General features: G+C 41.9%; 2 protein-coding genes across 2 annotated transcripts; one reads left to right on the forward strand and one right to left on the reverse strand.

Annotated features, from left to right (window-relative positions):
* Positions 1-1,730: 1,730 nt before the first annotated feature.
* On the forward strand, positions 1,731-8,907 carry LOC125903302 (myelin and lymphocyte protein-like). Its single transcript, XM_049600135.1, has 4 exons — positions 1,731-1,929; positions 7,121-7,288; positions 7,392-7,514; positions 8,082-8,907. Exons 1-4 carry the CDS (start codon positions 1,837-1,839, stop codon positions 8,154-8,156), a joined length of 459 nt encoding a protein of 152 aa, XP_049456092.1. The 5' UTR covers positions 1,731-1,836; the 3' UTR covers positions 8,157-8,907.
* Positions 8,908-9,191: 284 nt separating this feature from the next.
* On the reverse strand, positions 9,192-47,066 carry mrps5 (mitochondrial ribosomal protein S5). Its single transcript, XM_049600130.1, has 12 exons — positions 46,980-47,066; positions 45,774-45,926; positions 41,223-41,348; positions 40,623-40,736; positions 39,010-39,129; positions 35,371-35,405; positions 18,228-18,318; positions 17,213-17,259; positions 16,840-16,897; positions 11,771-11,833; positions 10,727-10,863; positions 9,192-10,476 (listed from the first exon to the last, which is right to left on the reverse strand). The coding sequence occupies exons 1-12, from the start codon at positions 47,026-47,028 to the stop codon at positions 10,252-10,254; spliced, it is 1,218 nt and encodes a 405-aa protein (XP_049456087.1). The 5' UTR covers positions 47,029-47,066; the 3' UTR covers positions 9,192-10,251.
* Positions 47,067-72,089: the final 25,023 nt, after the last annotated feature.

A 72,089-nucleotide genomic window follows, 5' to 3' on the forward strand; every position in this document is an offset into this window, starting at 1 on the left:
TCTGTGTTTGAGATGGGAGTGGGCGGCGGGAGGTCCGAGGCTTCCAGCGAGGGGAGAAGGAGAAATATAACAAAATAAGATAAAATAGGAAAACTTGTCTCCCTCTTTTATTTTATTTTCACCGTTTAATCAAGGCGGAGGCAGGCGGCGGAAGGTCCGAGGGTTCTACGGCACTAGTTCCAGCGAGGGGAGAGGTAGAAACAAACAGCCAATGTGTGTGTGTTGTCTCAGAGCAATCGCCCCTGATCCCTAACCATGACCTCTTTGCTCTAATCCTAACCGCCTCCAACCTCAATTTGTCACTGAGACGAATACAAACTAATCACAGCACACAGTGGGATCCATGATAACTCGCTGTAGGGATGGGTGTAAATAGGAAAAAAGCTGTGGTGTGACTATTCTCCCCCAGGCAAACACTGACAGCAGAATTTTCAGGTTACTCGTCTTGAGTGCTGCAACTATCACATATCAGCTAAAAAGTTTTATAGCAGCTTCACAATTACAAAAAACTGTATCATGTTAATATTAAAAACCACCATTCCTCATGAAAATCATTTGTCGTTTCCACAAACCCAGTATTACCCAAATATTGGTATTGTATGTTTCTGCAAACCTTGAATACTTTACATTTAAACAATTTCATACGTATTATAGCAACATTTCTGAAGTGACGTAATATTTAAGATGGCTTTGTCATTGGGATGGATGGCGTGTGACCTAAGTGGCATCCTAAAAACTTTGCAAGACCAACAAACAACAAAAATGCTTATGATTTAGTCATTGCTGTGTTACCATCGGCTTTTCAGGCTCCAAACGTAGGTGTTTTGTAGTGATGTGTTGACACACAGCAACTTTTACTGAGACATTGCTGCTTTTCTATCTGGGATTGTGCCCCCAAAACCAGATACTTTAAGCCAAAACATAAACTTTTTTATAACCATAATGTGTGGAAATGTTAAGTTTCAATGTATCTTCTATAGTAATGTGCAAACGTAATGTATCCATGGTTTGCAAAAACATATAATGTCTCCTCTTTTTTTCTGGCGATTGGGCTGTCATGATGCACATTTGTCTGGAAATTAGCCTGATTTGTTACGTTATGTTTGGAAAAATCCGAAATCTTAAAATTTAAAGTAGCATGTATTGATTTTTTTGTCAATAAAGGGAGTGAACAAAAACAAAAACCAAAACAATGAGCTGAAAGATGCTAAAACGCAGGGTCAGACACCACCAGGGTCTGTGGGTTTGAGTGATTTAATTCACGTTATACATAATCATTAGATGCACTGCTAACATAAAAATATTGATTAGTGTCGCTTTGAAGTAAATGTGTGTGTCTGTGAGGTTGACATGGTTGAAATGAAACGTCTTCACCCATAAAACCATTCATGAGCATCTATATAATGAGAAGAAACTCCTGTGTTCAATACAAACAGAGGCTGCAGGCACTGAGCGAACACAGCGTAAGGGTCATAAAGTCAGACCTCAAAACTCACTGAGCTGTTTCTTCGCTCAGCAGCAACAATAAAGCTATTTCAGCTGCGTGGGTTTCACTGTGGCCCCGGGACACAAAATTCCTCCTCTGGTTGTTTCAAAATCCTTTCACAGGTCAGCAGCTCACATGAAGCAGCAGGCAGCCTATAGGTGCTGTCAGATGAAGGGTGTGTCTGGTTTGTGCCAGTGAGAGGAGCTGCTGTGGGACGGGAGCAGAACGGGTTTGTCTGCTACCTTAGCTTCCCTATAAGGGTCAGTCACACCTGCTGCTGCTCCGTTACTTCAGAGGAGAGGGCAGGACGCTCGCTGTTGACTCAGAACCGGGAGAAGCAACAGGCAGAGATGGCTGCAACTACTGCTCAGCCTATGGGGAGCCTGCCCAGCGGTCTGGGGATATGCACCACGGCCCCGGATATATTTTACCTGCCTGAACTGGTGAGTGCAGACAGAGGACGGAGTAGCTGACCTTGAAGGCAGCTATGAAAGGAGTCTTTTCACCAAGGATCAGTTTTTGTTTCCCTTTTTTTCTAGAATAAACTAATTTGACTTTAGAGTATTTTAAACACAACAAATATTAAAAGAAATTATCATGAATTTCATCGCTATAGATCTCAAAAGTTCTTACAAAATGATGCATATAATACATTAAATTAATACAAATTAAAATCAGGTTAAGTGACAAAAGGCACATGCATGCTGTTGTGGCCTCAGTTGTGCATTTTACAGTCATCACATAAATAAAATGTGTGATATTTTTAAAATGGGTGCACATTATAATATGAATTCCTCTGCTGCAGCTCATGCCTGTATGACGTGATAACTTCACAACCTAATTTAGATGCCAGCCTCCAAAAAAACACCAGAATTTGTTTTAATTTTCTGGTGGCAAATCTCAAAATAAATATAATAGTTGAAGATTGATTTTGAACTTTTTAAATAAAAGTGCAAAAATGTGCATTTTGGTGATACAGGAGATGAAATATCCTCCTCACACGGGAGGAGCACCTTCCTCCGTCTTCTCACATCTCACGTTTCGCTCATATTGTATTTGTGCTACTAATCTAAGGAAGAATGCGGTCAGCTCTTCTTCTCCCTGAATGATGACAAAAGATAGAAACTGCTCATGTGACAGATGGAAACATGACTGCACTGCAGCAGGTGTTAGTGTCACTGTCTGATGATTATACCCACATGTATTAGAGTGTTTATTTTAGCTTTTATTTATCAAGGGAAGGGTAGTACCATGATACTAATACCCGTCTTTATCGAGCCGTGCTTCCACTCAGAGCTGCAGGGAGACTCATCTGCACACTCAGTAATGTGCATCTGCATCTGTGAAGTGCATACAGAGTTGCTTAAGAGCAACTTGACAGTTTACCAATATTCTCCTTTGACAGTTTAAGTCCCTCAGTTGCCTAGAGGAAAGAAAAATTCAAAATAAGATCCATGCCCAGCTCATTTCTGCTAGACATAACTGAGCTCAATTTAATTGTCAGTATGAGATTTTGACAATTTTCCCCATACTTATTATATTCATCTCCCGAGAAATACCCTTCTTCCTGTCTCAGCTCGATCCTAATTCCTCACTGCACTTATCTTTGTCTGAAACAATCAGCCTTTGAGATAACAGCAAGACTTATAAATGAGCCTGCACAGTTTCAGAAATTTGTCTCAGGGCTAGTATTCAAGTCTTTGTATTTTATCTGTTCTCAGAGTTGAGAAACCTCTGAGAAGCCTGTGAGCACAGCAAAATAACTCCTGTTCATTTACTCTTTTGCTCCTTATTCCTCCTGATGTAGACAGATCAGAATTCATTGATCTACAAATAAGAAGATAATTTATTTCTGACCATTATGAGCAGCAAAATGTTCTTCTGTGTGATCTGCCTGTAAAACTCTAAATTGCAATACATAAAGAAAACTCTATCTGACACTACAATGAAGTTCACCTGTTTGTAATGCAGGTGATATTACATTAACTACATTAACTGTCATCAAATGTGATTTTTCCAGAAATAAATAGGGGAAAAAAATGAAATAATTTCACCCTAATGACAGAATTTTGTCTCGAGAAATCAAGACATGAGCACTAAATCATCAGATTAACTGTAGATTGCATTGATTTGATGCTAAATTCAGCAACTGTACAGTATTTTCCGCACTTTTGACGTTTATTTGTGACCACGACCACCAGTAGTTCTCTGATCCACAAAACTGGGCTCTAAACATTTAACCCTATCAGAGGTCTTATTGCTTTTTTCCTCTCTTTTATGTGCCTGAAGTCGTCGGCTAATCAAAGCTGATTCAGTGCACCTGTGTTGAGTGTTTGAGTTTCTAATCAGCATCGTTTTGGTGACTTGCAGGGCAAAACCCAGAGGAAAAGTTTTGCTGCTGACAGTCTTTTTATTGTCTCATCAGAAATAAATCAGCTTCTTATTTGGAGATCACTGAACTCTGATCTGTTCCTCCTGAACTCTACCTTCAGAGAAATAAGGAGGAAAAAGAATAAATCAGTAGAGGTTCTTTAGCTGTGCTCGTAGGCTTCTCAACTCTGAAAACTGATAAAATACACCAGTGGTTCCCAACTGGTGGGTCCTGGTCCAAAAGTGGGTGGTTGTGGGGCAATTCTGAATGGTCCACAAGTGACTCACACACAGTCAAGTGTGTAAAAAAACGCCCTTTATCTTTAATTACAGTGAATTTCTGGCACAGAGTTTTTATTTTGAAGTGCCGTTTCCTGCTGTAGAGAGACATAACAGAGACATATTTTAACCTGTGTGGACCTTGAATTAATGACTAAGGAGAAATCTGAGACTTGAATTTGATCACTGAGAGAAATTTCTGAAATTGTGCAGTCTCATTTGTCAATCAATCGGCCAGTCAAGCCTTCTTTTGGATCTTACTCTCATCTCGAGAGCTTATTATTTCAAACAAATAAGGAGCACTGTAGTGAGAGAGGAAAACGCGCATTTTAAGATCTTAAATTATCAGACTTATCAGAGGAAGGAGATTTCTCAGGAGCTGAAATTAGGAAGTATAAGAGAATGTTTAAAATCTCACATTGACGTTATACTGAGCTCAGTCACGTCTCGGAGAAATAGGCTCCACAAAGAAGAGAACTCATTTGAATTTTCCTTTCCTCTGGGAGCACAGCCCAGCCCGTCACAGCACATTGAAATAAAGTCACTGAAATGCAGTTATATCTAAAAGGCCAGATGTATTTTGTTTTACAAATCACTATTTGAATGCTCATTAGAACGCAAGTGTACCGTAAACATGTGATACATTTGGTGAGAGTGAAATGCCATGACCTTTTTATTTTGAATAAATATTTGTTTAGGCCTCAAGAGGGGTGCACACCTTTTATTTCATCATATCAACCTATAGATTAAACATTTCATGAAGTTCTGTCACAGCAAACAGAACCGCACGTAGCAAGAGGTCAGTGTCTTGACTTTGCTTTAATTCAAAACTGAGAATTAAAAAGAAAAGTTTTAAAGTAGCTTGGTTTATTATATTTATTATATTGTGGTTATTTTTTGGTGTGCGGCGGTGAAACGTGAAACTGTTCTGGCACCTTTAAAATGAGTCTGACAGAGGAGTGTTGACGAAATCCTGTCACCATGCAGCACAAGGCAACGATGACGTCATCTGGACATACTGTTATGTTTGCAGCAGTTGATTCTGTACCGAGGCTGGGTCAACAGTCATTAAATCAGGCATGACTTGTGGTTACATTGACACAAAGCCTTCTCAAAGATGAAGCTGCGTTCAGATTAAGATGTGCGTTCACTTTAAGACGCCCACAGCATCAGCCAGGTTGTGTGACACAATGCAACACTATGAATTCCAGAGAGTTTCGACTACACGGATGTGGTTAACGCGCTATCAAAAATAACCCGGCAAACTAAACACTGCCCATCCTGTATTCAGAGATATATAGAAAGTAAAGAGAAGTGTTTGTTCAGTCAACACTGAGACACATGTGGTTGTGATCCTGCTGATTTGTTATGTGCAGACTGTTTTTCATGCAAATTCTTGACCTTTCATTTATTTATGGGTTTGATCCACTTCAGATTTGAGCTTTTGTACACTTTCGCCTGTTGTTTGTCAGTTTAGTTTCCCAGCTCATACTGTAGCTCGAGCTCTTGCCTTTAATGGCACTACAATTTTGTTTTTTGACATTATTATTTGACCCATGTGTTGCTGTGTAAATCTCATAGCAGCCGTGTAATGTTTAATCAACAACACAGATGGCCTATCAAGCACTGTCCAGGCCAAAATAATGGCAGTGAAGGATGGCTTAACAGCAAGAGGAGCCAACACTCGGATCAGTTATCATGACAGAAAAACAGGTTTTTAACAGAATCTGATCCTCACTCAGGAACAGTCTCATGTCACACTTCATCGATTCACAACCTCACAGGCTTCCTTATGCTGTGTCGGTACCTAAAGCTACTTCTACATTGTTATTTCCAAGGGTGGTTTTAATAGAGAAACTAAAAGGGGTCATATCTTAGACTGAGAGCCAATTAAACTAAAAAAGAAGATACAGTATGAAAATATGCATGTAGGTCACAGGTCATTTTGGTTAAAAAAGCCCACTCAAGGAGCAGAAACTAAGAGTATCAAAACATATTGCTGCTGGTGGTAGGATTTCACATCTTCAGGGAATTACACCACTGCAAAAAGTCTGTGTTTGAAGGATATATCCAGGATGTCAAACTGACTCAGCAGCAACAACAGGTTAAAAAGACAAAGATAATTAGAAGCTAAAGCCGAACTATAGGCTACAGATCACAGTGTAAAAGTGAACCACCACATCACTGCTGATCGCCACACAAGACAATGAATATAAAGGGAAATTTTGCTGATACTAAACCAGCTGTGTGGCATCACAGTGTGTGCAGATGAACCGTGTTTCAGTAGCTAGCTAGCTAACCCTACACTTTTCAGGGTTTGATTTTGGTTTCAGAACAGGGAAGAAACGTATATCTTTTTCCAACCTCTCCAGGTAACGAGTATCATCAATACACGACATGCGGGACGTAGCGAAGGGTCAAGTGCTCACCTCGTGTAAAGCTGAATTTGTGGCGAAAACTCCACGGCAAATCTCTGACCTCGCTGAGTTGAGATGCCCTGGTGCGCTACTACTCATCAGTGCCTAAAACTCTTCATGCCGAAGTGATTAAATACTAAAGTTTTAGCAATTTGCATGTGTTTGGGAAGTGCTGAGCGTAGGACTGGAAAAATTAGACTTATTGCACCAGTTTTGAGAGTTTGTAAATGTTTTTTGTTGGGGCGGCAGTAGCCACAGTAGATTTACAACTTTGGTGGCACTCACTGCACACACATGTTCTTTTATCTTAACAGATAATCTGAAATAACGTATCTTAACTTCTAATCATACTAGCAGCATGACATTCATGGTGCCCAGAGGATAAATCCTTCTGATTGTTCATCTAGTGCCACCATACGGTTTGACTCGACCCATATTAGATGTACTGCCATGAAATTTGGTACAGACGCTCAAGTACAACCCAATAATCCTAGTTTAAGGTCACTATAGCACAAACATTACAAAAATCACAATACCATCTGTCCACCCATTCCCTCCATCTTTGCAGGTGTTTGGTGGTCTGGTGTGGATCCTGGTGGCGTCGACCCACGTGGACCCGCCGAACCCTCTGGGCTGGGTGATGTTTGTCTCTGTGTTCTGCTTCGTCTTGACTTTCCTCTGGATGATCATCTTCGCTGCTGGAGGTCATAAGAACAGTTCTGGCTGGGCCGCTGCTGTAAGACCTGAGAGAAAGAAAGAATGACACAGGGTTTAAAATAAAAAGAAAGAGTGACGAGCTATGGCCATGGTGTAATAATATTTAATCTGTCTGTGTCCAGGACTTTGCTTACCACGGCCTGGCAGCGTTCTTCTACCTCAGTGCCGGGGTGGATTTGGCTTTCATCACCATGACGAAGAAAGGAGGCATATTAAAAATCTACCAGATTGACATTGCTGCTGTGGTGAGAACTGATTTCATGACAGAGTATCAACAATTTGCACATTATTTACTGATAAACACCAGTATGTTTACATCACTGGAGCTAATTAACTGTTTGATTTATTCTTTCTTGATATGAAGCTGCAGCTAGCAGCCACTTAGCTTAGCTTAGCTTAGGGCAAAGACTGGAAACAGGGGAAACAGTCAGCCTCCCATCAGCATCTCTAAAGCCCACTAACACATTATATCTTACATGTTTAATCCCCAGAAAAAAACAAAGATCATGACTCTGAGCTTTGGAGATGTTGTGAAGCAGATTTTGTAACCGTGAACAGATCCAGGACAGCTGTTTCCCTATTTCCAGTGTTTGTGCTAAGCTAACTTCAACTTCTTTAAATTCATGGTAGAGTTACAGGAGTGGCATCAGTCTTCTCATTTAACTCCCAGGAACACAGCGACAAAGTGTATCTCTCCAAAAGTGTGCAAAGCAAAACAGCAAAATACAAAACCTCATCCTCCTCACATCACACAGTGATCCTAAAATAAAGTAGATTTAATTCTTTGTTCTGTGTTCACTTGTGTGTCTCAGGTGTTTGCCTTCGTGGCCACGCTCCTCTACTTCCTCCACGCCATCCTCTCCTCCATCCGATGGAAGAACTTCTGAAGAGCGATGCTGAATCGCAGACTCGTGTGTCCAAGAAGTCCTGTGCATCGTGTGTGTATGTGTGCGTGAAAGTGGTCGGATTCATAATGAAGGTTTTAGGCCCCATTTTGGGACATTAAATAATGTTTAGTGACGCACTATAAAACATTGAAACATGCAGAAAAAAGTGCATAATGAAGCAAATTGAGTTTTAAGTGAGGCAAAATTATAAAGTAGGTAAAACTACAGTTATTTTGTTTTGTTCAGTGTAAGAAATGTTTTTAACCACATATCAATTTGAGCCACTCATCATTTATCACCTAAGTCGTATTTATTAGACTTTTTATAAAACCATGGGATATGGTTGAATGTTATTACTGCAGGCTGAGTTTCCATAGAGGTACTGGTCTGTGGGCAGAACTGACTAGCTGTTTCTCCCATTTCCAATCTTACATAAATGAAGTTTAAAACCTTTTTGTTAGCTTTATTACACGGCATATTCTGACACAGTTGTCTCTTGCTGCAATCGGAGCCGACTCTCTTCCCTTTGTCATCTGTGATCAGACTGACAGACGTTTGTTTCAGTTACAGAACTAAAGAGTAACTTGAAAAATACGTCTTTGATTTTCAGATTTTCTTTTTTATCAACTGCCAATTATTTCTTTGTCATATAGATTTAATGCCAACCAATCGTCAGTACTTAAAGGATGGTGAAGTGTATTTTTTAGCTTGACGGCAGAAATTTGTATAGTTTGCCATTTTTGTATTCTTGAAATTAAAAAAATATATATAGCTAAAAACATGATTGTGTCCTTCTTTTATTTGCTGTTATTTGTATGAATTATTTTTATTTTTTAATAACCAGTGTGGAAGTCCAGTCACACATGTAAAAATCCGTACATCTTTGAGGCACCACTGTGAGGTTAAAGTTTTCATTCACCCAGTAAAATATCTCAACATTAACTGGATTAGCACACAATTTTGTCATTAGTGGAAAAACTATTCATATATAATAATAATAATAATAATAATAATAATACTAATAAAAGACTGATACATGGACGGCAAGTATCTACTTTTAATCATCATTCATTTTTGCAAATACACATTTTGATACAACTTTTGATACTAGAATACTAAAAATCAATTGCTTTCTCGGTCCACTAGATGGTGCTGATGTGTTTTTCCAGGTGAGGTCAGCGGAGGTCTCAGTCAGCGGCATTTGGCAGGAAGAGAAAGAGATTGGAAACGCATCGTCACAAGACATTTTTTAACACAGAAGGAAAGGAGGACTCGGATATGCGAAACAATTTGCAAGCAGTGTCATTTGAGAATAAAATACTCTGGAAATACTACGAACATGAGGGCTCACCTCACCCCACCGTCCAGAGATAGTGTTAGCCGCTGACGGCCAGGCTAACGTTTAACCCACTACGTCAAATAATCAACTAACACTGGACACATTTATCTCGACAAAACTCCCATAAAACTCTGAGATCTAACACAGTCCATCACCTACTTCATGTGCAAAGATCTGCGTCCATACAGCATTGTTGTTGCTGGTCAGAGAAAGGTCACATTTGCTAAATAAAGCTGCATTATTTTCATGATCTAATGTGTAGACCTCCTGTCAGACGTTATTACTTTATAGATACAACATGCTTCAGAGACACAGAGGTGAGTATTAGCCTACACATGTTTATGCAGATGCATATTTTATTGCATTAATACATAATATATTTTGCAACAATTCCAAGTGGATGATAGATTTTCTTTTACAGTTACAAAGGAAACATCGATATCGAAGACATTAACAGTTTAGTGACACTGCTGGCTGTAACTGGGTGTATCTGGAGTAATATGTTTTCAAATGGGATGTCTTCAGTTTGACAAACTGTAACTTCAGTCCTCTGTTGACAAAACGATCACACTCCACTATATTTAGATTTACTGACCAAAGCTGACACTCTGCTTGAGAACAAATGTTCCTATTCTTCACATATTTTCAGCTCTTCTTGGCAGAGCCAAAAATCAGACCCCCCATCTGACAATCGCGGCCTCCATCAGTCACATCATCTGTCTTGTGGTCAGACTGAATCATCGGCCCAGTCCCACACTACCAGATGGTGCGTTTGACATCCGCCCAGATCGAGCGTCTGGTTCCCTGTGCGGCCTGAACGTCGTCCCAGTGCAGACGGGTGTTGGGGATCTCATCTTCAGGCTCCGGGTCCGGTTGTGCCCCGTCTTTGGGACTCGCCACCACGATGGGCAGCGGGCCTTGCTGCGACTGAAACTCAACGACATGGAGCTTCTTCTTGTCGGCCAGCTTCTGGTGGACTTCCTGCAGAGTGGAAGAAGAAGTAGAAGATGTAAGTGACGAGACAAATGACACTTCTCTCAACTCAGACGGACAACTTCTGCAATGTTTGGGCCTGATGACGGAGAGCGGAACAGAGAGAAAGTAATAAACACATGTATAAATATTAGAGATGATGGCACCTTTCTGATTTCATTCTCTGCTTTCCCTTTAAGAGAGCTGTGTGTTCCCATTAGTAACTAAGAACCCTCCCAAACTGCCTACATGACTTCACCTGATTGGCTAATCCAGTGAAGAGGGCCCTGGTGATGTTGAGGAGATTGACAGATCCTTCTACTTTGCAGTACAAGTCCTGGATGCCGATCAGCTTGCACAGAGTGATGACCGCTCGGTGGCAGTGCAGACCATAACCTGCAGACACAGAGAGAGAGAGAGTCAACACAAACATGCACACGCTGATGTCACCATGATCTAGCTCAGCACACGTACAGTCTTCTATCATGGCAGATGTAATTTTACACTATTGATTTTATGTGATTATCTGGAAATGTTCCACATGCAGCAGGAGAGCAGTACCTTAATATGAACGGCATGGCAAAGTGACAGGCGACACATTTTGGTAATGCTGTTTCATAGCTGGTGCTAGAATGGATGGTTTGGGGCGAGGATGGATGCTCGGCTGTGATTTTTGCTGTAAACTCTTCATATGTTTTGTTTGTAAAAATCTGGGGTTTTAGCAGGGCGGGAGAAGCATCCATAGCGACTGGGAGGAGATCCAGGGCCTGCACAGCATGTTGAAAGCTCCACATTCAGGGGTACGTGGACACTGGAGAGCAGACGACAGTGGGCACTGAGCTGTGGGCTTGAAGCCCGCAGACCTTGCACCCTCCCTCTGGTTCTCCAACATGCTCTCCGGGCCCTGGCTCTCCTCTTTCCCACTATGACTACTTTTCCAGGCCTGCTAAAGCCTCCAGCATGTTCCACAGGCCCTGGCTTGACTCTCAGCTGCCTGGATTCATCGCACCGCCTGTTAGCAGCTTCCAGCGAGCCCCACTGACCCAGGCTGTGCTCTGCTTCTCTGCTGGAGAACCAGAGGGAGGGCAGGAGGTCGGCTTGGTTTGTGCCCATGGCCCAGGGCCCTATGTGGGCTTTCCTCCAGTTTCCACATACCCCTGGATGTAACGCATCCCTCCCTCATCCATTCTAGCATCAACCATTATCCAGAAAAAAGAGACAATGTTCGATGTCCATCAGGTTTATCAACATTAAGCTTAACCTCCATCCTACAAACTAAATGCTTAATGAAATGAATACATACCCTCATTTTGTTTCTTCATGCGGAGCGTCGTCCTCTTGAACTTGGAGTTGATGTCATGGTAAACTGATGGAGAGAAAAACAACTGAGTTACACTCTCTGGATGCAGACTATAAAAAGGGAGGAAACAATACAGCCACACATTAGTCCGCAGTTCTCATTATTTTCACGTGTTTTGTGCCATTTCCAAGTGAAGGCGCTTGTGTTTTTTTATGCATCTTTTCCCCTGTTCTCCCTCAGGTCTTGTGTTTCTCTACCTGCCCACCAGATGTCCTTCCACATGCCAGCATCTCCTGCTGACTGCAGCAGCTGTGGCTGATTAGTTATTCAGACACACAGTCCCTGAGCGGGGGCTCGGTGCTGCTGAACAAAGCCTTAGAAAACTGTACAGCTCTGTAGCTCGAGGTTAAAATCTTGTTCCTGTGTCACATCACTTCTGAAACACCACTCAGGCTGCTGTCCCTGCATCCTCTGCACATCCAGCTGGAATTTAACACACTTTATAAATTAGGTTTTGTACTTGGATGCTGCAACAACAGAATATGTGAGTTATGGGTGGAGGGACGAGAAGAAGAGAAGACGGATGAGATGCAGTAAAAGTAGAAAATTTGGTGCTCAGAGGACACGTCCTGCTGGGTGAAGAAATCTAAAATGCAGAAACTAAATGTCAAACACACACACACACACACACACACACACACACACACACACAGACACACACACACAGACAGACGCACCGCACAGGGAGCTGAACATTTGCTGAGGCTGCAGGAGGTCCAGGTTCATTTAGAACAGTGTGTGTGTCTTCTGTGTGATGTGTGACTCAAAGATCCAAACAGCGACAAAGTCAAAGCAGATAGAAAAAAAAAGGCGAAGTCCTCCATGAAAGACGCTCCTTTGTCTCCCAGTAATTGCAAGTTTTTCGAACTCAAACACTCAATTTAAAGTCTGCCCTGACTTAAAGCTGCAGTTGCTAACTTTTCTTAAAAATTACTTTTTGTTATAGTTGAAACTGTCCTGACATGACACAGATGATCTGTGAAAAACATCATGTTCATCTACCTCCTCGTAGTGCTTCTAATGGCGTTACCTTGTGAATAAAAGCAGAAGCAAACTTTCTCATTTTACAGCTAAACAGTACACTAAAACATGTTTCTGAAAACATATGAGGAGAGAAATCGGTAATACAGTACCTGAATCTTGATCATGTTTGATCAGCGCTGCCTAATTTGACAATCTGGCTGCAGTTCATGAGCAGTTACTAACATAATTGACAGCTGCATCAAAGACTGCTTGGCCCTGATTTGTTGTTTTTGGTGAGCTGTGCAGGATTCGAGCAAATGTCTTTCAGGCCCAGACACACAAAACCGACTTCAGAGAACTAGCAGCGACAAAAAACCCCTGCTACATTGCCTCATGCTGCCGTGTCTTGGCCAGAAAATTGCACATGAACACACTGGAAAGACTTCAACCACTGGCCAACCAGCATGTATGTTCTGCACCTGCGTGAGAGGAAATCACTCTCCACACCAGCAAACGGCGGCAGTCTGTAATCCTCACACAAAAATGGAAACTGGAGAACCATCTTGATGCTAGTTAGCCAGTTAGCACCTCAACAACACAATGCAATGTTAAAAGAACGGAGCATATTTACGGTGTGCCAGTGAACAATAACAAACCATCACAGATGTTTCTGCTACACAGCTCAATGACTAAAGAAAAATAATCTTACCTTGTGTAGCAAGTTTGTTTTGGTCTCACTCCCTTTCGACTTTAGCTCTTTGTTTACCTTCCTCACTTCCAATTCTCTTCTAGTGAGCTGAACTGCCAATCACAGTGATTCAACATGCCGCAGTGACAAGGGCCACAGACACTCACTGACAGCCCGACAATGAGCAACAGCCAACCATCGGTTCGGTGTGTCAAGCCCTTCAGAAGCACGAGTGGGAGCAAATGTGTAGGTTTTGCTGCAACAGGTTACAACAGGGGAGACACACATGAAACATGATGTTTGGGGGTGCTCTGCCAGAATATTTTGAGTGTGAAACACCTAATTTCTTGCATTCTTGTGAATTTTTATGCACCAATTTGCACATTTTCAGCATAATTCCATGGTGTAAATGTCCCCTGCATCTGCAATGAAAACTACTCCTATGAGTAGGAGGAGGTACCTTATCTTTTCCAACAGGTATCTATCTCGTGCGTCTATGTCAATGTAGTGTCAGCTTAAGCAAATATGACAAAAAGTTAATTTCATAAAAGTTACCAACTGCATTCTTAAAGCTGAACCCAAAGGACTGTAAGTTGTTTCTCTGATTGTTCCCCAGTCTTGATTTCTTCCAGCAAAAAATGGAAAATGTCCAAAACAGAAACAATTAAACACAGTGCCAAATTCAAATTTATTCAAATTCCCCTTCGGCGTTGTATTGTCCATCCATTTCATCTGAACACAAGTCACATGAATATTCACACAGCATCCCAGGGTCCTGGGAGGGCGGGAATACTGGTGCCAACAGCAACAACTGGAAGGTCAGTGGAGTGGTTTGTTTTTCCACCAAAACAAAACGTTAAGCGGCCAAGTTGGGGGGACATCCAGATGTTGGACTTCCCAATCAACACATTGACATGGCTTAACATTCAGGAAGAAAAACTGTTAATCACATGGTGGACCAAATCCAAAATCTGGACCACCAGCAAAACTTGGCCTGCAGGCAATCTGGCCACTGGGTATGTTTTTAGATATCTTACTAACTGTCAAACAGATGGGCTGAAAACTGCACAACTTCGCTGGTAAAGGTGACGATGACTTCAGAGAGTGAGCAACAAAGGTGATGAAAATGATCTAAAAGCTATCTGATGTACGTGTCACATTTAATTTGGTATCCATGGAAAGGTTGTCTTTCTTAAAAAAAAAGACGAAGAAGTAAACAACCGATCACATGACGGCTGGGTCAGGATGCAGATGGTGACACAGTGAGAGCTGGCATGTGGAAGGATCCGCATATCTTTTTCTATGAACCTGCAAAAATTAAATATATCACAGTTTGGAGCTCAAACTGGGTGGAAATGTCGCACCGCACACACAGACACACACACACACACACACCCTTCTTGTCTGGTCTTAGGCCAAAGCAGGAAACTAACTTTCTCCTCTGGTGGGCGCGGCGGAGGCTGATGACTCACGCACATTAATCTTTCTGGCTTTGCTCTCCAGCAGCAGCACAAGGAGCCAAATGGCATTTTACAATAAGAAAGTACAAGCGGTGCATTTTAACTCTCGTACCTTTATCACAAATGCATTTTTTACATTAAGTCTCCTGTATGAGTGCGAGCAGGGGAGAGTGCTGGACAAGAGGGGCGAAGGAAAGAGCAGGAGGAGTGGAAGAGATGAAGGAGAGGACAAGGATGTGGAGTGACAGGTGTGAAGTCGGGAAAGCTTCTGCAGTAAAGTCCCATTCATCTTCTCTCGTCGTCAGTGTTGTGTGACTCACAGTCGGAGCACTTCTACAGCTTGGATCAGCATGAAACTGAATCATCAGCACAAATGGCAATCAGCTGTGTAAGAAAACATCTGCTTCTTTGAGAAAAAGTCGAAGGTGAAAGACTGTGTGCATAAACATGACAGAGGAGGAGGAAACTATGACTCCCAGGGCGCATTTCATTAATAAGCATCCAATCACTGAGCTTAAAATTGTGTTATGTACACCGCTAACAGCAAGTGGAAGATGATCATGTTGAGAAGATGATATTTAAAAGCTGTCATATGCCAGACTGGATGACGAAACATGACTTGTCAGAAAGAAGTTAAAACAACCACAGACTGTATAAAAAGGGGAGGTGTAGCCAGTGTGACCACACCCATTGGTTTGTGGACTGCAGCTTTGAAGCCTTTTGAATTTGGGCATTTTGGCCATCTTGTTGTTTGGGGTCAGAAGTGACCATATTTGGGTGAAAGGGTTGAGCTGGGGAGGATATGCATTGCTATGCCTGTAGGGTTGGGTATTGCCACCATTTTCCTGAATTGATTCGATTTTGATTCACAAGGTCCTGATTCGATTTGATTTCTGATTTCCGATATCGATTCGACTGGGGATATTTCAGTTACAATACCAATGTTTTCTAGTGTGTGAAAGAGATTCTCAGAGAACAAGAAATTATTTTTTAAAAAGAATAAATTCACAACAGGATTAAAACTGAATATTTTATGACTAAATGTTGTTTCTAGAGCAGCAACAGTGATGTTAAAGCAGCAAAGTCACTATATAAACTTAACTCACTTCTCTGTCTCCACTGCATCATCTCTACTCCGTCTTTGTGTGTGTTTCTGTGTGTAAAAGTGGCGCAGCAGTGCCAACACACAGCATGACAATAAGTTACACCAAAACTTAAACAAGTAAACTCGCAATTACAGATAAAAAAACCCGTAACGTCGGAGCTTCTCAATATTACAGTCATCAATAATTCAGCGCCATGGCCCGTTCACTAGCAGCGATATTAAAGGGGTTAAAGCTTCACAAATTCATGGGGAAAAGCGTTTATTAAGAGATGAATCTTTTATGAATCTATGTCAGGTCATTCAAATGAAGATCATTTTGTATCGGATGAATTGGATATTTTAACCGAGCCTCAACAGGGACGTGTCAATCATCAGGTAACCACACACTCAAGCACACCCCAGCTTTATCGTCTATTTTACTCTGCATGGGGACATAGTTTACAAAATGCACATCATGCTGTTATGGAGAAGACTTGAACCTATTGAGTGAGACCATAACTCATTAGGAGGTCATAAATCAGGTGAAAAGTAGGGTTATTTTCTCAAAGACTTCTATATAATCAGACTTCTTTTTCCACGCAGTGAAGACACTCCCTTGTGAGAAAAGGGAAAAGAAATGCAGGTTTAAAGCACTTCTTCATTGGCTTTACTTTGAAGACCCAAAGGCTACGCTGCATCTCTTACACAGTCTGTTGCCACAATATAAACTCATAGGATTGTTACATTATTCAGGAGAGTCCCATGTCTGTGCGTTTAGGAATGTTAAACGATATAAAAAAGAAAAACCTGTACTTACTTGTCTTGTTGTTGTATCGTTCTATGTAGTACAGGTAGTGCATCGCTCTGTTCTTGGCCTGCAGATCACAGAAACACACACACAGGGTGTCAACTGTTGAAATCACCAGGGAAAACATCTACTCTGGGGGACAGTCTGAGGATATCTCAACCTAAATGCACCTTAATGTGGGATATTTTTTTAAAGTCCAAATAATGTTTCCACTCATAATAAAGTCCACTGACAATATAGTTCTGGTCAAATTATTCAGTTAAGCAGGTTTTACTCATTAACTCAACTCTATTTAAATCTAAAACACAAGCATTAGGAATTACACTTATTGGGGATATTTACACAAAAACTGACTTATATAAAAATAACTTTGTGGTCTTACCTTCCTCAGAGCTGTGTTTCTGTCTGCTGCTTTAGCCACCGCAAAACCTGGTGGAGGGAGGAGAAACATTTTAGTGATGCTGCCAGTTTAACCCACATTTAAATGTATTTAAATACAGACTATGAGCCTACATGAAAACTGTAACATGGTGAGATTTTAAACAAAGCAAACAAAGCAAACATTTCCTCTGCATTTTTAAAAATTTATTTTCACTTCTGAAGAGCTTGAGAACTGTCAAAAACATTTCCTGCACTTCTCCATATCTACATACAACACAGAGTTATTTCTCAACCTTTGCAAACATCCTGAAACTGTCAAAATATTGTTTTGTTCTGTGTTTTTAGAAACTTTTTAGAAAGTGTTTTTCCATTATCAGTCTCACATGACCAGACCTATACACTGTGCCAGCACTGGAGATAGGTCTTGCTGGACCATCGTAATTCCTCATTTTGGGGAATAATCTAAGGGTAAATGTTAGGTGGTGCTTAGCCCAGGATGCAGTGACGGTGCCCTTGGCAAAATAGTATTGAGAGGGAGCTTGTTTTGGTGGAGAGGCAAATGCGAACACCACAACATTAAAAGACATTTTAGCGTGTAGGTAGCAGGCTCGGAAGTTGTTGTTTCACACTGGAACTGCAACGATTAGTTATTTAATCAATGAGCGGATCAAAAGAAAATTAATTACCAATTATTTTTGACAGTTGATAAATGGTTCTACTCATTTTTCAAGCAAAAATGTCAAACATTTGCTGGTTTTAGCTCCTTAAATGTGAGAATGTGCTGCTTGTCTTTGTCATTTATGAAGGTAAATGAAGAATCTTTGGGTTTTGGACTGTTGGTTGGAAAAATAAAGTGATCTGAGGACATCACTTTGGACTCTGGAAAACTGTGATGAGCATTTTTAACCATCTGAGATAGGCAGCCAATGACAGGCTTCATGGCCACAGTCACCATCCTGTGAGCCTGACGACTCCAACAGCGGCGATCTAGGTTTAAGTTTCAGAGTGTGCCAAACCTGCGGCTCCATTGCCGTTTCCCACGGCGACCAGACAGCTCACGGACCTCTTCCTGCCCTCCTTGGCTGTCATGTTGAACACACTCTTCACCTACAAAACAACAGTAAATACACAATAAACAAGACGGCGCTCACAGTGTACACATTAATACCACCCTCTATGTGTGTGTGTGTGTGTGTGTGTGTGTGTGTGTGTGTGTGTGTGTGAAGTGTTGCACAACAACACATTGAATTACCAAACACACACATGTTCTCACCGGTATTGGTCATTATTAGGGGTGTAACGACATTGATGTGGAATGATGTATTGATTCAGTGATCAGTGATCCAATATTATTAACACTGATACATATCCACATCTTTAAGATATGCTTTTATTGTGAAATTCCCATAGGAAGTGTGCAAGCAGTCAAGAAAGAGACAATTCAGGGGCCTGAAATCAATATGAGATGATATCAGTGTCATTATCAATCCAGGCTCCTGATCAAAAGAAATGTAATCACCAACTATTTTGAAAGTCAATTAATAGTTTCATTGATTTTTCAAGCAAAAATGTCAAACATTTGCAGGTTATAGCTTCTTAAATGTGAGAATCTGCTGTTTTTCTTTGTCTTTCATGATGGTAAATGAAAAATCTTTGGGTTCTGAACTGTTGGTTGGACAAACGAAGCAAGTTAAAGACATGATTTTGGGCTTTGGAAGATTGTGATGAGCATTTTTTTTGGACATTTTCACAAATTTCCAGGCTCCTGAATTGACAGTAATGATTATACGGATACTGTTTCCCATCTCAGACTTTGTGACAATGTCAAATAGCATGTCGTTGTCCAAAGAATCCAAGAATTTTCAGTTCATCACCACGCTTTCAAAATGTCATTCCTCTTTGACCGTGTGCAGTTTTTATTTTCTGCTCCAGTCAGGCCGATGAAGTTACTGAACCATCTCTAAAACATCTGCAGATTTAACACCACCACAGACCGTTAAGGCATCTCTCAGTGTGTGTGTGTGTGTGTGTGTGTGTGTGTGTGTGTGTGTTGCCAACTGGACCAGAACGCCTGTCCAGATTTAAGTGGCTTTCATCGACCTGTTAGTAAACAGAGCAAACAGTCATCTATCACATACACACATACACTCGGCGCCCTGTTCCCCCCACCTCGAGCAACCAGGCAGACTGATCAACTATCTGCAATATGACTGTGAAAACAGCAGGGGGTAGCATTGACACACCACAGAGAGGAGGACGAGCGCAGAGGGAGGGTAAGTGATCAGGAAAAGGAGGAAAGATGAGGTTGGAGCTGAGCAGACAGGAGACAGAGGGGGCAAAGGAGGAGACATAAAAGGTCAAACTGAAGAACGGGGCAGGACGGAGAGGAGAGAGGGAAACAGAAGAAGGAATTCACATGAGACACAGGGAGAAAACAAGAAGTAAGAAATTAGAGGAAAGTGGTGGAGGGAGGAGAAGAGAAAGGTGAGAGAAAAGGAAAGGAAACAAGAATTTATTGCCTCTTTAGACATGAATTAATTTAGATGTGAAAATGAAAGGAAACAAGAACAGGAAAGAAAAACAAAGAGGAGAAGCAGCACAGAGAACAACACAGGAATAAAAAGGAGAAGAGCAGGACAGGGTGACACAGCAGAGCAGCAGACAGTGAAAGGCCTCTGTCTGTTGTGAATCACAAACAGTGTGTGTGTGTGTGTGTGTGTGTGTGTTTGATTGAGGGAGGAGATATGTGTGTGCAGTGCGTGTACATGTGTGTGTGAAAGAGAAAAGATAACAGATGAACAAAATGAGCTAACAAATAAACAAAAAAATATGAAGAATTATTACACACACACACACACACGCACGCACGCACGCACGCACGCACGCACGCACGCACGCACGCAGTAAGATGAGTAGAAAGTTTCTGTTGCTAAGACATAATTTCAGCACAAAAACAGAGTGAGTGGAACTGTAGCTGAGCGTCACCCTGATACATAAAACAAACCAATCATACTCGTGTTAATTAAGCAGAGTTAATTAAGATAATTAAAGTACTGATTAGAAGATATTTTAATGCTGTACTTCTCTTCACCTACTGTGTTATGAATAAATACTCCAATTTCATTGTTGTTTTAAGCAATACTTCAAGTACTCATTTCATATTCAGAAGTCCCAAAAATGATAAAAATCTAAATCAAAATTAAAAAGCGCACTTAAGCGGCTACAGTTACTGATATTATATATGTGTGGTTTTCATCTTTTATGGCCATAAAAGACAGGGGTGGCAGCTTCCTCTGTTACCGTGTTAAATGGGCAGATAATATCGTCTCATATCGATGGCAGGCCCCTAAATCGCTTCCAATCGAAATTGTATCAAGGCAGACTTTGTAATATCGGCAAATATCATACTGTTTTCCAAAGACTGGCTATAATATTGTATCGGGATGAAACACCCCTATTAAATCCATTAGCACTCATTCAGTCATATTAGTGACTGTAAGTCCAACATTTATTCTCCTTTTAGCTCTGTTTTGGTCTCTACCAACTCCTGAGGGAAATATCTCTTTAGCTTCTGACATGGTTTACAACCAACACTTTTCCCATTACACATTACATTAATTGGTCATATAAAAAGATTAATTAGTGCAGCTCGAAATGAATACTTTACCCTCCACATGACTGTTTGTGCATCAATTACTCACACCGTGTTTCATTGAATTCAAGAAGACTGTGGAACTGTGTTTTTGTCGGATGCCTCCACAGTGAACAAAGTATCCACAAACTGAGAACATTCTTAATTAACTGAAGTCATGGGGGTCTACGTTTAACAGCAGTGAAACTATATCAAAACATCTGTGCACAAACTCTCACACAACTCGTGCAGCTCTTTCTGACAGGGTACTGAACGGAAAGTGAGACTTATCAAAGCCAGACTCCACTGACAAGACAGTAATTTTACCTTGCTGAACACCGCAGCTGCTGGTCTCATCAGTTAGTATAGTGAATGTATGGTGTTCGTGACTTGACATAAACTTGTCGTCCTGATGTGACTTCAGCTAAATGATCTGACATGATTCTGGCCAAATTTGGTTATGTGAGGGGAAGAAATTGTCCTCATAGCTGGCTGTTTCAACAGCACGAAAACAGCAGCTTAAGTGACAGGAAACCTCTTTTAATGTGTAATGGAGAGCTGTAGGTGTGTCAACTGTCAGGCTTGTTGTCAGACACTATCTAATGTCATGATGTACTAATTCTTTGGCGTTTTCGCGAGTAAACCCTCAAATGTCCAATCCTGTGTTTTGAGTCTCTTTATCCGACAACATAATTGGCAACGGCATTAGTTTGTCTGTGATACCATGTGACTTTTGGTTAGTTTGGATACATCAAGTCGCACAATAACACAAACTAACTGATGGAGGCAGTGGCAGACCAACAGGTCCTGTATTCAGTAAGGTAAAATTACCATTTTTGTCAATGGAGTCTGGCTTTGAAGAGATCATAGATAAGTTTCACTGTAAGTTCAGTACCCTGTTGTAAAGTGCTGCTTGTTTGGGTAGTACTGAGCATACGACTGGATAAATAAGATTCAGATTATACTGCACGAGTTGTGTGAGAGTTTGTAAACGGATGTTTTGACATAGTTTTGTTGACTCCTTTTACTTAAATTCATTGACAATTTTCTCTGTTTTATGGATTCTTCATTTGCTGTCGAGGCATCGGAGAAAAACAAAGTTTACTTCACAAATTTGACATAACACGAGATGAGTAACTGATATAGTCTCGCCACCAGACAATCAGAGATCTCCGCCTTCTGATAGTCTGGGGACAATCCTTTCTAAAGTGTGTTTAACACACCGGAGAAAACGGCTGGCAACAAAGCAACGCCTCTTGCATTTTTGAAAAGGACACGCCCTCCCGGAAATGTGCGCTCCTCCTTTTCTCGTCCGCAAGGAAACAAACACACAGAGAGCTTGAAAATGGATGCCGAGAGATTTAACTCTGTTTTTATCAAACGTGTGCTCAGTCCACAAGATTGTGGAAATGAAGGACTTACAGCGACTTTGATTGAAACTTTTAATGCAGTTGGACTATGTTTACGAGCACAAGAGTTCAGCGAGCCACCGAAGGACCGCCCTGCAGATTTACTATTGGTTCTGCAACGCAGGGAATTTTTTTAAACTCTGAAATTGTATCCGCCCATCTAAACACAAAATCAGGGAGAAAGTCATCAGTCTTTAGTTAAGCAAAGGGTCTAAAGACTGACTTGTGAGTCTATAATTGATATACAAATGGTCATTTGGGGAGTAAAGTACTCTTTTAAGTATACAATAGCTAAATTATCTGCAGTCTGTAGTGACTATCTAATGTGAGTCGATAAAGGAGCTCTGCATGTCTTCGTGAAGGTGTGTGTTGTTGCTGAAACTGAGTCAGAGATGCCACCTCAACACTGTGGTTTACATCTCTGCTGTGCCTGTTGGAGCTGTGTTGGTCTAACTTTGCTGTGGTTGTGTGGTGGTGGGTGGGTTTTGTTTTCTGTTTTGTCGATCACGACAAAAAAACTTAAAATACTGTGGTTATTTCCGCAGCTGCAGCTTGTGGTGGTGTTGTACTGACTTCAGCTCCATTGTAAGGTGGTGTTATAACACCATTCCCCCGACAGCACATGCATAATTCTACACAAACACAGGATTATGTAGTCTATATTTACACTTAGGAAGACAAGTGGTAATAAATTCAACAATATACATTATTCAATATTTATTTATTCTGTAGAAAAGATATGAAAGCAAACATGACTTTTATTACTTTTATGCCTTGCAGCTCATAATATGAGTGTTTGTGTAAAAGACGAGGGGAAAATAAGTAAGAGAAGTGAATGAATAAAGGAAAAATAACTGCGTGAGAAACTGAATGGACAAAAAGAGACAGAGCGAGAGGATTTAAATAAAAAGAAAAAATCCCTTTATACAAGTACTCAAAGGCAGTGTTGAAGTCAAGACCACCTAAACTGAGACCAAGCCATGAGCGAGACCAGAGTGTATCGAAAGATAGTCGAAGACGTGATCGGTGATAAAATGTGGAGGATGCAAACAAGACACTCTTCAAATTGATCTGAAAGATCCACACTCCCATAAATACACACAGAAAAAAAAATTAAGATTCCTCTTTTATCGCCAGATAAACAGTTCGTGTGTCAGGGGTCGACCGATGGTTTTACAGGGCAGATATCGATACTGATTATTGGTAGTTAATGAGAATGATAACCGATATTTGGAACAGATATGCATTCACAATAAAAAATGAAAATCTTTCTGTCAAAATTAAAAATTTGGAATATAATAAACTTACTATACCAACACAAAACTTTGTTTGCAAATATTTAATTAACTGAAACTTTCAACATCATCACCAACAAATTCTCAGCAACTATTTTTTATATAATTAAAATCTAAAATTTAAAAAACAGATAAAGAAAAATAGCTTCCTGAGGGAAAGTAAAAATGAATAAAACTAGAGTAAATATAATAGATCCTTTCAACATCATAATACAACAAAAGCACAGAAAGCTCCTAGAAGCATCTCTTATAAAGAGACCCCAAAAATTCTAATAAAAAGCTGAATAAAATTAGCAGCAGGACAGCCAAATTCTCTGTGTTCACCAGCATAAACGTTGAGAGCACGCCTCTGTTCCAGGACTGAGATACATCATTAGCTTTCGCTTCATACATAATTCCATTAACGGTCATTATAGTGAATGCTGCAGGGTAACGTTATCACTGCAACAAAGTTCATTATTCTGGCATTTTCAGCGGTGAAACTGGGAAACTGGGCAGGTTTGTCATTACAGAAATAGCTTGCTGGATTGTGGTGTTTTTGCAACTTCAGTGTGGAAGACTGTAGTGTTTTTAACTTTGGATATATCTGCTGCCTTCGAAACTCAGTGCTGTCAACTCAACTGGAGTCTTTCCCTGTTGCCACTGATGTCGTCTCTCTGTCTGTATGTCAATGACACCAAGGCTGCAGTGTTGATTGGCTATTACTTGTGTAACATCAAGCCAATCAGACAGTACTATGGGCGGGACATTGGTGAAAGAGTGATGAGTGAAAACAGACCAGAGGGAGATCATTAAAATAAAACGCTGATACAGATACTCCGCAAAATGCCAAATATCAGCCCCAATAATCGGCCAGGCTGATAATCTCTCTACCCCTTACGTGTATACAGATAAGCATACCTTGAGAAATGTCTTCAGAAATAATCAAAAGGCATTGCAGAGGTGAATTTTATGTACAGGAATTTACTCTCTATAAGCAAACAAATACCAACAAACATTAAGGAGCTAAAATCAACTGAACATCTCATTCAACCCTTCTTCTTTGCACAGGAAATTTAGTGATGTCCTTGCAGCTGTGGTTTTGAAATACAATCCTGACTCCTCTTTCTCAGACACTGAGACGAGACAAGAGTGAAAATGTGGCCCAGTCCCAGACCAAGAGACAGAGACCTTCAAAAAGTGATCTTGAGACCAGTGTCAAGACCAAAACCAGTCAACAGTTACACTGATCCCTCCGTCATCTCCTGTGAACAAAACATCTCCCAAAGCCAATTTACAGCTGAATATCTCCCTACTGTTTGATAATGGGCATGTTTAACTCTGAGGGGAGCTGCAGGAACTTTCTTCTTTCTAGTTGTACAGGATATTTACCTGACCATGCACATCCTTGTTTTTGACAGAAAAACAAATGTCTTCACCTAAAACCCCACAAAAATAAACATGCTAATGTCTCATGCTGTAAACAAAAAGGGCCGACCCACCCTGTGATATCAGATCCAGGTGTTTTAAGTGTCTGCTTGCATCTACTGCCTCGTGTTTCTCTACTGGCGGCCTGCGCAGGGACCACCGGCAGCCTTACGAGGACTTTATCTGGGCCAAGACACACAGTTCATCTCAAAGCTTTCATCCCCGCCAGAGAGCAGCGAGCGAGTGACAGAGCAGTGTTGAATTTGAAATTTAGCTGAGGGAACTTCAAAGTCAAGATCTGCCTTCAGCTCCACTAGTTATGTAACACACATCTCAGTAAAGGATTTATAACTTGACTGGAGGGGCCACAGCAGAAGGATTGGGGTCAGGGCAGCAGCAGCAAACACCAAAACACTGAAAACACAAACCCTGCAGGACACACAAACAAACACACACACAGTTATGTGATTCTGTTAGGTCCTAATGCAAACCCCCACAAATTTTCTTATATACATAGCTTAGATGCCAAATATATAGATATACTGCTGCTATATTCTGCTTGCACACTGATGCTGCAGGCCTGTATAGAAGGGCAGTATAGGGCAGCACATATCTTTATTCCTGTCAAGGAAACTCTCCACCTCAGCAAAAATCCTGACCAGATGGGATCTCAAACTCCGTTTTTGTAAATCAAAATCCAACAAGTTATTAATTCTGCTGTTTCACTCTGACTTGCAGCCAGTCTCTATCAGATGTGCGTGTAAATGCCTCCAGCCATGTTGAGCTTTTGGCTTCACATCGTTATTTTAGGTGGAGATGCAGCAGTTTTGGCGGAGCTCTAGCGGCACAGCAGATGGGCTGAGTCTTTCCTCCACCGGACGAGTGACAGCATGGCGGTGGGAGGACGCTTCTAGCTCGCTCTCACTTCTGTTTCATCTCTTATTTTCTCAATCTGTTGCTGCGTGTCTCTCTATCTGTATCCGTCTATACGCTGCGGTGCAGGGGAGGAGTTTTCACCACATGGAACCAGAAAGCGCTGCGAGACCACAAACCTCCGCCAACGCTCAAACACATCTCTGACCCGCTGTGGCACAACTACACATCATTTCTTTCACTTGGATTTAAAGTTGACATCTTCACTCTGGAAACACACTGAATAGTGTAAAGATGTTATTTACTACTGCATGACTGAAAGATTTCTTCCACACACGGCCGCACAGGACACATCCTTTCTACTGTACATCCATTTAAACTGAGCTCAATGTCCTTGCCTTCAGCCTTCTTATTGTTACGACCTGCAGTGATGTTTTTGTGTATTAAAGTTCACTGATTCAAAAATATTTTTATAGTAACTAGATTCCCACTGTGGGGAAATGATCACTATCAGAGCCAAATCCTGACACGTTTTAATAATCAATATTGTTGGTATATAACTGACTACATCAGGGGTGTCAAACATACAGCTCGTGGACCAGAACCAGCCCGCCAAAGGGTCCAATCCAGCCCACTATATGACCAGACCAACCCCCAAATTCCACCAGATGCGTGTTGGTTGCGTCTGCGCTCCGGAACGGCAGCGGAGCTGATACGTTTCAATTCTAGCCAATGTGTGTGCTTCCACTGGCCGCAGCTGTGCTGCCTTCTGGCTCTGTCACAGCTGCAGCGCTCCAGAGCCCTCCGCAACAGATACGCCTGACTTCTAGTTTTTGCTGGACGCCGGAGCACAACGTATCAATTCAGCACGGAGCAGATCGTGCGGGGCAGGAAGTCATGCACAGAAACAAAATAAAACATTCGGTTAATTTTCAAAATAAAATACACAGTGTTCACGGCGGATCATATTTCCCTGCACTACACCTTGAAAACTACATAATGAGCGGAGGCAGGCCTGAAGTCAACAGGTCAGAGGTTTTCAGACGTCATTTCACCCCGCTGACACCATGGACGAGGAGATGTTAATCATGAAGGTACACCGAGACGTCTTCCTACTACTCCTCTGGTTTTGTGGTTCTGTTTATAGAAACTACACCTTGTTATATCGTGCAATTATGCATGAATTCGCGAGATCTCGTGGGTCCTCGTGACTCCCGCTGTCTGGTGGAGCTGCACTGCTCCACACAGCAAACACAGGCGGTGAGTATTGACGGACAGCGGAGCACACAGCGGATAACCTGTGCTGCCGTTCCACAACGGACACGCATCCAGTGGAATTCCAGCGTAAGAGGTGCCAGGTTTCGGGAGCAAGTTAAACGATGCATTGCCTACTTGATGTAAAATTCTGCCTCAGATACTTTTCCACCCTGATCTGAATACTGTTCTCTGATATATCAACTAATACTCACTGTGACCATGTTTAAAGATGTTGAACACTGCGCAAAATATTGTCAGTTCAAAAGAATCTGTATCAGGAAATGTTTGGATAAATGCATGTGTAATGACAAGTGAGAAGTTAAACTGACTGAATGAAGAAAATCTAAGACACTGCTGAAATTGTACTTATTTTTCTTCAGACATCTCAGGCTGTTCATATGTTTTATAAAAGAATGAACATCTACAGAATGAATTTGTAGTTCTTTACACAAAAAAGGGAAAATATTGTGATGGTTTTATTGATGCGGCCCATCTAAGATCAAATTGGGCTGTGTGTGGCCCATGAACTAAAATGAGTTTGACACCCCTGGACTACACCATTGTCGCCCTCATTAAATATATAGCATTTGGTGTGTGACAGAACCTGTTTTAAACCTGGTATTAACATGAGTCTTGGGTAATCCAATCGTCCGATAATTTGAAAACCAGCGGTTTGATCCCTGGCTCCTCCAGTCTGTATATAAAAGTATCCTTGGGCAAGATATTGAACCCCAAATTGCTACCGATGGCTGTTCCATTGACGTGTGAGTGTAAGTGAATGGTTATCGAGTAGCAGGTGTCAGCTTGTGTGGCAGCCTCTGCAAACAGTGTGTGAATGTGTGTGTGAATGGGTGAATGTTACATGTAGTGTTAAAGCGCTTTGAGCTGTTGAAAGATTAGAAAAGCATTTACAAGTGCAGTCCATTTACCATTTAAACAACCATCGAGACACATTGTGAGCTGATCATTTAAACCATTTGCTGAGGTGGTCTTGGACGCATTTGACCAGAAAGCTTTAGTACTGCACAAGCTAATGTGTCGCCATGCATCCCAGACAAGGACTATGTCATCAGTGCCCTAAGTCTGGACTTGAGTTGGACGAAGTGCTACCTGACTGTTATCGTTTTGCTTTATTGATGCATTGAATTCTCCTAGCAGCTACATCTCCAGGGACAATCACACAAACGTAAACGTGGCTAGCAAACAGCTATCGACGCAATAGCTGTACGCAGCACAATTTGACCTTCCAGCGCTGTCAAGTGCTGTAAGCAGCTGGAGGTCAACTGGAGATGCATCAGAGATGGAGCTGATGTGTCTAGCTGCCACTTGTGTTCAGATCACCAAAACACACATTAACACCAGGCACAAACAGGCTCAGTATTCCTCTGCTCCTTTTCCCTTCATAAACAGGGTTTTCCCTGCCTATCTAAGACAAACGCGGGCCGCCTGGGTGATTCTGGCCGCCACCTTGGTTTAAACGTGTGTGTGTGTGTGCATGGGGGGGGCGCTCAGATGTAGCGTCTTTTGTGCGCACAAACCCATTACTTTCAATGTAGACGCTCGTCATGCGCGCTCACAAACCAAAGCAACGCTGTAGCGGCGCACGTTCAGTGCGACACGCTTGTTTTTTCGTCCAGCGCACAGCTCCACGGACCTGCTTCTCTCTACGGTGTTGTGTCAGATCCCAGTTCCCCCTCAGGCTGTGTCTCTCCTATGGTTGTCCTGTGATTTTCAGCCTCCTTTTATATTTAATAGAGGGGGACAATACCTGACAGTAATATTCTCAGCTGTCAGGATGTGTCTGCTGTAAAGGGTGAATATAATCAAAGAAGGCTGAAAATCACAGGACATGTCTGTTCTGATTACACAAGTCAGCAGTGTAAAGCTCAAGCATGTGGGGGCCTCCTTTCATATTTAATAGAGAGGGGGGGTATCTAAATGTACAGCTGTCAAGATGCCCCCTACCACAGGCCTTTGCCACCTTGGTCTCGAAGAAACTCTTGTAAATTCTACGTAATTGTGTTTAAGCACCTGTGATGTGTTCACAGCTAGAGCTGTATCTGATTAAGAAGAAAAGCAAAAGACTGAAAATGCATTTCTGAGCCAATGTGTGTTGATTCAAATGATCTCACAAACTGTTGTGTAAAAGAAGCTTATTACAACCACTGAGCAGAGAAACAATCACGACGGCTCAGGATCCCGTGTATCAATCAGGCAAATGACTTAGAGATGTGTGTGAGTAAACAAGAGAAAACAACACAGACAAAAATAAATTTAACTGATGTAAAACGAGTTTAAAGTGTAAATGAGTATCTTACAAGAGAACTCGCAGACATAAACACATTTGATTTCTCATATGTAATTGAAAGAACTGTTTGTTGGCAGTTTAGAGTCAATTTAAGAGGATATACAGGCTTCGTGGTGAATGTAAATTTAACAACTCAATATTGTTTAATGAAAAACATCATCGTAAACTACGATGTGTTATAAATATATATATAAAATATATATTTTTTATTTTATTACATCATTTCAAGTCGTGGTTGAAATCTAAGTACATCAATATAGTGTTCCTAAATTACGTTTTATAAAGTGTGCCTTAATGCAAACTATCTGGGTGAGCTTCAGACCTAAAGTTGTCTTGCTTTGGAATCAAGGACTTCTTCAGTTTCTTCAAACTACATAGACAGATGAGAGAGGCTGAAACTTTAAACAGCCCGACTCACTACTAATTTAATGCTTTTAACAGATTCATAATCGCGCTGCATTAATGCTCTTTATGTGAATTTCACTTTAGATATTAATTTTTGTACGTGCCTCTGCGATCTCTGCTTGGCTGTTAAAACACACAACATCTAATCCAATTGAAAGTTCCCGCAAAGTTGCTCCGATCCAGCCGCCTGTCTGTTTACTTTCCTGCGAAACTTTCAAGGTTGTTGACTTCAGAGAACGAGAGAGAGGATAAAAAGAAAGAGACAAAAAGCCCTGTTCTGACACTGACAACAGTCCATCTCTGTTAATGAAATCCCTGAGCCCTGTCCAAGTGGCTGCTGCACCTGGAGAGAGGCCATGAACATCACTTCTCTCTGTGTCGCTGTAACTCTGCCCTCCTTTTCTTTACTGTTACCTCTGCTCTCTGTCGTCCCTCGCTCTCTTCCTCATCTCTCCGAGGTCCAGCTGATTGTAATTCTTACTGGGGCTGTGCCAGAGAGTCGACCTGATGGAATTATGGAGGCTGTGGTGTCTAATGTTACTGAATTGGATTAAATCATACATTATGGTGTTTTTCATTCAATGTTTATCTGTATTCTGCTCTTGCATGTCCTCATACACCTCTACCTAAACCTGTGACCGCTACAAAGCTACTGTGTCAGACATGTTAGTATTTCTGGACCATGCAAAGCTGGATTTATTGTCAACACAAGAGCAGCATCACGCTTTATATTCCCCACAATACATAAAGATTATCTGCCACCATACTAGGCTGTATAAATAAAACTGAATTGAGTTGAACTGAATATTTTGATCAAAGTTATTTGGATTTACATTACAGCTCTGATCAGGGGTGACCCTATATGAACCTGCATAGTTACTGTCCAACCTGAGCACGAACCCAGGCAACAGTTTTGGGCCTGAGCCTGATTAAAAACTCAAATTTTCACTTTAAAAAAAAACAAAAACAAAATTCCTTAAACCACTTCTCCTCCTTCTCTTACTTATATTTCAAGAGTCTGTCATCAGCTCCTTACATCCTGTGTACTACAATTCTGGCAGGTGTGTCTGTTTTCGAGTGCACATGGCAGTCCACGGCAATGTGGCACGCAGATGATGATCACCGCTCTCCACTGCATGTTACGCACATCACTGGGGAAGCAGAGACAAACACTGCCAACCGAGCAACAAGCGGTAGATTCCATGCAAAAACAGCTTGAAAATCCATCATGATGATGCTACTGGCAGCCGTCGCACAATACAATAGTAAACAGTGCTGCAAAAGGCGCTCCTTTTACACGTCACAAGACCCACGGCCAGTCTGCCAACCCATCCAGATCCCATCCATCTACGTCCCAACCCTCATCTATGGTCACGAACTCTGGGTAATGACCAAAAGAATGAGATCGCGGATACAAGCGGTGGGAATGAGTTTCTTCCGTGAGGTGTCTGGGCTCAGCCTTAGAGACAGGGTGAGGAGCTCAGACATCCAGAGGGAGCTCGGAGTAGAGCCGCTGCTCCTTCACGTTGAAAGGGGTCAGTTGAGGTGGTTCGGGCATCTGACTAGGATGCCTCCTGGGTGCCTCCCAAAAGGTGTTCAGGGCACGTCTCACTGGTAGGAGGCCCCGGGGCAGACCCAGAACACACTGGAGGGATTACATATCTCTTTTATCCTGGGAACACCTTGGGGTCCCCCAGGAGGAGCTGTAAAGTGTTGCTGGGGAGAGGGATGTCTGGGGTGCTTTGCTCGGCCTGCTGCCCCCGCGACCCGGCCCTGGATAAGCGGATGAAAACGGATGGATGACCCACGGCCAGTGCGTCATCAGAAAAGGACACCTTAGGGGTAGCCCGGTTTTCATGGAAACACAATCCCCTACGGCGCCGAGCTGACAGGCCTACTTCAAGCCTCAGGAAATTTTGAGACATTACAGCTCACCCTGGCCCCAATTAAATTCAGGCAGAGAATCAAAGCTTTAATTTCTACATAAGTTCTTGTGATGAAAATATAATTCTCTCCACAATTATCACACCTAACGGACACACACAGTCCTGCACTGGAAATATTTCACAGAATATGTAATAATCTTTTTGGGTACCCCAGATTTTAGAGGTAAACATTTGTTGATACAGTGAATATGATTAATTTCAGAGTGTGCATTGTAAGGCTGGTTATCAGATCTCAACATGTTTGTGGGAAACTGACTCAAAGCGAGGTACGTTAAAAATACTGCATCATCCTTCTGAGCAGTATACAGTACTCCATACGTTCTGAGAATGTTTAAATTTTTGTTTACATGAATTAATGAATACCATTAAATCTGGATTATGTATTAGAGCAGGTTTAATGACTGATTAATCTTCCTCACAGTTAATGACTCACTGTTACTGTTAATGACACAAATCAATCAGTCCTGCTCTGCTGCTTCTCTGTCTCACCTTCTGACTTCTTAACTCACTCTCACAACTTTTCCTCCACCACGCTCACTTTCTCGTCCACTCTTCCTCCCCTCCCCCCTCCTCCTCCTCTCCTCTTGTTGGATGTGTTCACTAATGGCATGCCGCCGTCATCGTCCTTGGGAGACAAGCCTTTTATTCCAGTAAGCCCTTTTCATTTCATTAGGCTGGAATTTATAGTGGCGCACACACAACCAGACACACACCCACACACCCACACCCACACACACACACACACACACACACACACACACACACAGGGTACACACAGGGAGATGGCACCACTAAAGCTTCAGTCAGTTTCAAGGGGGAAGCCTAATGTCTGTGACACCACTCTTATTTATGCAGGCAGGCAGGAGGGCTGGGGAAGACTATCAATGTGACACACACACAACCACACAGACACACGCACAATCTGCTACTGTGTGTATGGAGTAAAACAGATCCAAATAAAAAGAGTTAAAGTACAAAACAAGCACAGTCAGAAATTGTCGCTGACAAACAAACACACGATAAATAGAAACAAGAACGAGGGAAGGAAAAGAACACATTTGAATGTGTGTGTGTGTGTGTGTGTGTGTGTGTGTGCGTGTGTGTGTGTGTGTGACCTTGTGGCATTACCCCCATTAGTTTAGTACGGGCAGTCCATTAGTGCTAATTGAATTAAGGTAAAATACAGCAGGACGGAGGGAGAATCTAAATGATCTGGGTCTGTCCATACAGCTGATCTTATCTCACAGCAGCTCAGGATTTAATCTGTTTCAGTGGCACGAGGGCTCAAGTGTGTTTCGGATGTGGGCTCAAGACCAGATCTGGTTCATTACTCGGCCGCAGTGTTTTAGTTTGTAGATTTAATTTTTGTTCAGCTACGTGATAACATGTTTTCAGCACAGCTCCTCTGTATTTTAGTGAAATCTACTAAGTCCTCTGCATTCAAAATGAGATTTTTCCCAAAATGAAGCATCCATAAGTGTATAACTTATGAAACATGCAGATTTCTCTCTGGGTCTAATGAGGTCTGGAGGAGCTGCGTGCTGTGGAAATATTTTGTGAAGAGTAATTAGGTGCCGTATATTCCTGTTTAAAAAGCCGTCTACCTCTTGAGTGAACTCCACTGCTTTAAAAATGATTTTTATCTGCTTCATATAAAACGGATGCAAATGTGACTTTTCAGAAATTACATTATTTGACCTCAGGAAGCACTAAACCCAGCATTTCATTAACCATCTTATCTCCCACACAGCAGCCGCAAAATGACATGAAGTTTAGTGCTCAACTGCAGCGATGCTTGCTCAGCAAATGTGCCTCCAAGACCACCCATGTGCACACGCCACACTGGATTTTCCACCATTTTGAGTTTCCTGAAAACAGTTTCTCCCCTCTGAGGATTTCTGCATCATTATTCTGTACAGTCTCATCTATTTAGAGCAGTGATTCCCGATGACCAGGCCGAGAGCCAGTGCTGGTCTGCAAAGAGGTTATCTGACAAGAACCAGTCATCCATCCACTTCCTCCCAGATTATTGTGTAGCTGCTGGTGATGATGTGTCAGTGCTGTGTTCACAACTTGTTTCTGCTGCTTCAACAAGTCAGTGATTGCAGGTCTAAAAATAATTTGTTTTCTGTCACAATAAAGTGAAAAGATTTTATTCAAACCGTCATAAAATCACTTCTCTCAACTAAAACTGAATTAACATTACTGGAGGTTGGGTGCGCCAGATTGGCAAACTTTTTATTTGTTTGGTTTTCTTTTCGTAAGTGTCCCTTGTTTTTGGGTCTATGAACGCAGCACAGGAGGAACAATTTATGAGTTTTAATTTTTTTCTTCAGCAGCAGTGTCTTAAGTTTGAGTCACTGGGTGGAAATCAAGAAACCAGAAGAAACTCTGTTACTGCCATTATACAGGTTAGACTCAAGCGGCAACCTTGGGGCTGAAAAATGAGGCCAAGACATATGTAAGTGCTAAAAACTGCAGTTCCTATAATGGCCACATGAGGCTGGCTACAGGAGCGAGTCAATTCCCGTAGACCCCCATGTTAAACTGTCCAACTTTACAGCAGACATAAACATGTTTACAGCCTGGTAAATTTTTTTTTTGTCTATTTAGCTAATTTTAACATTCATGTCAACTACACAAGTAAAGATTTTTTTATAACTCATCTGTTTACATATTACTGAGGCTTAAAGCATAATTAAGGGCAGTGACAGGCTTCACTACAGTCTATGAGTGAGATCCACCCCCCACCCCTCCTGCTTCAGCAAAGTCTGCTTTGTGTGTGTTTTCCCCTGTCTGTCTGTCTGTCTGTCTACTGTGTCTTGCAAGTCCTGATGGGCAGAGCTGAGTGCGTGGCAACTGGGAGCACCTGGCCAGTCTCGCAGTGGCAGCTTACTTAAGCCTGGCTGTGCAATCAGTTCGCTCTCTTCCCCTCATCCTCCACCACGTTTTTGTTTAGTTGGCTTCGGCCTGGTTATCAGTTTGTATTCTTCAACATACAACACCTTGCACACATCACTCACTCATCCATTCACCTGCCAACGCACTGACACACAGATTATCTTCTGTTAGTAATAACTTTTTAGTTGATATCGTGTGTGTCTCCCATTTTTGTCATGGCCTTTGAGCTGGGTCATGCCGAATTGGGGGCTTGTCCGGGAAAAAGCAAAATGGTGACAGCTGAAACGCTGAACTCAATGTTTGAAAATGGAGGTCCACAAATCACTAGGTGACGTCACAGTAACTACATACATTATTTCTTATACAGTCTATGGTTTGACCTAATGCTGGACCACAGGTATGCGGTTTCCACGTGAAGGCAGCCAGCTTCATCTAAAGTAGGCTGGGAGAACACTGGTCAACACTAAAACGAGAAGCTGTTGTTCCAAGAAATAGCGCGCTCTAGTTCTGCATGAATTAACGAACAGATAAGTTTCACTTTCACTGTGTTTGGCTCTCTGCTGCTCTGTCTGTGCCCAGAATACACTCTGCCACGACAGAGAGGAGACAGAGACACAGCTCCAAAAATAGAAAATCTATATGTGGCGGTAAATGCTGATATTGTGGCAGATCACCACAAATAAATGAATTTGAGGGAAAGACCAACATCGACTGGTAAGACACTCACCTCAATGACACGAGAATCAAAGTCCTGATAGGTTTCTGTGGAGAGAGGGAAAAAGAAAAGAGGAGTTTCTATAAAAAAGCTTTTACACACAAACACATTTTGGCACAGGCACACAGACACTCTAAACAGATTAAACCAGGCTCCTGCTGGCGTAACAAATACCCAGAAGCCCTTGCAGCGCCGCGACAAGTTGACACTTCTCATTGTCAGTGACCTCTGAAGGATGTTACTCTCCCAACAGCAGCCTGTTCACTTCTAACCAATTAACAACAAACAAAGGAGAGCTGACTCAAAGGCTCCAAGGAGAAAACACACACACAGAAACACACACACCTCAGCTGGGACATTAGCCCACCATCTGTAAGAAACCAAACCTGATCAGAGGCAGGCAACCTAGTTACAGCTCTCTGCACATCACATTCACTAGTCCCTGTGTGCACCTCTGTGTGAGTGAGAGCGACAGACGTAAAAGAAAGTGTTTGTACATGGTTGAAACAAGAGAAAGCGAGTGTGTTTCATGGTGTGAGAGCTTGTTAGCACGCTGACAGTAGAGGAAATATCAAGAGGAAATGAGAGAAGGAGAAAGCTGAGGAGGATGCAAGGGAAACGATAAGCAAATAAGAGACTCAATTCACAAAGATGGAGCAAGAAAATGTGCTTTGTGACTACAGAGCCTCATCCCTCCACTGTCAGCAGTTTGCCGTAAATGGTCTTAACTCAATTCCGACAGCAATGACCAAGATTTAAACGAGTAATAAGGCTGGGAACAGTAGGCCGACGGCTCTGTCGGTGAATCAGGTGGAATTAACCAGGTGTTCCTGAGGGTTTGTAATGAAGAGTTGATTAGGCAGGAGACACACCTTTATGGGCTACAGAGACTTTACAATACTGTTTAACATTCAACCTTCAAAGTCTCTGATATAAGCCCTGAAAAGATGGGGATGGATCTCTGCAGTGTCGATACGCTTCTTTTCAATACTATATTTTTTTTCTACCACATAACAGCCGAGGGCTATATGGATTTTCCTGCCATCATGAGTCACAGTGAAAAAGGTTGACTGTTTGTTCTTACTAAATCACACTCAGACGAACTCACAGGTTGACTGAGGTGGTGTCACAGGATTACGGTGTACCACAGTATTTTGAAATCCTGAAGGTATGACTTTCACTTTCAATACAGATGCTGCTCTTCTTATTTAGCTGATCTGGAGAAGCAGTATTAAAGCAATGTATTGTAGTGTACATCATGCGCCACTAGAGGTCAGTCTACTGGTGGAAGAGGAAGCTGAGCTGAGGAAGATGGCGACTGTGGGTGGTGGGGATAACGTTAAAGGAGAACTATTATGCTTTTCCTCTTTTCTGACCTATAAATGTTGTTACAATGTTGCATACTTGTGTTAATCGATGCCAACATGGCAAATAATGAGGTTCGTGCTTTTGGAAGTGAGGCTGCAAGCTGTTTTGGATGGCTCTGCACGCTGTGCTTTACAGTCTTTTTTTAAACAGTGTAGTCCGTGTGACATTAACGCGTGCCAGACTTACTTATATGGACATGCCCAGGCATGCCGGCAGCGCTCGGCAGCCCTTCGGAAGTCCTCGGGAGTGTGACCAATCACAGCGGAGTGGGCTCGGCGGGAGGCGAGGGCCGGGGGGTGAAGTAAATTACACAGACCGTTTTCGCGGGATGCAAGAAATACAAGGAAGCAGTGCAGCGAGAGGCACAGTGTCCTGAAGATCTACAAAGCTTTGTGTGCAGGTAATCGTGTGTAGCTGCTCTATAGGAGTCAAATACAAAGGCCCGAAAATGAGTATAATAGGTCCTCGTTAAGGGACTGCAGAGAGAGACTAGGTGCTGAACCAGCATATTCTCGCATCTTATTTGGTGAATTAAGGTATTTATTTTGATTGTTGAAACAGTAGAAAGACAAACCAAGATGTTTTTGGTGAGTTTTGTTTCTGTCAAGTCTGAATGAAGTGAATTTTACGATGAGATAACAAGGTAATCAAGCTCATCTTAAACTGGCAAAAGAGAAAAATGTGAACTTAGAAGGTGTACAGTTGTGATTTTCTGTTTAAATACTAATATAGGTGTAAGAGCATTTCCTTTCTCAACATTTTAAGACTTTTTTTTAACTTAACTAACTGAGAGAGCTTCACTTCTCTTCTCCAAACTTGAGCAGTACACGAGAGTCACACCGGAGCAAAGATTGCAGACCTCCTGTAAAATGCAGCACAAGAATGGGGGATTGCCGTTGTAACAGACAACGCTTGCCATTCAGTTAGTGGGACACTAGCATGTGAAGTATTTCACTCATGTGTTTAATCTGGCCTCAGAGAGGCTGTTAAATCTGCCAGCAGTTCAGTTTGTCAGGTGTCTGCAGCATTTCTGACAGGTTTTATGATGCCATTGGTCAGCCTGTCTACTTTGCATCACATTTTGCTGCAATAAAAATGATTAAAGTCACATGAACAGAGTGAAAACTTTATCTTACAAAGTAAAACTGATGTTGACAAAGTTTTCCTCCTGGGGAAATTATTTGCAGTTGGGAAAAAAGGTGATATATCACAATATATTGTACCGCAATACCGCAAATAATATCATATCACGACCTAAGTTTGTGATAATATTGTATTGTGGGTCCTATCGTGAATCCCACCCATAAAATACAGTATTTAAAAAGAAAATAAAGATTGAAGTGAATGCCAACCATGTATGTATCTGCAAACTCATTAGCCAAACTCACATGACTTATTGTTCTGCAGTGAAGTTAAAAAAAGACGACCAAGAGTCTACAGTCATGCTAACAGCTCTGTAAGGCTACACACTGGCATGTCCATGTTCAGCAGGTCTAGTGTTTACCAAGTTCAACCCGTTGTTTTAACGTGTTAGCATTCTAATGTTAGTTAATTAGCTAATAAGTTTATAAGATAAGTTTGTATCCAACGTATTGGATAAAAGGGCATTTTAATTTATGGTGACACTAGATCAAAAGTCAGATGTCTATAAAATGCAACCCATCCAATAATTGGATTCTAAAATATGACATCTTAAATATGGCAGAGAAACAGTACGGTCATTTAGGTTTCCTGTCCAAGAACTGAGAAGAGAAAAAGACACAAGTGTGTGGGAGGACAGGGATAAATAGAGGACGTGACGGAGGAGAGAAAAAATAGGTTGAGGGGCAGAAGGAGAGAAAGACTCAGGGTAACACTGAAAGGGAACAGACACAATGACAAAAGAGATAGAAAGGGACGGACAAAGAGGAGAAAAAGGGGGCAGAGAGTCGAGGAAGGGGAATTTAAAAAAAAATCGAGATAGTAGAAAAGAGAGAGAAGGAGAGTTCTGGGGGAGAAAGAGAGAAAGTGCGACAGTGAAAAGAAAGAGACTTCCATGCAGCAAGAGAGAGAGATGTCTTTCTAAATTAGGAAATTGTCCCACTTGACACTTTGGTCACATTCTCATCTTCATCAGTCCTAATGAGCCACCGTACTGGCCTGTCACTGCCTCTCTCTCTCTCTCACACTCACTACAGTCATCTACGACTGGACTGAGACATATGAATCTGACTGAAGTGTTGCAAACACACACATGTACACACACAATACTTCTGTTTCTACACTGTGTGAGTGTTACTTTACCTCCGTTGGGTCCAGGGTCAGGGGGGCCCAGGCTGAGGCCCCCCCAGGAGTTTCCCGTCCATCCTCTTTCCCTCTTCACCTTCATCTTCCTCTTCCTATCCCACTCATCCCTCTGACGCGCTGCACAAAGACACAACCAACATGTTTAGCACTGACGCCATGAGAGCACACAGGGGCCATTTCAAAGAGCACCACATGATAAACATCAAAGGTGCGATCTGTCATTGTCAAGTCAACTGTGTAATTACTTTTAACAAATGAGATCACAGTGGAGACAATTTGGCAGCGTCTGTCTCACACCGATGGTGCTGTCGGTGCTTCTGGTTCTCAAAATTAAAGGTTCCCCGCGGAGTTTCCCACCTCTCCAAGAGTTATGGAGCTGTTTTGTTTATCTTGAGGACACACATGCGTGTGCACGTGAGTGACACCAATGTTTCACCCTTTGCCACTGATCAACAGGTGGCGGTTACAGCAGAGATATGCTGCAATGTGCCAGTAAAGGGAAAGTAGAAGACCGCAAGCTGGTAAATGATGCTGGAATGGATATTTGGGAGGGGTGGGAGAGGGACGCTCAGTTTTGCTGTGCTGTGATTGGTCGTTGTGTCATCAGTTGTCCATGCGGGTAGTTAACACAAAACATTGTGGTTTATAAACTCTTATATGACTCATGTATGTTTAGTTGGTAAAAAATCTGGAGGCTTTACCGGGGCAGGAGAGTTATGGAAAAATAAAGTGCACTTGTATAGCGCCTTTATAGTCGTCCGACCACTCAAAGTGCTTTTTTCACTATGTCACATTCATCCATTCACACACTGGTGGCCGAGGCTACCATACATGGTGCTGCCTGCTACTCAGTAACCATTCACATACTCTCACACACAGATGGAACAGCCATAGGGAGCAATTTGGGGTTCAATATCTTGCCCAAGGATACTTCCACATGTGGACTGGAGGAGCCAGGGATCGGAGCTCCAGTCTTCCAATTAGTGGACTACCTGCTCTACCTCTGAGCCACAGCCATCCCAAGAGGCAACAGGTAAGAAGAGCCTGTTGGATGCTCCACATCCTGGGGTGTGAGGACACTGAAGGAGAGCTGACAGCAGGCACTTAGCCTTGGGCATGGACCCGGCAGACCTCCCACCTTCCCTCTGGTTCTCCAGCATGTTCCTTGGGCCCTGGTTTGACTCTCACCTGCCTGGCTCTATCCCACAGCCCCAAAACAGCCTCGGGAAAGCCCCACTGACACAGGCTGTACTCTGCTCCTCCGCAAGAGAACCAGAGGGAGAGCAGGGAGTCGGTGGGGTTGATGCCCACGGCCGAAGGCCCTTTGTCGCCTTTCCTTCAGTGTCCACATACCCTTGGATGTGGAGCTGTGGACTTTTTTTTTGTGGGAATTCATGCATGCTATGATTTTACGAACATCATCTCTAGTCCACACAGTGGGATCTATAATAATGCGTCCCTAAACTCGTCGCAGTTTCTAATGAGCGAACATGTTTCTAAATTCAAACAGGTCTGTTGTGTTTCTGTAGCAGTAAGTGCACTGATATTGGCATTTATCATGTATGTTCAGAAGTGTGCTGTTACGTCTTCAGTGCATTCTGTCTCTGTACCTAGTTCGGCTTGCACCTCCTGCTGCTCGCTCTCGCCTCTTCGACTCACACTCAGCAAATTCCCATCTTTCACCACCGGAGCGTTTAGACCAGGCCACAGAAAACCACCACGACCTGTGGGATGAAGACATGGACAGAGAAAGAGAGTGAGGAAAAGAAAAATATATATCACATCTGTCTGTTTGTATGTGTAGAACTGAAAGAGCATCACAGCATTAATTTGAACTGAGCGCCATATTTGGTTTGCAAACATCTAACAAATACATTTAAGGCATTTCTTATAAGCTTTCCACTTTAAAAGACAGATGAGTGGGGATCTTTAAAGATAAACTGCAGATATTTAGTTAAAGTGAAAGCAGAGGAGAGGAGAGACGGGCTGACACGACTAGGACACAGACTGAATGAAGACTGATAGTGCCTCTTTAAAGAAAAGTGAAAACAGGAGAAAGAGGACAGACAGAGTGAATGAAGGGTAATTCCTCTCCCTAGTAGAGCGGTGTAATTATTAACTTTAACTAATGAATATTCTAGTGTGTCATGTCCATCAGTGCTGCAGAAACAGAAAGACAGAAACAAATGCACCACAAATGAATGTCTCACCTTCTCCAATGATCTGTCCTTTGTTCAGGTCTCGCTTCACTTTGCGTTTGGTTCTCTTCCCTCGGCCCTTCCTGGCTCCTGCACCTGACTCCGCCAACACGCCCTTCCACAACTGCTCAGCCGTCACTGTAAACACACAATACAATTACTTCATCAGCAAGCAGTGCTGTAGCTTAGCTCTCAGCTCAAACAAAGGGCATCAAAGAACTGAAAAACTACAGAGAAGAATGATTTATAAAGTCAAACTGCACATTCACAACAATCGGCAACATCAGGGGCTAAAAAATGAGTCCAACGCAGACGTGCTGATGACTGCAGTTCCTCTAATGGCCACTTGAGGCTGGCTCCAAGAGTGTGTCCCCCATGTTAAACAGCTCAACTTCACAGCAGAAACAGATATGTTTACAGCCAAAACGGTTTTGGTCTCTATACCTAATTTCCCCGTTCATGACAACTATATGCAGGGTGGAATTTTACATTACTCACTCACTTTCATTTCATTAAATAATACATGATTAAGGGTGTGGCCGCTCTGAGCGACAGGTTATCTGGGGATATCGTCCTCGGGCTCTCATTCAGATCCACCCCTCGCTCCTCCACAGCTTCGCCCTCTCGTTCAAATGTTCTTCTTGCTCCAAAAATCCAAGATAGTGCCATGATAACTTCGTCCATTATTTTTCATAACCCGACTTAGTAAAGCAGAAATTTTTATCTGTATCATGATTTTACCTTTTACAATACTGTAAAACTTCAATTAATATCCTGAGCTATTATTTGCTTTAGTCACTGAAACCACAGCCTTTCACACAACACTGATAATCAGCAAAGATTTTACAGACAAAAATTTAAACCACTATGAATATTACTTGTTTAATAATTAGGCTTGAGATAATATAACAATTATGAATCATTATTTTGCTCTAGCTCCGACAGACAGAGCATCACAGAGAGAGATAATTACGGCACCTGGCATGTTGACACAACACCACTTTATCCTGTTAAAACAATACTCATAACTTGGACTAATTTTTATAACAAACCCTTTTGATTCTTTTGATCTGAAGACCCTTACAGACTAAAGGAATACGAATAAATTACAGGTTAATCGAGGAACTGACACATAATATGAGGTAGCCAACAACCTGGTTTTAGACATCTGAAAAAAAACAGGCTTCTAATTGAGACAGACGTTCATTCGTTTTACAGTAAATGTGCCATTTTTTGAATTTTAACGTCAATAGATCACAGCCACATAATCCTAATTACTGTAGAGCTGCAATAATAAATAAATCAGTTGATCAATTTTATACATTTATGTTTCATTTTGCAACTTTGACTTTGTTTAAATTGTTTTTCAAGAAAACACTCACTGCTTTCCTTGGTCGTACATTATACCAGACATAATATTTTTGGGTTTTGGATCGCTGGTTGGACAAAACAAGACCTTCAAAGGCATCACCTTGCTCTCTGTCATATTGTTATTGGCAATTTTTATCTTTTCAACAAACAATTCATTGACTTAAGGAGAAAATAATCAGCAGATTAAGCGTCAACGACAATAATCGTTAGTTGTAGCCCTAAATTACTTCAATTAAATGAGATCTATGAGACAAGAGTGGCAGCTGCTTATTTGCTAAATTTGTCATTTTGTACATTCTTGTAAAGAGAGGGATTTTTTTTTAAAATTCCCATTACAAATCTCAAAAATTCGACTAGGCTAATGTCATCAGGATGTCTGTTTCTCAGCTGCTACACCTTCACATGAGTGAGTTTAGCTCCACTCTTTAAGCCAGAACACTCCACAGTCCAACTTCCTATGAACGTGATTCCTGAGGCATAATGCAGCTGAATTTAGGCGTCCCATTAAAGCCAGCTGGTCTGAGGATGTATGGACTCTGGGGGCTGTAAAGGCCAGGAATAAAGATGTCCAACAGGTGACATATGGGATAGCCTTGGGACTGTAATTAAAATACAATAAACTCTTAGTGTTTGCAAAGGCCCGGCACCTAAAGTGGATCTACAGTACAGCAGGCTCACTTTAGCACCTGCAGTATATCCACAGATTAAGACGCCGCACATCAGTAAAAAAACACACTGCACAATAAAAGTAAATTGAGACAACCAAAACTCTGCTGAGTGTAAATATTTAACGACTCTTGGTGGTGAAATATGAGCTCAGATACAGAGTCAATTAAAAAGTGACAGGTTGTTGGTGTTTGAAATGTGTGTTTGTGTGTGTTTGTGTGTGTTTGTGTGTGAGTGAGACATGTTGACAGACACAAAGCATCAAATTGTCTGAGAAACAGCGAGGCAGTGACTGTAAATGAATAAGACAGAAAACAGAGGAGTTAGGGACAGACTGAGAAAACAAGGGAGAGAGAGAGACAGAATGTATGACAGCTCCATAAATGCCCATTTAAAAGACTGTCATCAAACTGACATGTTGTCCAAACAAGCTCTGCTCACATGCACCTGCATCTGCTGATGAGAAAATCATCCAACAAAACCTACACGGCCAGCAGAATGTGGACACCCTGACAGCACGTCCTTATGTGGCTGTTGAACGTTTCATTTCAAAACAATGGAAATGAATACGCTGCTGTAACAGCCTCCGCTCCTTCTGTGAAGACTTTGCTCCAGATTTAGGAACCTGGCTCCCATTCGGCCACGAGAGCTTTCGTGAGGTCAGGCACTGATATCGGGTGATAAGGTCTGACTTACGGTCGTGGTCTAGTTCATCATAAAGCTGTCTGATGGGGTCAGGACTCTGTGCAGGCCGGAAAAGTTCTTCCAAACCAGACTGGAAAAACTATTTTATTACAGACCTGGCTTCGTCCATGTGGGCATTGTCATTTTGAACCAAAAACCAAGCCAATTTGCTCAGGTTTCAGAAGGTTAAGATTTTCTTTCAGTGAAACTAAAGCTTCTAGCCAAAACCATGAATAACAGCCTCAGGTTGAAAGTATGCAAAACTTGTCACGCACACACACAATTCAGGCCGGCATTCTTCACCACCCTTCTGCTGTCTGCAGGTTACCATTTTCAAATTCCCCTTTGCTACAGGGAGCTGCAACAACCTCAAAGCTAGCAACCACACATCCTGAAAATGGCAGGTCTTGAAGATTTGGATCGTGCAATAAGACACGCCTGCTTTGATCTCTCAATGAACTGTTGTAAAGCTCTACAACAAATTAAACAACTTGTGAACGCAGCTCAGAAAAGCCCCACACCATGTAGCAGGACTCTCATGCCTGACGTTGATCCGTTTTCTGAACTGTAGTCAGGCTTCACCTCGAGGGCACCGATTATCAAATAATGTTTGCAGGGTTTTTTTAATCCGTAAAAGTTGAATCACACGGTCGACATACGTCTGTTACCGTTTATTGTGATGTTTTCTTTTGCGGAGACATTTCATTGACAGTGCTCGTCTCCACAAGTGCAAATGTTCCACCAAAATAAGCTCCATCCAGTTAGTCAGTACGTTCACATGCATGCAGTAGTCGAGCTAAGCTCATGGTTTGGCTAATCAGTCAAGTCGGACTTCTCGTCTTGTCTGAGTATACATGCAGAAGAGAAAACGGAATTTCTGACCAAGTACGTCTGACTCTGCCTCAATAGGTGGTGCCGTGTCCTGTTTAATATAGTGCGTATTGAACTAGTTCTGGTTGACCCGACGAACTTCAAAATGTTTGGCTCCTTTATTTATCGGAGCATGAATGTAGTTTCCCGGTCACCATGGTGTTTGTTTGTTTGTTTGTTTTTCCAGGAGTTACCGCACTCTCCTTCATCTTCTGGATGAAAGTCCGTGAAAGAAAAAGTGGAGCATGCGCAGAACGCAGAGTGTGGCTCCAGTCGGACTAAGTGGAAACATGCAGCAATAGTTCAATTTTCAATTAGTCTAGCTACGGATAGTCCAATGTCAGTCGGACTAAGCTGTTCACGTGCATTTAAAAGTCCAGGTTCAGTTGGACTAAGCCAAAAACGCACTGACTATTTCACAAGGGCACCATTACTGCATCCTGGGGTTAGCACCACCCAAAATGACGGTTACTGGTTTAAAGAAATACAAACAGGCCCGAGCATTTTCCCCTGTAACAGAACAATAATGTGTTCTTGCTGACCTTTCTCTAAGACTGACGCAGTGCTGTGAAGATAGATCTGGCTAAGTGGGACTATTACAATCAGGAAACACAAAAGAGAAATTTTAAAAAAAGAGAGGGGGGATGGAGCAACATTACCTGTGACGGGTAGTTGTGGAATATGGGGAATGATATGGGGTCATCATTTTGATATGAGAAACATATTATGTTTTTATATCAGCATAAAGGGTGCATTTATGTCAATGTCAAACCAAAAATAATTTTCATGCACTGTGAACTAAACTGGGCCAAATTACTAGAGGAACAACAAAACCATTTTTGCAATAAAGGATACATTGCCAACTGCTTTTCTGTGTCAAGTGACTGTGTAAAATAAAAATGGTGAAAGGATAGTGGGTTTAGGCCATGACTGACCAACTATGATGTTATAGCTACAACGTCATAAACTTACACTTGTTGAAGAAGCTGCCGTGCCTGGTTTGCTGCCATGCTGTCGCAGGGAGCAGGGGGACTACAGGGTGTCTTTGGAGAGAGACAGCTGAGGCTCGGCTCGCCAACTGGGATACCTGAGCGACACCCCCTAATGTACGGAGCGGTGCTGCACCTGAAAGACAGACAGAGAGACAGAGAGAGAGAGAGAGAGAGAGAGATTAACCAAAGGAGCATGTATTAAAACTGCATTATGTGCATAGCACCAAGTAAAAACACAGCTATCAATACACTCATCACAACTGTTTTAATATGAAAGCTTTCCCCTTTAATGCCTGATTTGTACTTTGTTTTATTTCCTTTTGTTCTGTTTTTGCGTCTGTACACACTATTTTTCTTGGCTCTTAACATTTTTTTTAAATCATTGTAATATTATTGATGTCTTAGTCTTATTTGTTGTCTTATAAGTGCTCTAACAACCGCAAACATCATGCTTGACCAATGTGCTGGTACTTCAATCTAAAAAATATAACAATATATGAAAGGATCAGACTGTTATAACACACACAATGCTGAATTTGACTTTTCATTTAAAAGAATAAAAGATAAGCAGCATGAGCAGCCTCCCAGGTTTCTCCATTGGCTCCCACATCTTTCTACCCATTAACACAATACAGAAGAGGGAGACAGTGAGAAAAGTAATGCTTGTTAAAGGCTGATATTTCTCTTAAACAATGTGCTATCGTAGCTTGAAGTGTGCCGAATTAAAGCACAAACTCAACTATAGCATAACTAGTCTTTTATTACCTTTTCAACGCCGTTTACTTTTACTAACAGCAGGATGACTTTAAATCGACAAAATTTCGAATGAACTTTGGTGAGGGAAACACACGCACCGTTTCTAAACTATCTGGGGATCATTTGCTTTTATCTTCAAGGATGACAACGACTTTAATCAACACTGATGTATAACTTACTTTAAAGACTGAAATCTTATTCTTAACTGCATGTAAAACATCCTTCTGACTGCTCTGACATTAACATTATATTCTAGAGGTGCCTCATTGTGACAGCCCTGCAGCAAATACAGGCTCGTCCCGGGTCAGTAAACACAGCTGACTGTAACCAAACAGTCACTTGTAAACATAAATAAGGTAAATAAACTCCTATATACACACTGAGCTGTTTAAATGAAGCTGTGAAGGAAGAGAAAGGAGAAATAATTCACCTCCGATGGTGATGCGGAGGGCACAGCACAACCTTATGGACGCCGCCATGTTGGAATTGAGGGGTCCTTCAATGGACAACAAGGCGTCTAAACTATGCCTGTTGAAAAATGGAGGAAGATTATAGAAATACCAAGGTTCTGAATTTTCTTTTTCGTTTGTTATTATTTAAATGTTCACATAGCGTATTATGTAGGCCTATTTTTTAAAATATATTTTTTATGTCTTCTTCTTCTTCTTCGTCTTTTTTGGTAGTACTTTGTGCAGTTTGTGTACCAGTTATTGTTTTGTGTATTATTCATAGACTGTATAAAATAATAATATTATTATTATAATATTATTATATATTAATATTATAATATAATAATATTATTATTAATTAATATTATATAGTATTATTATAATACTATCACAACGAAGGCTAAAATAAATAATGAACTTTAATTATAAATAACTAAAAAAAATTAATTAATCATTAAATTCTAGAGCATATTTTTAAATAAAAGAATAAAAAAGTGCAACAACATATAATTATAATAATAATTATATATACATATAATTAGAATTAATAACAATAATAATAAAGATGGTGTTAATACAGTAGAGAAAAATATAATCATAAATAACTGACTTTACTTAATAAAAATATTTGAGGAATGAAATTTTTAAATTACCCAAAACCAGTGATGTCAACTTTATTGTGACTCTTTGGATTTTGTGAATAAAATATAATAGACTAGACTGTTGTGAAAACACAACAAAGCAAATATCCTTCTCATTCTTGACCTCCTCCTCCATCTTCATTAACTTTCTCTTCCTTGTTGCCATTTCCCGTTGAACGGGCACATGAGGGAGGTTTTTACTTTTTCCCAGACAGCCCTTTCTGACAGAAATTGATATTTATATTTAGCCAAAGCACAATTTTTATTCCTAACCTTGAGCAAGAATCCCCTTTCTGTCGGAGAGCCCTGTAGGAAAAATTCTTCCATCTGTAAAACAACACAGAACATCACATCCTGTTCCTCTGTAAAACACTGCTGCTGTTACTGCTGGCACAGTCTGACAGAATAAGAGTCGGGGACACACATCAACATCTGTATTTTTATTGCGTTTACTGTTTTCAGTGCTGTCTCTACTTCATATTGATTCTATTGGTTAGATTTGATTATGTTTATGTATCAAAACTGAGTCACCTTTGCTGCTTTTAAAACTGTGTTTTTAAGCATGATGACTTGCATCATTTTAGAAACATGGTTTGTGAATAATTTCAACAGGAACAATGTTGTGTGTCTGTCTGATGAGCTCTCAGCTCCAGAAGGAAAACAATCAGAGGAAAAACAAATTTAAGGGATTTTTCCAAGAGGCTGTCTGTTGATTGGCTGCAAATATCAAACTCCACAGAGCCTTGGTTTCCGCCACTTCGCTCCTGATATGAATTATCACATCAAGAGGAGAGGAAACAAGATGATTATAATGTGGAGAAGCTGAGGAGAAGATGCAGCAGAAAGGTGAAGCAGATAAGGGGAGGATAGGGAAAATTAAATCCCGTTTACAGATGGTTATAAAATAAGAGAAGAAGTGCATATTAATCATTCACACAGCACGAGTTACTCTGGGAATGGAGAGGAATCTACTGGGATATTGTGACAGTTAAGAGGCAATATTCAAGCATAGATAAGAACAGCACTGCAGGGCTTATCTGCACTGGTGGGAAGTAACAATTACTATATATTTTCCATTTATTGCTACTTCTACTCCACCATCATAATACCAAAAATGCTCCACAAATTACGGTATTCCTCCTCTGGTCTGCCTGTGTCAGCTTCATGTCATGACGAACGTAAAGTTCCCTGAAACTGACATATTATAGGAGTATTTCCCACTTAGAGAGTACGCTATTACCATAAATGGGTGATGACTTCACTCTTAAAGATGGAGGAAGACAGTGGTGGTGACATTAATTTCATGAGCAGGACGGAAGAAACCTAAAACTTGAGTAAGTAATGTCATTAATTTTAGAATTGTTTTTAATCAGACAGTAGGCTAAATGTGTTATGAAAGTTATCTTGTTAATTCCTGTTTTGAAATGTCTTTGACCTAATGATAATTTTTGTGTGGTTCAAAGGCTGTTTGAGAATACACCACAGTTTAAACATTATTGTGGTAAAGTTTATAAACTTATTTGGCCTGGTGAATGGCAGGAACGTAGGAACGTCCTTTTTATCTAGTAGAACAGTCTGTCATACCTGATTGGCTGCTGTGAAATGCTGCAATAATACAATAGTAACCTTCCAACGTCCTCGAATGAGACGATAATAAAGTCCCAGTGTCAGCAAACAAGCACTTCCTGGCCAACATTTGCGTTTAAGGCCCATGTGGGTGGTAAAAATGGGCCCTATATTGGATTATCCATGTGTTCCATATTGGCCCTACACTAACTGCCCATGTGGGTGGGTTTGCCCAACACTCACACTTCCCCTCAAAACTGGCCCTAGCCCTTGTTTTTGCGCATTCCCGCGAAGGGCTAGGGTGTCCCAAACTTTAGGGAAGTGCTTTTCAACCCTTAAAAGCCCCATTTAATTTGAAGGGCTGTGCGATGCACACTTACAAACCCATCTCAACTGAGGGAAAGATAGAATTTCCCAGGCTGCATTGCAAAACTATCCAGCCAGGCAAGTTTTCCAGGAAGATGGCAGTCACCATGAGAAAACCATGGACATTTAAGTGCTATTTTCACAAAAAAAGCATGGGAAAATTCCAAAATATGTCAGAATGTGTTATGTTTCTGCATATGCATTGTTATCTGTAAGCGTTGAGTTAGAATATGGATGCTTGAAAACTGCTAATTCACGATGAAGCCGACATGGATGTCTACAAAGTTCTCCGTGCAAGAAGCCTACGTCGATGATACGTGTGACGTAGATGAACACGTCTGTTACGCATGAAGTGGTGTCTCATTCGTAGGTAAAATTCCCTACCCTTCAACACTGCCCCTTCGTCATTGAGGGGAATCTATCTGACGAGTGCACTTGAAACCAAGGAGTAAGGTTAAAGGAAGAGAATCGGGACACTCACTTTTTTTATTTCTATTAACTTATTTCTATTTTTTTTATCTTCTATTTTATCTATTTATTTTTTATTCTTGAATGTGTGTATTTTTAATTATGATGCTGTTGTCATGCTGGAGCTTCCAAACTGCGTTTCATTGTTTTTAATAGTGACAATAAATTTCTATTCTATTCTATTCTAAAATGGGTCACATGTGTTGCCATATCAAACTGCAAACTTTATTACGCATAAAAGGCTTTGGACCTCGTCCACTTTTGCGTTGGAATCGGCTGCAGACTGACTTGGCGGGCATGGCTGCCATCTTGTTTTTACGTGGATTGGTGTATTGTGCTCTTACTACCACTAGATGGCACAAAAAGTGTCCACAAACGAGGACAACAGGTCTGAGTTCAGCAGAATAAAGTGTAAGGTGCAGCAAGCCTAAAATCTATTGCCCTTACATGTGGACGCAGGGTCACAGGAGCTTAAGTGAAATTTAAATGCACATTTTATACTTGTAAAAGACGATTTCTACTCTTGTCTTGCTACTTGTAATGAACCAACCTGGGGACCATAATAAGCTGAAGGCCCCTGCCTCCTATTTTTGCACGTTGAACATGTATTATTTATTGGTAACACGTCACTTGTATGTTCATGTATGCATTTGGTTCCCATATAACACAAACATATGCACGTAGCTGTCTCTGAATGTGTGCAGCAGGCCACCAGTCAGCACCTCTCACCTCTGGACATTATCACACGCAGCAGAGTGACTGGAGTTTCTCCACTGTTTGCGTCTCAATTTCACCTTATTCAGGATAATTTCCTCAATATTATAGCCCCTTGTCCCAATACAGTGGAGAGCTGCAATCAAAGAGCTGCTGAAGAAAGGACAGCCACCCAGCTGCGTGACAGCAGGAGGTGGGAGGCGCTGCTGAAAGAATCAATGCCTTTCCTACAGCAACTTTTCTCCAAAATAATTGCCCCATAATGACAGCCTCATGGGTTTTTATGTAAAAGAGTGAGTCACTTTTCTCGGCTTTGTGCAGTCGCGAGCGGAGGAGTGAAGAGTGGGAAATATTTTTTGAGGTAAACACTGCTGCTGGAGTTCACTGCTACTCAAGTCAAAGTAGAAGTTGAGCAGCTCACTGAGGAAATGTTGGTTATGCAGTTTGTGCACAGTGTGAGTGGGCTGTCGAGCCAGAGGGGTCAGCTGTTTGTCTGTTACATTGAACATTAGATTGTATTATAAAGAGATGTGCAGTTGGGAGAGCTATTGTGCATAGACAATGTGAGGTGGCTGGGAGTTGGAGCTCTGTCTTGAATGGACATGAATCACAAGCGTCAAAGATGAGCAACTGCAGCAAACAGTATCTTCTTTGATAAAGGATTGCTCGGCACTATGCACAGGCACAGGCATGGCTGTTTAGCATCATTAAAGTTCTGGATAGTGCAAAGAGTGAACCCTGAGCACAGGAGATGTCAGATACTTAAGGTAACCATAGCTTTTGGCCGGGAGCAGATATCAACAGGTGGTACCCAACTGTCACTGTGTGTTTCTGCCCTCAACCACAACACACTTTAGTTGGAGAGCTGGCAGTGATTGGCCTAATCACTGCCTATCTGCTCCTGGCCTCCTGCTCTCCTCCTCTCTCTTACTCCAAATCCAACAGCAGGCTTGTTCAGCCTCCTCCCCCATCCTGCGAGCAGCCTGTTTTTTGCTCCTGTCATCAGCCCAGAGCTGACAATAATCGCCATGCTGACTTGGCTGGGAAACCTCTGCATCCGATCTCCACTGGGAAGAGTCACGCCTGCCAACCCTTGTCCTTACAATCCTGGACTAAGGACTGGTACTTCAAAGCCTTCCTCTGGTGGGCCACTTCGCAGCCTTCCACCCATGGCACTGTTAGCTCGACCAGAATTATCTTCTGGTCTTTGGTTGACCACAACACGATGTCTGGTTGGAGGGTTGCGTGCACCACCTCCCAAGCAATTATCCTATCAGTATTGCTCACCTGTTGTAGCTTGAATATATGTGGGTCTGCAACATTTCAGCATGCCAGTGTACTGCTTAAAACGTAAAGGTGAGGTCTAGGAAAGCTGTTTAAAAGGACTGATGCTCATTCATCAGTTTTCTGTTTTATTAATCTCCCTTGACATGTTCATATATTGGCCATGTGGTCATGGTGACGTAAACGCCGTTCTCACCACTGAATTTTAGTGGTGGATTTGATGTATGTGCCAGCTATGATAACTGTCAAATGGTGTGCAGAGCCCATAGATTTATAATAATACCTAGACACCAGATGCCAGGATGATGCCGTCTTATTCCAGTGGAGTTGCTCGCCTGGTGTATATGTCCAAAAAGTTCTTTGCCTTCGTGTCTAGTTCTGCAGTTCCCGCTTGGCTTACAGATTTTATGCTGTAACAATGTCACAGATCTGTTCCCAAATCGAAAATGTATAACAGAAAGAATCATAAGTGACATAGTTTGCAGTCTGAGGCTTCCTGTGAACAGTTTTACAGGCATCTTATGGAGGAAAAGCTTTTTGGGCTGCAGGGGATTTTTTTGCTGCAATACCATAAGTGGCCACTGGGAAAAAATTGGCTGCAAGGCTGAGCTGCTTTCCCCGGGGCCTGGCAGACTACTTGGTGCATTGCAAGCCTACGCCAGCGTGTTAATGGTGCTGTTTGGCTCTGATGAAGACACAGTGGTGCTGAAACATCTGGTTGCAGAGCTAAAGGCTGCAAATTAATCTGCGTGTTCCAGTCCTTCCTTTTCACATGGATGTTTCTGAGGTATTTCATTGCTGTTCCTTGTGCCATTATACTAGCTAGCATGGCTAAGAGCTCAATGAGTACAGTCAACTACAAACACTGAGGATAATTTTGTAAAGAAGGAATCAATAACTAAGCTTAAAATGTGTTTATGTCTTGAGGAACATTAATAAGATCATTAGCCCTGCACACCTGCACAGCCGTTCTCAACCACTCTGGCTCTGCACTTGTGTTCAAGTTGGATGGAGCTTGTCAGATTACAAAAGTTTATTTCCTAAGAAGAATGATAAGGGATAAGTCAGCCTGCCCTACCAGGTGCAAGAGAAGAAAACAGGAGAGAAGGAGCAATTTGTATCTGCCCACACACTGAGAGGAAGCCTAATCAAGCTGATGAGGTGACACCTGGGTGAAGCTCCTGATAGTGTTTATGTTGTTTTGTCACCAAATAAAGAGGACAAGTTTTATTGCCACTATAAAAACCATTGTACGAGGCATTCATAACCAGCAAAGGCCCAGATGACTGATCTTACATCTTGTTCTACTCACACTTTCACACTCAAGTTATATACTCGAACTGCACATTTTCTCTCAAAGACTAAAATCTCCCGGCTCCTGAAGTAAGACCTCATATCACCTCCACCTGCTGAATCATAATCTTTCTCTTCTGTACACTCCACTTGCTCTTATCTGAATCTTAAACGCTACCTCCACCTCTCTCCTCAGCTCTGACACTATTGCTTTTCTCCAGCTGGTCCTTTCTTCAGGAAATCATTTTAGCTTCTTCAGATGACATGACATGATGTGATCTGTTGTCTCTCAACTGCAACTCTGACCTTCACTGCCTCGATTGTTTTTAGTGTTGGTATTGTTACAGTCCTTGGAGGCTGCTCTGTATAACAGCACATATCTCTGTGAAAAGTTGTGCTTTTCAAGGAATTCATTCATTCGCCATAATAATTCTCCATAATTCTCCATTTATATATACATATAAAAAGTTACATTAAAGCCCAATTTTTCTGAAGGAATTAACTTTTGGAGTCACACTTAATGGGGACTATACTTGTGCACAGACCCTACGCCATAGCCTATGCAAAAAGCCTACACCGTTGTGAGCACTTATACTTTTGCGGTGGTGTCTGTGTCACTCTGCAATTACACCTCCAAAACACTAGATGGCGGTGGAGGTTTCTGTGAGGTGCTGTAAAGTTTAGTTGATTCAAAACACACACTAAACACACATTAAACATGGCTTAATAGAGACAATTACACAAGTACAAGTACACAAATCAGCTTCACTATAACTCACAACATTCACAGACAAACACTTGTCTTTATCTGGACACATTTTCCCCACAAATACAACATGCTAACGTTATTAGCACAAGCCTATGGCATTTTACAATGTATAAATTAGCCTAGCAGCTAGAGTACTTCTCTCTTCTCAAATGAAACCAGCGACAACAGCAACATTTAACAAAGGAAACGGTACAAAATTTGGCTCCATTACAACTCACAAGGTGCACTGACAAAACAACTGTCTTACACTAAACACGTTTTCCAAACAAATACAACAAGCTAACGTTATTAGCACAAGCCTATGGCATTCTACATTGTATGAATTAGCCTAGCAACGAGCGGAGATTTCCTCTGCTCATATGAAGCCAGGATAAATCACACACAAGACTTAAAATGCTATTTTTGTGGAGGCTTTATTGTCTTCACAATTTATTGTTTCTTATGAAATTATAGTAAATAAAAGCTTTGTTTCCACTGAGGGAAATGGTTTCAGCTTACAGAAATAGACAGGAGGTCTGCGTCACTGCGAAGCATAGTTACAATACTCCTAACCGTATCTGGCTGCATTTCTTTTTAGTTGACAGTTCTTTATCATTCTTAACCTGATTAGGTCCTTTGTTTTTCCCAGTCTCTGAAATTGCACAACACAGGCAGTCAAGTCAAATCAAATCAACAACATTTTCTTAGTTCCAAAATACATCCTAATCTCTAACTCATGTGTGCACGAAAACTGTCTACCAATTGTCAGTTTGAGGTGAGGCAACGTATTATCTATCCTCTGGGAAAAAAAAACCGAACAGACTCACATATGCAGGTATGTGGTGTTTCCTCCATCGCAGACACAAAGGAGGTACACTACAGTACACTACACTTGAGAGGAATGTGCTTTGTGAGCCTGCATTGATGCAGCCTTGCAGTCAGAACGTTTTATAACCTATTTCCACTCCCCACTAATTGGTTTGGGAAGGCACTTAATATTGCTGACCCTCATTGGACAAGTTACAATTTTGACCTAATTATGGCACTGGATGAAAAGTTAAGGGGTTTTAGCTATTATAATTTATCCCGAGGGGGACATTAATGTCTGCAGCAGATTTCATGGTAATCCATCCAGTGAAATCCTTCAGTCTAGACTACAAGCTTTTTGCTGCTATACTTTTATATTTCGATAACAGCAGTCGCTGGTCGGCTGTTGGCCTTCACAACCTGGTTCAGTAAAACCCTGATACACACACAAACGTACCCTTTTTCAGACACAACCTGTGTGACACACAGTCCGAACAGCTTGATGAAGGAAAATGAGCAAGACAGAAAGAGGGAGACAAAATCCTCCAATCACCTGACGTGTCCAGGTGGCTTTAGAGATTAAAGGTAGACATCTATCACAGGGGACTCTCTCCTCTTTCTCTCTATAGGCAGGAAGTCAGGAGTTAGACAGTGTGTCAGTGTGTGTGTGTGTGTGTGTGTGTGTGAAAGTACAAGTGTCTAATCGAGCTTTATTTATAATCCACTGATAAAGCCAGAGCAGAAGGGAAGATAAGACAAAGTAACTGACCAGAGTGAAACCACAAAATCCCAATGAAACAATAGAGAACAAACGGAAGAAAGAGAGCAGCACATTATAGATATGCCAATCTATTCAAAGAGTGTTTTAAAGCTGTTTTTAAATGTAAGTACTGACCTGAGGAGGAGGTTGCTCCACGATGCCGGAGCTAAAACGGTAAAGGCGCAGCTTTATTTTGAGCCTTGACCACAGAACATTTAACAGCTGCTGGTCAGCAGATCTGAGAAGTGACGCTGTTGTATGTGGAGTTAAAAGATCAGAAATATATGAGAGTGAGTGGGAGAAATGTGAGAGAGAGACACAGAGGATATGATATCGTCGGAGTCACAGTGAAGAGAAGACAGAGTTGTTGGAGTCAGATTTTCTGATTGTTTTATCAACTCTGGTGCAACTACTGTTCATGCAAACTGCGATTTGTGAGGATTCAAATGATAGATGAACAGTTTCATATAGTTTAAAACTGTGTTACAGCGTGTGTTTGAACAACAGCAATTAAATGATATATCTGAAAACATTTCCGCAGAATAACGCCCCAAAGCACCTTGAATTGAGCCGAACTGAGGCAGCGACACACCAGCAGGAAACAGAGACAGAGACAGATAGTTAGAGAGTGACTTGAAGGCTTCTCCCAGCGGTCATCTCAACCTGACGTGGATCGATACTGTAACTCCCAGCTGTCCTCTCTCTGACACCTCCTCTCCTCTCCTCCCACTCTGTTCTCCTCACACAGACGGGATGGGACCTAAGGCGAGGGGAGGTGACACCACACCTGGCTTCAACTGTACGAACCAATAATTGTCACCAAATCCTTCCTGGCTTTGTTTTAATCTCCTTGTTTGAGTCCAGCAGGAGGCCTGACGCAGGGTAATGAAACCAGCCTGAACTTTTGTCACTGGCTTTGTTAATCTGCATGCACACTCTTATAATGAGAATATTGCTTACAGTGTCAAATGTAAAGGTTAATGTGCTCTGGAAAACTATAACCAACCTGCTGCTGTGATAGCTGTCCATTTTCCACAGCTTCTAACAGCCTCTTCTTTGACATTTAAAGCCACACTAATCATATATTTGTACTAACAATGTATTAAATGACTATATCTAATATGAAAAGGGTTGCATCAAACCCAGAGAGAATTATTTTGGCAAATTTATTTGGTTTATGGCCACAAACTTGACTTTTTTGTTACACTCTCACTGCTGTAATCGAAACCAGTCACTGACAGAAAGCCAGCAACTAGCCAGTGAGCATGGTGGACTGCTTGGCAGCTCGATCACATTTACCAAACCAGTGAGTTTTGTCCACAGTGGTTTGAGCTCCTAAACGATTTACCTTTCGGTTGCCCAGTTTGGCGGCTCTGTCTGCAGGTGGTCCTGATGTTGTTCACTCAGGATTAAAGTTCCCTTTTGGATGCAGAATGTGATCTCTCACAGGTGATGTTTACAGGAGGAAAGCCCAGTTTTCAGGTTTTGAGGCAGCGGCAGGAAGGAGACCAGAGACATGGAGTTGTTGTTGTTGAATTCACTTTCAAGCAGGTTTTTCTATGAACTGTGAAAATACCTTATATACGCTTTTTCAACCTTTGTTCGTCTGACATTTTATTTTCCCTTGCTATACAAAGCACTGATAATTGCAATAAGTGCTGTTGAAATGAATCCATCTCCCCCAGAACATCTAATTTTCCCTCTTCTCTTCTTTATAATTTAACAGAAAAATGGGTTTAAGACTTCTATAGACAGGCAGCGAATTGTGCAGCCACTTAAGTTGAAAACTTTACAAAGTGAGACATTATGTATAAAGAAACCAAAGGAGGATGAGGAGGAAGAATGGATGGAAGAGATGCTGTGTGAATGCATATATGTTGGCAAAACTATACTTTATGAGAATAACTGCTAATTTAAAAATCCATGCACAAAAACTACAAAGCTGTGTCCCATCCTACTTTTCCCCCACCCTCAAAATTTCACCTTCACTGCTGCTCCTTCACGTCAAAAGGGGTCAGTTGTTATGGTTAGGGCATCTGATTAGGATCCTCCTGGGTGCCTCCCATTAGGTGTTCCAGGCACGTCCCACTGGTAGGAAGCCCCGGGGCAGACCCAGAACACGCTGGAGGGATTACATATCTTATCCAGCCTGGGAACGCCTTGGGGTCCCCCAGGAGGAGCTGGAAAGTGTTGCTGGGGAGAGGGACATCTGGGGTGCTTTGCTCAGCATGCTGCCCCCGCAACCTGGCCCCGTTTAAGCGGATGAAAATGGATGGATGGAAGTCCTTTCGAGTCATCTCTCTCAAATCTAAGTCAGCAATCTAGTCATAAATACCAAGTCAAATCAAGTGCAATCTTTAATCATTGCCAGTCAAGCAAATTTCAAGTCCTCAAAATTACAGTGAGAGTCTTCAGTCAAGTCATGTGACTTGTATCACAACCCTCTGCCTTCTGGAGAGTGTAAAAGGCGATGAGGGTAAAGGAAACTGGATTTCATACGTGCGTCACATGAGGCCTATTCTGATTATGAATAATTAGGTGTCCTGTGCCATAATGGACTTTTCCATGAATGATGGCAAGCCTTCCAGCTGAGTTTTTTTTACTGCTGTGGCCAACTGCAGACAAAATTACAATGCATGCTGGTATTTTCAGCAGCTGCTATGAACCTTGATGTTTCATAAATGCATGACATGGTGTCAGTCTACAGTATAAGAATAGCCTAGAAAAAATGGCTTCTTTTTGCACCATAAGAAAATTTCAAGTCTCTAACCACAGTATATAACGGAACAAGTCTAGTATAACCTGAAGCTAAATTGTTCCTGTGTCAGATGCCATGAAGACATTTTGGGAAAAGCAGACAGTCATTAACTAATTTAGAAGAAGATGAGGCAGGCTCATCCAAACTCAATGAATGCAATAAACATCCCTGAGTGATAACTGACGGGGTGAAACGACTGGAGGAAGTAAACGGTGTGAATATTGTAACTCGGTGACAACAGGCTCGACAGGCTACCTGATAAAGTTGTTATGTAGGAGGGAATTGGTGCAGGGCTAGTGGGCAGAGAAACATTGCTGTCGCCAGGAGGAGCAGGGGAGAGGAATAAGAAAAAAAAGAATCTGATGAAATCCAATTGTACTTAGACATTTGGCTGTGAGGGGAAAGTGGATGGGGAATATGGGGAAAGAAAAAAGTGTAGGAGAGTCGGGGCGACTGAAAGAGGAGGAGAGCTGGAGAGAGGCAAAGAAAAACTGAAGAGGCGGAAATGAAAAAATACAGCCAGTGGAAGCGTCAAGAAAGTACTCTGAAAACCAGATGTGTGTATTCCTGTGTGTGTGTGTGTGTACATGAATGAGAGGAGTGTGTGTACATTCGCCAATGTGTGTCTTTATCTGACATGAACAAAGGAGATGGAAAGAGCATGGGAAGACAGCAGGGGGTAAAATGAGTTTTAAATGGAAATGTGTTTGGCGACGGGAGAGAGGGAAGGTGTTTGGGGGGGGGGGGCGACTAATGGGTACAAAGGAGGGAAGGACTCAAGTGAAGGAAACAGACGAGGGAATAGACCAAGAACACACATTTGAAGGAAGGAAAGGAATAGTAAGTGAGGACAGAGGAGAGGATGGTGGGTGTAGAGGAGAGGAAGAAACAAGAGCAAAATGGGGACGGACAGGGTGGAAGAGGAAGAAAGAGAGAAATGAAGGAGAGGAAAAGATGAAAAATTTAGATTGATGAAGAGAATGAGGGATTTGCAGCAGGAGAATGGGAAAGCCAAAGAAAAGAGGATATAAAGGGTTTGAGCAATTTAGGGCGGAAGGGGACGATGGGAAGGATGTGAAGAGGATGAAAAAGGAAAAACAGCTCGGGGGAAACAAGGAAGGGGCAGCGTTGTATAACCAGCAGTACCATCAGGCGAGGGCAACCTCACCACCTAGAGAGAAAATTCAATGTCAATTAAATGGATCTTTAAAAAATGAAAGCAACAGAAAGGAATAATAAACAAAAGAATGATGAAAAGAGATGTAGAGAGGCAGAAAACCAAAAGGAACAAGTGTATGTGTGTGTCAGGCAGCAGAGAGCTAATGAGACATGATGAAAGACAGAGTGAGGGGGTGAAAACATAAGGGGAAAAGCATATGGACACCCGCAGAGAACAAAGGACGGATGAGAGGAAAAGAAAGAGAATCATTAAGTTGGAATATTAGAGAGATAAGAGCATGAAAAAAGAGCAAGTGATGCACATTGTAGATTGTGTCCTGCAGAACAGCCCCGCACATGTTTCTGAAAACCAGGAATATGGTACATTTACGGTACATTACATCATGTGTTTGAAAGTGACGTAATGTGTACGCTGACCTTGTCACTGGGAGATGGTGGGGATGGTGGATGGCGTAGGTGAGATGTTGTTTCAAGTCCATCAAACAACAAAAAACAGTTGTGTTATTGTGAGTCATGGCTGTGTTTCTTTTTTCTTTCTAGGCTCTAAACATGAGTGTTTTGTAGCAGCCTGGTGACCTTTTTCCATCAGCCTTTACCTCCAAACATTTTAGCAGACCATCAGTGAGTACAGTGGCACGAAAAGCGGTTAGTTTTTACCAAGAAATTGCTGCTTTTCCCACTTGTGATTGTGTCATTTAAATCCAAAACTTGATATTTTCCTCACCATAACTGAATGTTTTTTGTGCCTAAATGAAACGACATATTAACCACAGTGTTGCTGACACAAGGGCTGCCCCCTAATACTCCATAAAACGTTAGTCGACCAGAAAAGTCATTAGTCAAGGTAAAGAAGATTTCATTGGACACTTAGTCACAGAAAAAAAAAAGAAACCAAATGTGAAAGGAGCTGCACCTTGTCAAAATAAATCAAAACCTATATGACTGGAGCATGTGTGAATTTAATTTGAAAGGACCGACACAGGAAGTGTCCACGCTCAGCAGTCAGACAGGAGTCAGGTTAATTTCCAGGGCTGGTACCTGCGGTTATTCCACAGGCTAGTTAATAACATGTCGGGCAGGAAATCCAAAGTGTGGGATCATTTTGAGAAGGTGAAGGACGAACCCAAGGTGATATGTAAACTCATCTTCATTGGTCGACTACAAACATGACGTATCATCTGAAACATGGAAGTAGCTACATGCCCATTAGCCCACAGCGTCATTAACAGGCGGCTCGCTCAGTGTGTGACGTGCACTTGGAGATAAAATATAGGCCTATATTAATGAAGGTTCATTAGTACGGTTTTGTATTTCTCTGTAATGTAGCACAGTGTTAACAATGTTACTGATACTATTCTTTCTCACACCTTCAACTCAAACCACCAAAATATATCATTTAATAATTAAATTAATATCGTCAACATGCAGGCGGCTACTCGACTAATGGCCCTAAATGATGACTATTGGTTGACGAGGAAAATTCTTAGTCGGGGGGCAGCCCTAGTTGAAATGCAGAAAACACATCATCATTATCACAAATAATGCAAGGTTTTGATGGTACTTTTCCACAGTGTTGTGCCCTGATGAGGCCATGGGCTCATAGTTATGTAACATTCATCTCTCTGAACAAATGAGCAGTAACTTCCTGTGAGATCTGGCTTGTTAGTTACATAGACACTAACGAGGTAGAAAAAAGTGGTGTGTAACTCAATAGCATTTCTTACAATAGAGCTTCACATTCCGGTTGATTCAACAATTAACCTCAGCTGAAACTCACCCTGCTACCTTCCCTCCAAACATCTGTTCATTATGTCGTATTTGGCTTTTTCTGCCAACCTCTCTTAATGTCAGAGACACTGTGTCATCCTTCACAGTTTGTGAAGGCAGAGAGGCCAAAGCAGCCAAAACTGAGGACAACATCACATTTTCACCTGCAGTGATGATGAGCCGGCCGTGACCGTATTATTCATCATTACTCACTCTGTCTGACACGGCGGTGACACAGTGAGACACTGTTTGGGCTCACATGAAAGGTCTTATTTAGCGCAGTTACATCACGATCTGGTAAAGGTTAGTTTACTCCCCAGATGACGATGTGTGTATCAGTTACTCACTGTGTGTTGCTTTGAATTCATAGAGAAGACTTTGTTTTTCCTCGCATGCATGGTGAACAAAGAATCCAGAAAATTCTTGATGAATTGAAGTCAGAGGGGAACGTGTTTGAAACTTTGAAACTGTGTGTGTAAAATCGCTTCAGTAGACATGACTGTGTGACTGTCAGGCATAAAGAGGCACTGGAGACACCGCGCTGGCTGCCACACACACACACACTCTCTGCCTTCTCCACTCACCTCCCCCACCCACATCTTCACCATCTGCACATATGGACTGTGTAAATTAGCAAAGTCTGACAGTTCTCGCACAATCATTATACTCCATATCCTCATTATGAATCCTGATTATAATGCAGGCCAAGTTCACCATAACACACTTAAATAAATAAATAAATAAACTGTGCTCACCTATCAAACTCCCATTTTCAAACGACGTCCCAGGGTGGGGGTAACGCTGAGTGTCGCGATCATCTTGACAAGGTGTAAAGCAATCAGTCTGATGGCTGTAAACATAAATACTGCGGGGACACTTGTGGGTAATGTTGCAGGATGGATGCACTGACGCTGCAAGAGGAGTATGTTTAAGGAAGAATTAGGAGGGAATGAATATTTATGAACCATGAGGATTTCCTGGCCCATGATGACAACTGGCTAATGAGAATGGATCTACGTGTTTAATTGGATCCAGCATTAGATGGCCCAACCTCACGGGACGGCGCTATCCCAGTGCCAATACAAACACTGATGACTTTGGGTTTTCTGGCAACCAGCTGTTACCATCAATATGTGTTCGATATGATTAACACTTTACCTCTCTGCCTGAAGCCTCTTTTAGGAATAATATAATTCTGTTATATTCTATCCCTCAGTACAATAACGCCTGCTGTTTTGGATGGGGTTATGGAAATGAATAGTCAATATGTCAAGTTCCCTTACACTGAATGAAAACAGGCCAACATCAGAAGGCAATTTACAGCAATGGACATTAGTTTCCAAATGTAACCGGTGCAATTGACTGCACTCATGTTGTTATCAGGGCTCTGTATGAAAATAGATTAGTTTATGTAAATCACAAGCATATGCATTCAAAAAATGTTCACGTCATATGCGAGTCTAACTGGGTCCTGACAAACGTGATGGCCTGGATCAACACTCTTTCATCCTGACACATAGCAGTGCAGGGAGAACAGGCAGGTGCTGTGCGTGATGGCTGGCTTTCTGCTCCAATTATGAAAACGAATTGTAGAAATTCTAACCATTTAAGTTTGATGCATGATTACGCTCCAGGTGACATTGGTTTCCCCCTCAGGGCCTCTTACCTTGTTTCCAATCCGCAGAGCAAAGAGGGAATGTGCTACAGTCATGTCCACGCTCGTGTGCGCACAGTTGTGGAGCCACTGGCTTCCTCAAATACCGATGGCGTTCTTTAGAAGCTTCCGGTAATTATCAAGGTGTTTGCTGTTTTGAAAGGATTCACCTTCCTCTTCCTCCTGTCCTTCTTTACCCCCAGCATGAGGACCCTGGCCGACAGACTGGCAGGAAGTTCAGAGCAAGGATCTGTGAGGGTGTAATGCATTTGTAAAATGACGGCAATGCAAAGCTTCATTTTTTCTTTAGATATTTTTTAAGGCATTTTTGCCTTTAATTGATAGGATAGTGAAGTGTGAAAGGGGGAAAGAGAGGGAGAGACATGCAGCAAGGAGTTGAACCCTGGCCGCTGCAGCAACAGCCTTGTACATGGGGCACCTGCTCTATCCACTAAGTCACCAACACCCCAAAGCTTCACTATTTTCTAATGATCTTGTAATGTTATTGTAGTTTTACACATCACAACTTTGATTTGTTACAGTTTATCTGCTATGACATTAATTACACTTATGATGTCTCTTCACTTCGCCACTTCCAGAGGTGCCACGTGCGCAGGAAACACTTGTGCTCAGGACAATTACATGCTCTACAGCTGTCGCTATACCTCGCCAGAAATCTCCTTGTTGGGAATCTCCTTGCTTTACCGCCTCGCCACCCACTGCTCCCATCGATTTTGGAAAAGAACTAAAGGCCACAGCAACACATTCGCCGTGTCAGTGTCTCCCTTCCTTTCTGACACTTTGCCACACACGCTTGTCTCCCTGAGTACAGAGGCTATTTGGGCTTCCGGTAGTGACAGCTCAGGAGTGCACTTGCCCTCATCAGTAGCAGACACATTGCCTGTGGTCCAATTCTTCTCTTATTGCCTTCACCTCAAATTTTAGGTAGTGCCCGGTGTGATGAACTCACTGCTTTAACCACAGCAGCAACATGTTGCCACTCACTGCATTTTCTTTTGTTTGTGACCCGACTGCTGTGGCCACAGAAGAGTATGTGCTTTCTAACCTCCACTTCACCCACAAGCACCTTGTTGTTGCCACGATTCACCGTAAAGAACCACTGATCAGCAGGTTCATTTCTATGCAGCAACATTCATGAGGTTTGCTTTGCGTTTAAGGTTGAATACAGGTGTTCAGAGGGCGGGATGTGAGGCTGATCCACATGCAGTAACTTCCAAGTGGACTGTGATTTATAAAGGGAACATTGCCTGCAGGTGTGCATGGCAGGTTTTAGAAATCGGAATATTTTTTGGTGCACTGCATTTTTTGCTTTTGTGCACACGTACACTTTCAGGGTGGATCATTTGCACTTCTTTATGAATAAAGCACTAAGTTATCAGTCTGTCACAGATGGATCAACACATGTGTGGGCAGTTTTAGCAATTACATAACAATGGTTCAGCCATTATCAGCTGTTATTCTGAATTCCGGCTGAAATCATATTTAGCCTCCCATTTTGCTGTAAGAAATAACAGCAGGGAGTGTGTTGAACAGGGCTGATGAGGGAAAGTGGAAACAGGTGAGGGAGTAGGTGGGAAAGTCAGGTAACTGCAGGGTCAATGAGTTAAGTGGGAACAGGTGTGTGGGTGGGAGGGGATGTCAGGTGATCAGGGCTGGAAAGAAAGTCGAGGGCATCTAGTGAAAGGTGTGAGGATGGCAGGTCTGGGGCGTTAGAGGAGAGAACATGGCCTGAGGGGAAGTGAGCAGACAGACACAGACCAAGAGAGTAACCAAGAGACTGCAAAGTCCTTGTGACACAGAGAGCGTGTTCTTAGTGGTGGTATTGAAGAGTGAGGACCACAGCAGCATCTAACCGACCCATGTGACATTTGCAGGTAAGATTACATGCTGTGCTGCAACTGAGGAGCTAACAAGCTACACCCAGCCTGCAAACTGATGTTAGCAGTGTATTTTTTTTTTTTTTTTTTACAGATCAATATTTGGCTTTTTCAACAAGTGAAGGCGCGGGACAAGATGCATGCTCATGCTTGTGAGTTAGCTAAAGAGGAGACCTAAAGCTTGTTGTTAAAAGTTTCTGGCTTTGTTCAGGCGGCTGTACGGCTGTTAGTTATTGTGATGATCTTCCTTGATGATAGAATTGTGGTTTTACTGATTTATTAGAAATGGTTTAAAGGAACAGTGGGTAGGATTCAGTGGCACCTAGTGGTGAGAATGGCAGATTGCAACCAGCTGAAACTTCTCCCAGTTAGGAGTCTGTAAGTGTTCATTGTTCAGGAGTTTGTTTCTGGGAGTCGAATTAACCACTGAGGTCTCTTCCTCTCCCAAAACAAACAAACCAGGTGATTTACATAGGTAAGAACACTCAATAACGCAGTTTCACGCTGAAAATCAGTGTTTTTCCGATGCTGTTTTTTTGCAGACGAACCGCTAGTCTAGAACCTGCTAATGTGTGCTGAACCTTTGTTTTTAAGAACCAGACCTTCAGGAGGGTTTTATTGTTAATGAAAGACAAACTATCTGCAGAGTGTCCTCCCCTCCAAAACAAACATACCTGGTGATTGAAACCAGTGGAAACACTGAATAAAGCAGTTTGAAACCAGACTATAAAAAAGATATACAACTTTCTCCTTTTCGGTTTATGATTGTTTTTTTAAAGGACAGCACAGGATATGTGAGCAGGACTGTATCATGAAGCAGACCAATAAATGCATTTAAAATTTAGTTTGACATTATAGATAATTGGTATCTCTGCAGGATATAGACAATAGTTAAAAATCAGTCCAAAAAGATATATTAATCATTCACCTGAAAAAGAAACAAACAAAACAAAAACATATAAGTCGGGTGTTTGTAACCCACACAAGTGTTATGGTATGTGACAGGCATCTGTGCAGCATCACATAGTAAGTTCTAGCATACGCTACCGCAGCACAGCTCAGCACGGCACGGCTCAGCACGGCACGGCTCTGGACAGCAGCCTGAATACCCTGCAGTCATGCGAAAGCTGTTGCCCGTTAGACCGAGTGAGAGATGTGGTTTTTTTAATGAGTGCCGTTCCCTTATTCATTTAAGCAGCGCACTGCACTTATTACACTTGTTGAATAATGTAAGTTGATAAATATTTTACTGTGAGGTAAAAATGGCTCCAGTTTTAACTGTGGGCTCACAATTAGCAGAGAGTAAAGAGTGAGTAACAGGTGTAGTATCTGACGTGCCACATGTTATGTGATGGCCTGGGTCTTTCATGATCAGTTAGGGGCCCAGGTCAAGGATAGATAAGCTAGGTGAAAGGTTGGATTCCATCTAGATTGTCTTTCTGTCACCTGTCACATTTTGTCTCAAAGTTCACAAAAACAACCGAACTCTATATATGCAGAATACCTGGAGCTGTTTTTCAGAGCAGTTCATATTGGCTTCGAACACTCTCTCAGGCAATCTAGATGCTTGATTTGATGCTGTACATCTTGTAATAAACCTTTTCTATATACAAGCAAGATGGTGTCAGCGGAGTCTCCTTCATCACCTTCACATCATCGCTATTTAATAAACAACACAGGCAGCGCAGGAGAAGAGAGCAAATGAGAGCTTTGTTGGAAAATGACAAAGTGATTTATGTTTGTTTTCAATGACAGTAACAGAGACAAAGGAAAAGAGAGAAAAGATGAGTTTGGGAGGAGATCTGGATAAATGAATGTGAAACAGAGTCTGTGTTTAGCAGCTTTCTGTATGCAGATGTTTGAGGCTGAAGTCAAAGCATTAAAACTGTCATAGAAATGTCACAGGCCCCAGGTTATGTCTCTGATGTTTTAGCCTATACATTCAGGTTACTTATCTGAAAGAGAAACTGATGCTTTCCTCTCTGACAGGTGGTGTTTCTCAAAGTCAAGGATCCTTCCTTGGTAGGACTGGTCCTTCCAAGGAAGGATCCTACATAGGCAAGGCAAGAGTCCTTCCTAGCATTCGGTGAACACACATTGGAACAGGCTAACAAGTGTCCCCAGGTGTGCGTCATTAACCCTCAGCAGACTGAGGAGGTTTCAGGGTACTGTGATCATTTTGGCACTCTCTAATGTTGTTGTACAATTTGAACAGATGTAGCAGTACTTTCAGAGTCACGTGACTTTTAGGGAGAATATATTTCTGGATTATACTTTCAAAAAAACAAACAGGTAGGCTAAATGAAACTTTTGTGGCTCTGTGCTGCATCACTGCTGTGAATTATTAATTTATCGACTTTTATGTTTTATCTAAATCATGGTATTTTAAAAATGTCAGTATTTTGCAGTGGACACTTTGGAAAGTTTAAATTCTGAGACTTCTGTCAGTTCTTTTTAAGCTTGTATGATAAAAAACTCCTGGAGATATTAATCCAAATAAATGACATAATCATCTAAATCCTGCCGAGCTCTGCTGGTGCAGGTTCCATCGAAGAAGGAAGGGATCTGTCCTCAGTAGAATTTGAAGGATCCTTGACATTGAAAAGGGATTTGATGGTGTAGCATCCTTGAAATTCATCCATTTAAGGACCCTTCCTTGACTTTGAGAAATTCCCAGTTTGTCTACACATTTCCAGCCTGTTCTCACTTCCAGCGCGTCAATTACTCACGCTTTGTCGCACCCCTCTGCATGTGATATTGACACCGCAGGCAGCCTTAAGTGTCTTTATGGGACGCACCAGGCTTTCAACGAACTCCAGTGTAAAAGAGTCCATAGCAATACTTGACACTGAGAGCAACTGATGTAGTATTGAGAGTCAAACAGTCTTTGTAGGGTGGGATGTATTTATGTGGACTTACATACTTATTTTAACCCAAGATGTGATATTTTTTCAAAACCTAAACAAACAGATGAGTTGCCTAAACCTAACTACAACCGTTTAAAAACATTAATCGCATGTTACAATGTGTTTCAGCTGTGTGGTCTGCATATCACTATGAGGGGACAGTTTGTCGGTATCTGACGACCAGGGATGAGACTGTGTTGAAATTTCACTGCTGTTTCTTTCTAATCCACATGTTGTGCATATATGTTTTTGTATTTGTGCATATTTTTATCATAATTTTCTTCTATTCTAGCCCATATTTGTTTCTTGTTTTTTGCAGTACTTGTTTTTTTTCATTCATTCATTCATCTTCTAACCGCTTCATCCTCTTGAGGGTCGCGGGGGGGCTGGAGTCTATCCCAGCTACATCGGGCGAGAGGCAGGGTACACCCTGGACAGGTCGCCAGACTATCGCAGGGCTGACACATAGAGACAAACAACCATTCACACTCACATTCACACCTACGGACAATTTAGAGTTATCAATTAACCTAGTCCCCAATCTGCATGTCTTTGGACTGTGGGAGGAAGCTGGAGTGCCCGGAGGGAACCCACGCTGACACGGGGAGAACATGCAAACTCCGCACAGAAGAGCTCCCACGCCCAGGATCGAACCGGCAACCCTCTTGCTGTGAGGCGAGAGTGCTAACCACCACACCACCGTGCCGTCCACTTTTTTTTTTTTTTTTTTTTTTTTTTTTTGTAATTTCACTTTCTCTCATGTTTAAAAGCAAAATGGTTGGATGTTTAAAACTTACTTGGCAATAAACTGAACTCTACTTGTGATGTGATTAAAAAATAGCAATAATAGCAATTTAAATGACCATAAAATTAATTTTCTGTAGGATTAATATGAAAATTTTATGAAAGGGCTTAATTGTCTTAGGGGTCGTAGGAGGAGGGTGGAGCCTATCCCTGCTGTACACCCTGGACAGGTCACCAGCCTATCACGGGGCTGACACATAGAGACAGACAACCATTCACAAACAAACATTTAGAGTCACCAATTAACCTGCATGACTCTGGACTGTGGGAGGAGGCTGGAGCACCTGGAGGAAACCCACGCTGACACGGGGAGAACATGCAAACTCCGCACAGAAGGTCGGGGTTTGCTATATATTTTTAAAATCAAAGACTCAATATAGAGACTTGGAGACTCTCTTTGATGGCTTTGGTCATTTTACTCAACCTTCATCATGTAAAATACTCAAATACTACAAATACTTTACAAACCAGCGCACAGCAGCAGAATCTGTGTAGAAGTCATAAAGATGACTTTGTAATGTGAACGGCATGTTTCTACTGTTTAACCGATGATTGAAGCAACTGGGGTAAACAATAAATTGCCATTGTGATAACTTTCATAGCTCATTTAAAACACTGTTCAGTGTTGTGGCATTTGAATAGCCTTAAAATTCACAGATCTGTTCACTGGGCCCCAGCGGATCATATTTCAACACGCCCTGCTAGCATTTATTCATTCACGCCTGATAAAGGTGAGGCTGTTTGCCAATTTTGTAAAGTGCAACTGCCTTACAGTAACATTACCTCAACAACAAATCAGAGGTGTCCATCTGATAGCGTGACACCCGAGTGAGGCAGCAGAGGCGCCGCACATGTTGCAATGCAAGCGATGGAGACAATCTCAGAGTTACAAAGTAGACGGCAGTGGAAATTGATACAGCTGCAGTAAAACATGACCTGCAGTGATTTCTCACAGAGCACTGGAGCGGACAGAGAGAGAGACACACATACAGTACACACACACACACACACACACACACACTTGAATGAATTATTCCACATACTCACACACTCACAACAATACTGAGCAACACTGCAACCAAGCGGTATTTTTAATCTGGTCACGGCCAAACCAGATCAATACTGAACGCAGAGAGGACACGTCATATTTCTCTTTCAATCCAGGGTGACTCACACAGCATGAACCAGCAGTCTTTTTTACACATCCTGTTTGCAATGCATGGCTTAAGTCCAACAGTTAATGGCTGCTGAGTTACAGGAGAGAAAGTTTTACAGCCATCATCATTTCCCTTTAGGAGAAACACTATCCAAGTCCAACAGAAGCGCTTTGTCCTCAGAAGACATACTGCGTCATGGGTGCAGTCTCCTCAGATGAAGTACTGTCCTTTCCTCGAATTTGGACGGCGCTTTTGTGCCAACAGGGAGTTGTAATGTACAAGAAGTTGAGGATCCCTCTCTGCAGCATCTGTAATATTCTAGCTTGGCATTGTACTTCACACTATTCAAACTGTGGACTGAAAGGGTGCATTCATCTCGCAGCTTGGTTTAAGTTTGCTAGCTACATACTATAGATATGCATACTATAGCGTCAGTTATGGAACGGCAATATCCTGGGAAAAAATGGGAAAAAGTGTTAATCCCCTTTACGAAACACTGATATGTGGAGAGATATTTAATCCGTGTATTTCCCACCAACCTTTTCCATTTCAGGAAGGATAATGAAATTCACTGAACTCATCACTGCTGCAGATCCATTTGTGTAAGGTCAAGTGTTACTATTCCTCCTCTCCTGATGTTTTAGAAATGTGTTTAAAATCTTCCTCTATGGATGCCATTACTGCCTCTGTTTCTCCTGATAGGAGGGAGATTGGATCTTTGAGAGATAAATATATATATTCCTTTAAATTCAAATGACATAGTTTTGCTGGTGGATCCACTGAAATATCACTGTGGTCCCCTGATTTGTCCTCTGGCAGCACCATAAGGTTGACATTTGTGGTTTTAAAATGAATGTCTGGGCAAATGTTGTATGGAGACTGTCCTCACAACCTTTAACAGTGGTTTGTAATGTATGTATTTTATTGTCTTGTATATTTGGGAGGACTTGTTGATTGTCGATTGCCATAAGATTAAAAACAAAATCCACGATGCCCAGACAGTTGAGCCTTATGACTTTGGTGATCCCTCAACATTTCAGCGACTGCCACCATCAGGTCTAAGGTCCCGTTTATACAACAACAATTTCAACTGAAAACAGTCAACTTTAATTGCGTTTTGGCCGATCGTTTACATGACAGCGGTGTCTTGGGTGCCAGAGTGCAACGTTTTGAAAACGGCAGCATCTCTGTTGTCATGTAAACTTGCAATATGCAGTTCCTCTGAAAACGGAGACTTTTCGCACATGTGCATTACGGTTCCAGTCACTAGGCACACCGACCGTCACAACAACAATGCCGAGCTCTGTTTGTGCTGCTCACCCTGTTGATTTGAAGTGAAGTGTAGATCTGTTACTGTAGCAACTCCACCTCGTGGTCCATCCAGACAAAGTTATCTATGCATGCTTTCCCCAGTGTGTCTTCTTTGTTTTGGTTTGTAATCACGGCATTGTAGAGGAAGGCGCTTCAGCGCAGGCGCATGGCGTCATGCCGTAGTGTTGCTTTGCAAATTTACACTGCCACCCATTGGCCTGGCGTGCATACTACAGCGTTTCCAGTAGATTTTGCGGCTCTGTGTGAACGGGGATCGTTTCAATAACATTGTCATATAAAGGCAGAAGTTTTTTTAAAATGCAAACAGACTTTTCCGTTTTTAGACAGTCTAAACAGGGCCTAATTTTCACTTTGTCCAGTGGTTTTGTTTACCTGCAAAACCAATGACATTCCCATCACCCTCTGCTGCACTTCCAAACATCTGCAAGGTCCAGTGTGCAGAATTGTGAGGCATCTATTGGCAGAAATGTAATACAGTATTTGTAACTATGTTTTCATTAGCTTCTAATCATCTGAACATAAGAACATCTGTGTTTTTGTTACTTTAAATGAGCTGTTTATATCTGCATAGTGAGGTGGTCCTCTTCCACATGTTGTCCGCCATGTTGTTCTACAGCAACCCACAATGCGTTTTTTTGTTGGCCAGTGCAGTTCATACACACACGCTTGGCACATGGAAGAAGTTTGAGTTCTGCACCCTCACCGCTAGATGCCACTAAATCCTACACACTTGATGTATTGAACATGCTGACGTTAGCATTTAGCTCAAAGCACTGTATGCATTAGTACAGCTTGACAGAGCTGCGAGCGTGGCTGTACACTCATAACTACAATGATAATGATGTGAGCGTCCAATCTGTGGATGTATAAAGAGAACTGGATACAGCATTTGAGGTGTGACTAGGGAGCGGCCAGGCCACCTCTAAAATCTGATGTGCCACCCCATTATAACTGGCTATCTGCCCAGCCCAATTTGAGCTGTTTGAGTC

The sequence above is a fragment of the Epinephelus fuscoguttatus genome, linkage group LG16 (assembly GCF_011397635.1).
Source record: "Epinephelus fuscoguttatus linkage group LG16, E.fuscoguttatus.final_Chr_v1".
In the NCBI taxonomy this organism is placed as follows: domain Eukaryota; kingdom Metazoa; phylum Chordata; class Actinopteri; order Perciformes; family Serranidae; genus Epinephelus; species Epinephelus fuscoguttatus.

Coding starts and splice junctions, on each gene's coding strand:
- LOC125903302 (XM_049600135.1), top strand. CDS start 1,837: ATGGCTGCAACTACTGCTCAGCCTATGGGGAGCCTGCCCAGCGGTCTG. Junction 7,289..7,391: donor GTTCTGGCTGGGCCGCTGCT/GTAAGACCTGAG, acceptor GTCTGTGTCCAG/GACTTTGCTTACCACGGCCT. Junction 7,515..8,081: donor AGATTGACATTGCTGCTGTG/GTGAGAACTGAT, acceptor TGTGTGTCTCAG/GTGTTTGCCTTCGTGGCCAC.
- mrps5 (XM_049600130.1), bottom strand. CDS start 47,028: ATGGCGGCGTCCATAAGGTTGTGCTGTGCCCTCCGCATCACCATCGGA. Junction 45,927..46,979: donor CCTCCGCATCACCATCGGAG/GTGAATTATTTC, acceptor TCTGTCTTTCAG/GTGCAGCACCGCTCCGTACA. Junction 16,898..17,212: donor GAAACACAGCTCTGAGGAAG/GTAAGACCACAA, acceptor TGTGATCTGCAG/GCCAAGAACAGAGCGATGCA.